Source organism: Phascolarctos cinereus, unplaced genomic scaffold, assembly GCF_003287225.1.
Source record: "Phascolarctos cinereus isolate Bilbo 61053 unplaced genomic scaffold, phaCin_HiC Scaffold_1;HRSCAF=81, whole genome shotgun sequence".
In the NCBI taxonomy this organism is placed as follows: domain Eukaryota; kingdom Metazoa; phylum Chordata; class Mammalia; order Diprotodontia; family Phascolarctidae; genus Phascolarctos; species Phascolarctos cinereus.
This window is the reverse complement of record NW_027555514.1, coordinates 287,132,249-287,202,605: the sequence shown is the minus strand read 5'-3', so window position 1 is coordinate 287,202,605 and position 70,357 is coordinate 287,132,249. Positions and strand designations below refer to the sequence as shown.

At 48.6% G+C, this 70,357-nt stretch overlaps 2 protein-coding genes across 4 annotated transcripts in view; both read right to left on the bottom strand.

Moving 5' to 3' along the window:
• SAMM50 (SAMM50 sorting and assembly machinery component) overlaps positions 1 to 15,712 on the bottom strand; it is a 22,401-nt gene extending 6,689 nt beyond the window's left edge. Inside the window, exons 1-12 of the mRNA XM_020982826.2 lie at positions 15,525 to 15,712; positions 11,772 to 11,882; positions 11,203 to 11,304; positions 10,660 to 10,747; positions 8,852 to 8,958; positions 6,636 to 6,766; positions 6,452 to 6,539; positions 4,431 to 4,559; positions 3,779 to 3,850; positions 3,217 to 3,303; positions 2,335 to 2,405; positions 723 to 790 (exon numbers count right to left, since the gene is read on the bottom strand). Of these exons, the coding sequence (XP_020838485.1) occupies positions 723 to 790; positions 2,335 to 2,405; positions 3,217 to 3,303; positions 3,779 to 3,850; positions 4,431 to 4,559; positions 6,452 to 6,539; positions 6,636 to 6,766; positions 8,852 to 8,958; positions 10,660 to 10,747; positions 11,203 to 11,304; positions 11,772 to 11,882; positions 15,525 to 15,545 (1,075 nt within the window). The 5' untranslated portion in view covers positions 15,546 to 15,712. The remainder of the gene's footprint in view (positions 1 to 722; positions 791 to 2,334; positions 2,406 to 3,216; positions 3,304 to 3,778; positions 3,851 to 4,430; positions 4,560 to 6,451; positions 6,540 to 6,635; positions 6,767 to 8,851; positions 8,959 to 10,659; positions 10,748 to 11,202; positions 11,305 to 11,771; positions 11,883 to 15,524) is intronic.
• Positions 15,713 to 22,917: 7,205 nt separating this feature from the next.
• Positions 22,918 to 47,189, bottom strand: PNPLA3 (patatin like domain 3, 1-acylglycerol-3-phosphate O-acyltransferase). 3 transcript variants are annotated; one of them, XM_020982821.2, is made up of 9 exons: positions 46,581 to 47,189; positions 39,727 to 39,959; positions 38,637 to 38,702; positions 35,384 to 35,593; positions 33,289 to 33,349; positions 30,405 to 30,623; positions 28,171 to 28,303; positions 24,326 to 24,430; positions 22,918 to 23,827 (listed from the first exon to the last, which is right to left on the bottom strand). In XM_020982821.2, exons 1-8 carry the CDS (start codon positions 46,765 to 46,767, stop codon positions 24,349 to 24,351), a joined length of 1,191 nt encoding a protein of 396 aa, XP_020838480.1. In that variant the 5' UTR covers positions 46,768 to 47,189; the 3' UTR covers positions 22,918 to 23,827; positions 24,326 to 24,348. The 3 variants fall into 3 exon arrangements, with proteins under 3 accessions (XP_020838480.1, XP_020838481.1, XP_020838483.1); XM_020982822.2 differs by having other exon boundaries at positions 44,949 to 46,672; XM_020982824.2 differs by lacking the exon at positions 35,384 to 35,593.
• Positions 47,190 to 70,357: the final 23,168 nt, after the last annotated feature.

The window sequence follows — 70,357 nt, the reverse complement described above, 5'->3', positions numbered from 1 at the left end:
GGGACGTGTCTGCTGAGGAAATCCCCCGTCCCGAGGCAGACAGTGGCTATTCGGCCACTTGGAGCCCCGGAGCTGCCTCACTCGCTCAGGGTCAGGCAGGCCGGATGTCTCAGGTGGCACACGGACCGTGACCAAGGCTCATCACTGACCACTTGCGGACTGTACAACCATCCCATGGTGCTGGTGGTTTACTGGGTGATAAGGTGGGTTTGCTCTTTACAGACCATCACCGTCACCAGTGACCCAAGGAGCAACAGGGAGACATGGGGTCGCATGTCACCCACAAAGGAGTGCACAGAAGAGGCTGAAAAGAGGCATTGTTTTATCCCAAAGATGCCGAGCCCACAAAAAAAAGACCTAAGAGCTGGTCGGCGGGGCACTCAGGGGAGCCCCTTGGGAGCGGGCAGGCCCTCAATGCAGGATTCTCCCCGAGGCCTGGATGAGACCACTGTGCCTGAGAGCTGAGGGGGGCCTGCATGACCAAGAGGAGATGAGAAAGGCAAAGGCTGAAATCAGGGAAAAACAGAGGCAAAGACTCTGACCCAGCACCTTCCTTGTCTCTCTGAGTGCTGAAGAAAAACGTGGGCTCTGCCGCAGGGGGCCTCCCAGTCACTTTCCTAAACGAGAGCCAGTCTGGACTCGACCCTGATCCGCCAAACATGGGACATACAAGGTGAGAGTCCGTGATGGCCCCAAGAGGGGCAGGAAGGGCCCAGACTCACCTTCACTCTGGGGTCCGATGCTGTACATGCTAAAGCCCCGAACACTTGTGGGCCCCCCAAGATAGAACCTGAAAGGACAACAGCACCACTGCTCAGTGAAGCCCGGGAGCCCCACGACCCCCGGCCAAAAGAGCAGCTGGTTCTGTGAGATCTGAACTCAGAACGCAGCCTGACACAGAGCAGCCCAGAAGCAGGAAGCCCTGCCTCCAAGCCCAGAACCTGCGTGGGCCCGGACAAGTCACCAGGAGCTGCAGAGCAGCGGTTCCCTGGCCCAGAGCACCAGTGCAGGGAGCCCTGATAATGTCCCAGGCCCCACCCCGAGGGCTTACAAAGGAACGATCCTCCCAGTAGACAGGGCCTGGGGTGAGATGGGAAGGATGAGCCCATGGGTGTGGGGAGCACGGCCATCGGTCCTGTGAGGCTGAGGTTCCGGGGGCCCTGCCTGCTCTGCCCCACCTCCTGTCTCTTGGGCCTCTTCCCAAAGCCAAGCTCAGCTCTTCCTACCCTGCGCTCCAGGTTTCCCTCACAAAGGCCATAAATACAGAACACACCCTCAAGAGCACGCAGGGAACGGAGAGGCTTTTTCTGAGCTTCATGACCAGGTGGAAACTCGTCCCACTCACCTTCCAAGAAGGCTACAAGCTGTTTGGAATAGAGCCCTCCTGCGAGGGCCGAGCGTGGGCTGCCACTCCTCTACCTCACAGAGGGGACAGCAGGGGTGCAGAGAGGGGCCGTGACCCCCCACAGTCACACAGGTTATGTGGCCAGGCCCCCAGGCTTCTGGGAGCCCCCACAGCAGTACATCTGCCTGGGGGTTCTAGATCAATAATGCATTTCTGCCTGTGGCCTGGATCAGACGTAGCCATTTACACTGATGTAAATGGTCCTTAGCTACATTTAAAGGGGAAATGCCTCCTCTGGACGGGGACGGGAGGGAGCCTGCAGACTGGTACACCGTGGCCAGACCGATGAGGGCTCAGCCACTAGTGAGGCTCTGAAGAGAAGCTCCCTTCCCCCGCCTGCCCCCCCAGGGTGGTTGCTAGGAACATCCCTCAAAAATATCCCGCAAGGGCTGCAGAAGCACAAACGCTTCCTAAGCGACCAGTCTGGAGCCCCGGAGCTGGCTGTGGGAGGCCTGGGCAAACCCCTGCCCCACTGTGGGCCTCGGCCCCTCGGCCCTGACGGCAAGGGAGCGCAGCTCTGCATCCGGGGGCCTCACCACACGAGACACTGCCACGTTCTGATGCCTGATGGGCTCAAAGTGAGGCTCCACAAAGCACTTGCAACACAATTTAAAAAAAAATAAAAGTGTAAAACACCCCCACCTTTAAAGAGTCCCAAATTTTCTACACAAGATCTTATGAAAACAACATCAATCGGTCATTACAATGACCAGGCCTGGCCTGGGAGAGAGAGGAGGATGGCAGGAGCCAAAACAGACAAGGAAACTGAGGCAGAGAGAAGGAACCGACTTGTGCAAGGTCAGCCAGGCAGCAAGGGTCTGAGGCAGGCGAGAGTCCAGCTTCTTGGACCGCCGGGCTTCCCCAGCCTTGAGCTCAGCTCCCCCTGAAGGAACAGCGATGCAAAGACCAAGATGGTGCAACAGACTCACCTATCGGCAATGCTTGATGGCTTCTCCCCAATCGGCACCAACATCCCGCCCCAGAGAGAAGCCGACAAAACCTAGAAGAGAGAGAGGGATGTGTGAGGGCGGCTCCTTCAACCCTCTCTTTGGACACACTGATGCCTCAACACATGCAGAAGGTGGCCAGGATGATGGGTATTTAATACAAGAGAATCACTAGTCCCTGAGCTTTGGTCAAAGGCCATACCACTGCTTAGGGGCCAAGACAGGGCTCTGGGGGAAGAAGGCCTGGCAGGAGCCAAGGGCTGAACAACCTGGGATCGAGGCCTTGGATCGGGGCAGTCACCCACCTCTGACCCAGTCTCTCCCTCCATCAAGGGAGATAAATGACATGTGTGCCACCCGGCCCAAGGATTAACTGGGACAAAGTCTGCAGAGATCACGCCCACACTTAAAGCCTTCATTTCCCTCAACATGGAGTCACCAGCAATGCCTCAGTGAGAGCCACGCAAAGCCAGGCTGGGCTCAGAACCAGAGACCGGAAGCTCCGGCAGCCCAGGGGGCGGCTGATTCAGAGGATACAAGCTGAGCTTGGGCCACCTCCACACCCGGCCAAGGCACTGCAGCAGAGGGCTGGTGAGCGCAGCTCTGTGTATGAAGATGCACACACGGAGCCCGGCTGCAGCTCTAGCCGTCGGGTCGAGGGCTTACAACAACACAAGGCGCGTTGAGGGGCTCAGGCGCAAGGTTGGAAAGGAGCTGGTCTAACCAAGAGAACATGAGCCCACAGACATCTTCCTCCTAGGCTCAAAAACTGGAAGAATCAAATGCATGGATTTTCACACAAAGATCCGGTCTCCGCTCCAGAGAAAGGGCAGATGGGCCCTTCCGCCAAGGACCGACACTCACCGTGTCCATAAGGACCTGCTGATTCAGCTGAAGCTCAAAGTCTTCCTTCAGGAAGCTCACGTCCCCGCCTGTGTACCCGGCCAGCTCCTGTTTCACAGAGGAGAGCAGAGAAGAGCCCACGCTGGTCAGGCAGGCCGGGTGGCAGATGGCATCTGGAAAAGCTTCCCTGCCGCAAGTTCTGAATCCCAGCGTCTTGGGCCCCGAGTAAAAGACCCTCAGAGAAGCCCAGAACGTGGGGATGGCCGCTCCAGGTGAGTGAGTCACCTCATGGAAGGACCCAAAAACTGTACTTGTGACCACACAGACTGTCCCCTAAGCCACCAGTCAGCAGTGACTAAAACTTCCAGCCCAGCCCGCATCACCGAGCTCAATGCTCCCCCCTCCCTCAATCCCATGCCCCCAGCTCCAGAGACACATCAAGAGGGGAGCTGCAGGCCCCAAGTCCAGGCTGGCATGTTAGAAAAAAAAATCAAATGAAACGTGGCATTGTAGAAATGCTTTCATTTGGCTCACTCTCCTGCCAACCCCCCAGGCCATGAAGCATTCGAGAAGTGGATACTACCTGGTTCACTTTCAACAGAGCGCCTTTCCTCGGCAAGATGGAGGAGTTCCGAGAATCGATGACCATCGCGTGCTGAAAGGAATGGGAATGAGGCCCATGGGGACTGCGCACCTGCCCAGGAGTGCCTCTTTAGCTGGGGCCTCCACGTGGCTTCCTGATGTTAGCAGGGGACACCCCAAGCGGGAGAGGGGAGCCAGTGGTCATCCTCCCCGCCCTCCTCAGACCCCGAGGAAGAGGAGAGCTCGAGCCATTCCTTGGGTGTAGATGAGGATGGACAAGTGAAGAAGCTTTTTGGCAGGGGTCGCCAGGTGATGCAGGGCCCTCCTCCTCCTCCAGGCCTTCCATCCCCTTCCTATCTCTCCTTGCACAGTGTGACTGACGCCAGCCTCAGTGCCCAGGGGCCCCCTGAGCCCACACACATCCTCCCATCTTCTCTCTGACCAGCCATGCACCGGGGATGGCCCCAGGTCCTGGGCAGTCAATGCCCCCAGCTCACTTTTTCCTCCCCTACAACTGACCCATGGCTCAGGGTATATTACATTCCTGTGCTCCTGGAGAAGGTCCAGGCAAAAGGGCAAAGGAAAGGGGCCCTCGAGGACATGTGGCTGCTGCCAGGAGCCTCTCCCCACCCCAAGAAAAGAAGCATCCGTACCGAGAGAGATGATTTGAGAGAATGTCCACTCTCCTTGCGAACGGCAAACGAAGCTGTCCTCGCAAGACAGCCCAACTCCCGCCACACAGCCTCCCACTTCAGGGTGTGGCTCGTCTTCCATATGGGGAACTACAGAAGAAAAAAGCACATGGCACTCAGCCCGCAAGCAGAGCCGTGCTGGGCGCTCACTCACAGCAGACTGCAAGTGGCTCAGTAAGCATCACACATGTTCTCCCCCTGCCCGCAGCACAGGTCATACCCAGGCTGGGGCCCGTGCAGACAATCATTGTGAGGGACTGGGAAAGACCATCTAGCCCAGCTCCCCGCTTTACAGGTGAGGAAACTGAGGCCAGACACTCGTGCGAAGTCACACAGTAGCAGAGCCGAGACTCAGGGACCGCAGCGTCCGGGCGCTGTCCACCTGGCCCACTGAGCGGGCCAGCCCCCTCCATGAGGTGTGCCTGTCTCTCTCATACACACGTGCACGTGCACCATCCTCGCACCTACATGTACACTTACACACAATCTCATATAGATATACATACAATTACACCGTAACCATACACACACACATGCACCATCCTCGCACCTACATGTACACTTACACACTCATATACACACACATACGATTACACCATAACCATACACACACGCACACATATACTCATACACACACTTATCATACTCACACATACGTGTATGCTTACACACGCTCATATACACATACAATTACACCTTAACCATACACACACATGCACACATATACCCACACACACTCACCATCCTCGCACCTACACGTACACTTACACACTCTCATATACACACATACAATTACGCCTTAACCATACACACATGCACACATATGCTCACACATACATGTATACTTACATACTCTCTCACATACACACATACAATCACACCTTCACCACACTCATGCACATATATGCACTCGTACATACTCATGAACGTACACTTGATCATATATACGCACATACCCATGCACACATGCGTGCCCACACAAACATATACACCCATTCACCACACTCACATGTACACTTACATTCTCACATACATACATATACAATTACATCTTAACCATACACACATACATACTCATGCGCACACATATTTACTCACCTCAAACACATACACACACATATACTTACACAAACACATACACTTACACTCTCCCATACACACGTACAATTACATCTTAACCATACTCACATTCACACACACGTATACACACAATCACATACGTGTATACTCATCACACACACATGTTCACACAAACCATACACACACATACTCATACACGTACACTTACATACACTCTCACACTACATACAATTACACCTTAGCCACCCTCATGCACATATACACACTCGCATATACTCATATACATATACTCACACATACACATACTCTCACCACAGACAGTCACCCACACTTAGACATATTCACACACACAACGGTGGTTAAGCCCGCTGTGGGACTCTGGCGGAATCTTTGTACTTCCTATGCACCTCAACTTTCTCACAAGCAGCTCGGGGGACAGAACACTGGGCCTACAGTGAGGAAGACTCATCTTCCTGAGTTCAAATCCAGCCTCCCCCCAGCCCTCTCTGGGGCAAGAGAAGGTTTTCCAAGGACAGAACAGGTTGAACTCGGCCTGTAGGCCAGAGGAAAGAGAAGCAGGCAGACAGGGGGAATCAAGGTAAAGGCCAAGGGAGGGCACTTGGCGAGGCCCCAGGGCCAACAGCACCCTCCCTGCCCCGCAGTGTTCCTGAGCCAGATCCACGAGATCCTGAAACCACGAGGGCCTCACGTGCAGAGCAGGATCAAGAAGTGGAGAGAGTCCAGGCTGTGGACCCACAGCCAGTCCTGACCAGCGTGGCCTGCTCCCTGCCCTCAGGGGACCGGCCCTGGGCACAGGGCCTCAGCTGGGTGCCGTGCTCTTCCCCCCCCCCCGCACGCCCTGGTACCCCTCTTCATGTAACTGTCCCCAAGGCACTACTCACGCTGTACTCGGCTGACACGCCTCTGTCTGTCTCACGAAGGGAGCTCCATGGGAACTGGCCGGTGACTTTATACAGGTTCAAAGAGAAGCTATGAGAAAAGGAGGGGGCGGCAGGCAGAGCTGGTGAGCCTTGCAATCCACCGCAACCACCACCTCTGGCCCCCAGCAGCCACTGCCCGACTTACTTCCTGTCGAAGTTTCCAGGCTGTGGCTTGAAGAAGGAGAGTCCGTAAGAAGTTTCCTTTGTCCCATAGGAGAACTGAAAAGTCACCTTCTCTGCACGGCCAAAAATATTAGGGAGCTTGAGGCCGAGGACCTGGGGCAGGGAGAGAAGCATGTGGTTCAGTCCACCCCGAGGGACCCCGAGAGCTACTCAGGAGGATCCTGCCATGGAGGCAAACAAAGGAAGCAAACCTGGGACCCTGCAACACTCTGGGTGACCCTGGCGCCCAAACGCTACGCTATCTTCACTCAGGCCAAGCTAGCAAAAGGGGATTCGCTGTGAACTGGCCAGAACTGGCATGACTACTTACCAGAGATGCTGGAAACCCTGTCAAAGGCCAAGACGGTCCACGGGACCCATGCTCAGCAGAGCTTCCATCAGCCTGAGCCAAGACCACTCACAGAGCAACTCATCAACTCACTGCCTGGGAGGGGAGACCTGCACGGCCCTGATAGCCTTGGCCTGACCCCAAGGTCCTGAGGGAGTGAAGCCCCTGCCTCTCCGGTGAAGGAAGAGGGCTGGATAGACACCTATAAGGGGTCTTCCTTGCATTCTACAGCTCTTCCTGAAGAATGACTCCCAAGTCCAGCCCCCACATCTCCAGAGGCCACCTGAAGCCTCTCAAGCGGATGTCCATGTTATAGCTTTATTATTTGTCTTCAAAGATTAAGAAGTCACATTCCAAGCCAAAAGTTCTAGAGTCACTTTTTGGCTAAGGGTCTCTGAGGATCATCTGTCCCCTCCAATAAATAGGAAAACCCAGAGTATAGGGGATCAGTCTTTTGAGATGTTAGCCCATGCCCAAGAGTCATCTATCAGAACCACAGAGCAGACGATACTTGTCTGTCCTTAAAACCCAAATGCATACACGCTCTTCCTCGGGAATCCACTCAAAAGTCCTAAAAACAGAGGCATGGAACAAGACGTACTTCCTTAGACTCAGCCGCCACGTGGATGTGGCCAGCTGGACTATGTGAGCATGTGACATGGGAGGGCTTTTGATATGGGGTAAGAGAGGGGAGCTACTGACAGTGACATCCAAAGAGCAAAGACCACCCATGAAACCGCTAAAACACGCACACACCTGGAAGGGAAAAAGTCCCCAGGCAGACACGGACACGCACAAGACCAAGCGAGCTAAAGGACCGAGGGACAAAAAGTGATGTGCTCTAAGTACTAGACGGCTACAGTCTCATGGAGGATCCCCCTTTTCTGCTCTTTGTGTTTACTGATCTCTGTCAGAATACGAAAGATGAAAATCCCTAAAAAATAACCCACTTCAGGTGAGCTCCAGGGCAGGCCCAGAGGACGAAGAAGGAAGTGGAGGGCTGCCGGGAGCCGGAAGCCGCATCCCCTGTTGTCAAACAGTGGGCCACCATTCGGGACAGTTTGTGTTACAGGGGAGGGCTGCGATGTGATAAGCAGAAGGCTTCCTAAAGCTTTCTTTGTAAAGCTGGGCAAATCCAACCCCAGAGGCAGGAAGTTCCATTTAAATGGGGAGCCCAGTGCTAGGAGGCCTTTGACAGGAGTACAACACCTGGGGGGGTTGGGGCAGACAAACAAGAATTCTTGAATTATTTTGTTGTTTTGCTAACACAGGTGACTCCGGGTGGGTCCTAGGATCCCAGGTCTTGGCGCTGATGGACCTTGGTCTGAGCCCCTCATTTCCCAAAGAGGGAACCTGGGCTGGAGACAGGGCTGAAACTGCCTTCCCCAGGTACCCCGGAGCCACGGAGCCACATTCTGAGCCCAGCCAGCTGGGTGGCAGAGACGCTGCCCCAGCAGTCCTGGGCTCTGGTGAGCTCTGCAGCCGACCTCCAGCCCTCCCTCATCTGGACCTGGAGGGGATGACCAAGGCCCCTCCTCTGAGGCCTCTCTCTGCCCTGACATGCTATGATTTAATTCTGTTCAGCAGGACAAGATGAAACTCCAGAAATGAGGAAAACAGAATCCCTTCGCTGAGGCAGCTCGGTGGCACAGTGCATAGAGCACGGGCCCTGGATTCAGGAGGACATGAGTTCAAATCCGGCCTCAGACACATAACATTTACCAACTGTGTGACCCTGGGCAAGTCACTTAACCCCATTGCCTAGCAAAAAAACCCCCAAAACCAACAGAATCCCTTCTGCCATGTTTTTGGCCACAGCCCAGGGCTGGAAAGAAGAGAAACAAGCGTACCATGCTGCCTTCATTGTTGCCCACCATGGTGTTGTAGCTGCCCGTCAGCCGCCTCAGTTCAGTGACCTCAAAGGTGACGTCCAACCCGTTCGGGAGAGCATCGTCGCCTACGTGAGGAACAAACGAGCGAGCGCTCAGACCCGGAGAAAAGGTGAGCAACAACAGCTGTACCATGAAGGAGAACCCTGGAAGCCTTTGGCACCCTGACCAACGTGGTGACCGCCCGCCACTCGGCCAAGTGAGGAGGCCAGCCCATGCTGACTGGTGACCGGGAGGGAGGGTGCTCATCTCAGGGGCAGGGGCGCCCGGCAGGGAGATTGGTAAAAAACAAGATAATGAAAGTCAACGAAATGTGTAAGCAAGCCGAAGGAAGCACGTGAGGGAACCCAGCAGCAGGGCAGCTCGGGCACTGCCACCTGACACTGTATAAAGTCACGGCTCCTGGTCCAAACCCCTCTCCCCCACCCTCTGTTTATGGACGCATCCACGTCTGCCACAGCTGGCTACGACATGATAAAAAACAGCCCTTCATGTAAGCACGTGAGGAAACCTAGGAGTCGTGGCCCAGGTAAAAGCCCTTTTTACCCACCCACTCGGGTCTGTCCTAGAAAACAGGGTTCAGGCTGACCTCGTGAGCCTCCTAAGGGTGGAGATCACGGGAAGCAGGTCGGGGCCGACATCACAAAGTGTCAGTGGCCCCCACACCCACCCGGCTGCCTTGGGAGGTGCCATGGCTGCTGGGCCTGGGACGTTCGGATGGTGGCTCCATCTGTCAAGAATGCTATGGAGGGGGACAGCACCCCCTAACCTGGCACCTGCTGACTGACCCTCTTACCCATAAAGAGTGAGCTAGAGAAGGAAGAGCAGGGAAGGAGGGACAGAAATAAGGGGAGATACCAAGAGGGAAAAGAACAGCAGCTAGCACTGATGCAGTGTTTTGTGGTTAGCAAAGCATATATATGTATGTATGTATGTATGTATGTGTGTGTGTATGTGTGCACACATGTGTGTATGCATAGGTATGTGTGTATGCACAAATAAAATTTCATTTGGGCTCCACAATGACCCTGGGGGGTCAATGCTATTATTATCCTCATCTTACAGATAAGGAAACTGAGGCAGAGTGTTGCACAGCTAATGAGGTCGAAGGCACCATGGGGCCCACTGTGCCCGACTCTCAAATGACAGTTCTGCCCTTTTCAGCGGATCCACGCCTGCAGCCACAGGAGGCCTCCAAGGCCCAGCTGGACCTGGGTACCCCTCTCACTGGGCAGAACTGAGCCAATGCACCCCTAGTGTTTGCCAGTCGAGGCAAAGAGAAGAGCTCTGGACACCACAGAGGGCATATGATGACCCCCCCCCCACCGTCTTGTTTCACTGTTTAACCATGCTGCAGGCTGGTATCATCCCCCTTTGACAGACAAGAAGACGGAGGCTCAGAACGGCTGAGAGACTTGCCCCCGGTCCCTGGAGGAGCTAAGGGCAGAGCTGGATGGGGACCTGGGCATTCCCATCCTGGGCCAGGGCTCTCAGCATCACCCCCAGCCTCTCCTGGATGGAGATTCTCCTCAAGTCTGCCAGATCTGGGGAGGAAGGCCGGAGCGGAGCATGGGAGAAGGGCACTGCGTGGTGAGCTCAGAGTACTCAGTCTGTGCCGCACTCCCCCAATAACCTGGGCTCTCACCAGCCAGGCATCTTCTCCTTCACCTCACTGGGCGTGGCGTGTTCAAGAATGCCAGCATCTGCAGAGACCCAACTGGCTGAGACCCCACCCACCCACACCCTGAGGCTGGCCCAGGCTCACGTACCTTGGCATGTGTCAATCAGAACATCCACCTGCCTAAAGATGCCGAGGCGGAGCAGCTTCTCCCGGGCTTCGTGGGCCTTCCTCATCACCTGCAAAGGAGCCAAGGGAACCTTATAATTTACTGAGCAGGGGACGATGACTCAAAATGCAATAGCTCATTATTTTTAAAGCAAAAACAGAAAACACCTATTTTCATACCAAGACCCTGCTACGCACAAATATTTATGACACACAGATGATTTTAAATTTAATATTTTAGAAGGAAAAATATCACAAGCACCCACATGGTCTGTGGAACACCAGGATGCAAGAGGACGGTGCCCACAGGTAACTGATGCCCACAGCCCCAAGCCTGGGCCCTGCTCCCAGCCCTGACTGGCCGGGGGCTTTGGCCAACCCCCATAACGTCACCGGAGCTCTTTTCTCCTCCATAAAACAGAGGCAGATTTACCTGCTCGCCTCAGGACGGTCACAGATTTGAGTTACCTAACAGATTGGAGGTGTTTTTGCAAACCATAATGCTGATGATTAAGACAGCACTCACGTCAATGAGATTTTTAGCCCTAAAGACATCTCCGATTTCATACATGATGACATCATCTTTGGTCCTTCCCAGGCCATCAAAGTGGACATGCTGGACCACCACCTAAGCAGAGTGAGGAGAGGGGTCAGTCGGTCAGCCAACAAACATTCAGCAAATGCCTCCCGTGCCCCAGGCCCTGGGCGATGTCCCCAAAACCTGGCGCACAGCCCCAGGCTCACTTCTCCCCGATCAGGTATGGTGCCCAAAGTTCACTACAGTCTGGTTCTCCTTCCCTGGTCTCTACCCTCACGTGTATTCCTTTCAACTCTGGCTTCCCAGTGCCAAATTTCCATTGGAGACACTCTTCAAAACCAACCAACCAACCCCTAGCTCAGCACGATCTGTGAAAATTCCAAAATGGCAGCTTGAAGCCCCAAAGACACCAGCTTGTTCCCTTCTCTGCCTGCCCTTCCCCCTTCCAGGCCTCAGTTTCCCCACTGCGGCCTTTGGGCTGGGCAGCACTGAACACAAGGGGATAGGATGCTCCCAAGTCTGCTCTTGGGGGGGGGGCCCTCCAGGGAGACACTCACATCCTTGTTTTCCAGGACCTCCTGTTTGATTTCGGGTTCGACTTCCACAAATTCAGCCTCATCTCCCAAACCTCCAAAGTCAGGCCCGCTGACCGGAAGAGGCTCCAAGCTCTAAAAGGGAAAAATCACGGCTTAGGGGCAGGTACAGCCCAAAGCAGCCAACAAGGACGCGCCTCTGCTACCCGACATCACCACGGGCTGCGCGATGCCCCGGCGTCGAGCCCAACACCAGCAGTCAGGAACAACGGGCTGGGGGCCAGCTAAGGAGATGGGGGAAGGACCACAGACCTCTCCCAGCCATGACACAGGGCTGGTGAATCTGACAATATGAGCAGTGATTTTTTTTTTTAAATTTCAAAACCAAATTAGTTTTATTAGCCCTAATTACCAAAAATCAGAATACATTATAAATAAATGGTACAGTGGGTTTTTTTATGTTTTTGGCTAGGCAATGGGGTTAAGCGACTTGCCCAGGATCACACAGCTAGTAAATGTTATGCGTCTGAGGCCAGATTTGAACTCAGGTGCTCCTGAATCCAGGGCCGGTGCTCTATTCACTGAGCCACCGAGCTGCCCCTAGACAGTGGTAATTTTAAAAAAATCCTTAGATAACTTTGATTTCAAAAAGTTTGGGAACTACCAGTCTAGGTTAACAAAGATAAAGACACACATACAGAACTCTAAAATCAAGAAATTCTTTGAATTACATAAAGGCTAGACTGGTCATCTAAATACTTATAACCTAAATGATTGTACAATTACTTTTGGACTGGGTGTCATTTTGGCTCACCACGTCTCCCAGTCACAGCTCAGTAATGGCTGATCCAGGCATAAATGTAAAGGGAGGAGGAGATTTCTTACTCTTTTTAAAACCCTCCAAATTTTCATTTCTTTGCATTTGGAAAGAGCGAGGGGGGTAAGAGGGGGCCATTCATAGACGGCCGGGACTCTCTACTTCTGTATTCACCCATTTTCTGAACAAGGACGGGCAGTGACTCTCAGGAACGAGCAGAGAAGAAGGAAGAGGGTGACCAAAGGGGGAATGGGGAGGAGCGAGGCCCTGACGGTCAGTAGGGGGGGCCTCTGGCCCAGACTGGCTGATGCTGCCTGTTCTCCTGCTTCATTTGCACCCTTCTCCCACCTCCTCATCCTCAACATCAGTTCCAAACTCTGCCAGCTTCAGTAAAACCTTCTTCTTGCTCTTTTTTTTTTTCTTTTTGGTGAGGCAATCAGAGTTAAGTGACTTGCCCAGGGTCATACAGCTAGTAAGTGTCAAGTGTCTGGGGCCCCATTTGAACTCAGGTCCTCCTGACTCCAAGGCCAGAGCTCTATCCACTGCGCCACCTAATAAAACCTTCTTCTCGTTCTTCACAAAATGGCCCAATCACCACCTTGGTCAGGCAGGCAGCAGGCCCCGACCAGGTGCCGTGCTAAGCACCAGAGGCACACAGCAAGGCCAACCCAAACCCAGAGCTGGCCCTGCTCCCCGGGAGCTCACAGCCTACTGGAGCAGACACGTGCCAACAGCAACACACAAAGCAGAGAGACCCAGGATAAGCCGGGCCAGTCTCAGGGGAAGGGACTGGCTCACTCAGCGGGATTGGGAAAGGCTTCCTGTACAAGGCGGGACCTCAGCCAGCAGACAGAGATGGAGGGCATGGGGGGGCAGCCAGTGTGGCGAGCGTGGCACAGCCCGGAGGCCCGGGTCAGCGGCCCGCAGAACACTCAGGGCAAGCGTGATGTGAGGGGAGTACAAAGACAGGGAGAATGCTCCCGTGCCCTCTTGGGGACCACTCTAAAACCCCGTGCAGACCGCAGGGGGCTGAATAACCATCAGCTCTCATCCTACGCGCCGAAGCCCACGGGCCCAGGGCGCTCACTGACTTCTCCAGTCAGCAGCACAGCGTGGATACAGGATTCAATGGAGAGGAGGCTTCAGAGATCATCTGGACCCACAGCCCCATTGTACAGATGAGGTAACTGAAGCCCCAAGGAGCCACTGGTGACCTGCCCACTATCACCCAGGTGGTCAGCAACTCGGCCAAAACTGAAGCCCAGGTTCTCCGCCTCCCATCCCAGCCTCCTTGCCCAGGTATCGTGTTCACCTGCACAATGAGCGCACAAAGCGCTTTACACGCACTATCTCAAAACCTCAATTGGGGAGGAAGGGGAAAGCAGTACTACTATCCCCATTTCACAGATGAGGAAACTGAGGCTCGGAAGATCACAGAGCAAGTACCTAATAAGCTGGCTTACTGGGCTTGCCTGGGAGTCACTCCCCCCTCTGGGCTCCAGCTTCCAACTCCATGAATCACCAGGATTAGGCGGAATGACCTGACAAGTCCCTCCTAGCTGTGGACACACAGCCAGCCACACACGGTGACCCGGGCTGACCCTCCCCGGTCATCGCTGTCTCCTAGTGCACTGCACAGCAGCAGGAAGGCGCGTGTGACCACTCCCCCTCCCTCCCCCCCCCCCAGCCCCGGGTGGCCCCGATGGCTAGAGAGCCCACCCTCCAGGCAAACACCAGGCGGGCCGTCAGTGCGGGGCAGTCCCTTCACCCGGGAGCCCGGACCGGGTGACCTTCAAGGTCCTTTCTGGGCCTCAAACCTTATCCTCCCAACACCGGCTGATTCCCGGGCCCAGCCGGCCCTTTCCAGAAGGCGACCCTCGATACTGTCATCGCGGGAGGCCGACCGGGCAGGCTGGACGTCATGCGGACGATCAGGAAGACCGGGGCTCCGGTCTCACTTCGGACACCTGTGCCGGTCACTGCCCTTTCCTTGGACTCGGTTTCCTCATTCGTAAAATAAGGAGCCAGCATTTACGGAGCAGCCCGGTGGCTCCAGAGCAAGGCGCCTGGGGTCGGGAAGCCCTGAGTTCAAATCCAGCCTCCCACACTTGCTAGCTGTGACAGTGGACAAGTCACTTAATCCCCTGGAGAAGGAAGGGGCGAACTGCCCCGACTCCAGTATCTTCGCCAAGAAAACCCCACGGACAGGACGGTCTGGCGGTCACAGAGAGTCAACAATTCTGAGAGGCGCTGTTATTTACCGCCATTGTACAAATGAGGAAACTGAGGCAGGGGGAAGTGACTTGGCCAGGGTCACCCGGCTAGCGAGCGCGTCTGAGGCCGGGGCTGAGCCCAGCACGAGCAGTGCCCTCCCCGCCTCGTCACCTGGCTGCCCGTCTCTCTAGGTCTAGGGGATCCCTGTCACTAGACACACAGACGCGCAGGCGCCTCTTCCCCGCCTCATCGATGGAAGACGGAGCTCGGGGATCGATCGATCGCCCTTAGCGATCGGCTCTCCACCAGTTCTCCTGGCTCCGCTGCGTCACCTGCTGGCAGCGGGCGGAGGGCGCGGGCCTCAGTTTCCCCAACAATGCCATGAGGTCCCCTCGCCCTCCAGCTTACATCAAGGTGAATGCACGTCGTGCCCACGTTGTGTGTGTAAACACATGCGTGACCCTGAAACGAACCGGCTGTCCAGCTATCGTTGCTGGGGGGGGAGGGGCGGCGCCCTGGCAAACCTCAGTTTACCTGCCTGTAAAACCAGGTCTCGCCCCGACTTTTACGGGGATCGTGAGAATGATGGGGACGGTAACAAGAACGAGCCCCTCCCACATTATCGCGCGTTCGTGCGTCTCCGCCTCTGAGGACCTCGGTTTCCCCTCCTGTAAATCAGGACCCTGAGGGCCCCGCCCTCCTCCTCCCCTTTTCCCCGCCCCTCCCCCCACGCGGCCCCGCCTTACCCGCGCGTGCACCGTGCCCATGGCGCCTCCCGAGGAAGGGACGCAGGCGGCCCCGCGGCGCACGGACGAGGCCCGGGGTACTGTGGCGGGGGGGCGGGGGGCGGTGGGGGACGCGCGGCGGCTCTTTGGCGACGGCCTCTGCTCAGAGCGGCGCGCGCAGCCCCGGACGAGGCCCGCTGGTGGCGGCCATGACAGTAACCCTGGCCCCACCCCCGACGCCGGCGCCGCCAGCGCCCATTGGCCCGCGCCACCGTGCCCCGGAAGTCCTCGCTGAAACGCGAGCTATACGCATGCTCGAGCTTCCGGAAGCCGCGTGTGGTTGGCGCGGTGGCCGACGGGAGGAGGCCGAAGGGCGCCGGGCGAAGGACGCAGAGCAGGCTGGGGGCGAGGTCGAGCCGGAGCGGGGCGGGGCCGGGGCGGGGCCGGGGCGGGGCGGGGCAGCTTCGGCCGGGAGGCTCAGGTTCTTGCGTGGGCTGACGTGAAACTGAGACCAAGGAATCCCCCTCCCCTCGTTTTACAGAGGCGGAGACTGAGGCACCGCGAGGGCACGTGCCTTAGGGTCCCAATTGTAGCCCACCCCTTTTTTTCCTAGAGAGGCAGTCATGTGGTTTCAGAGGTGGGACCCGTCGCAGCCCCCTCATTTTATAAATGGCCAAAAGTCGGGAAGGGGAAGGGGGAGGGGGAGAAGCGCTAACGGCGCCAGGAGTGGGGGTATTTGAACTCAGCTCCTCGGACTCCCGCGTTCAGAGCTATGGAGTCGAGCAGGCCCTGGGTTCTGGTGGTGAGTAATAATAGCCAGCATTTTCCAGCGCCTAGGTTCATCTTCACAGAAACCTCATAAGAGCAGAGGCCGTTATTTCCACTTTACAGATGAGGACACTGAGGCAGACAGGTTATGTGACTATAAACGTCTGAGGCTGGATTTGAACCGACGTCTTCCAGGTTTCAGGCCCATCCCTCTATCCACCGAGCCACCAGCAGCCTTCTAAAAGGCAAAGGGGGTTAAGTGACTCACCCAGGGTCACACAAACTAGTGAGTGTCCAGTCTGAATTTGAACTCTGGTCTTCCAGACTCCAGGCCATCACTGTATCCACCGAGCCACCCACCTGCCTGGTTCACTTGATGGCGGTCCTTTGCCAAGTCCCTTTCCCTTGCCTCACTGCCTCTGAGGGCCTCAGTTTCCCCTCCTTTGGGACTTCTCTCTTGACATTGGACGGATACCGGGAGAGAACATGGGGCCTCATTCTTCCTGTCTTCGATTTCCTCACTTGTGAAAAGAGAGAATTGGGACTGATCTCCAGGCCTGCAGTCTCTTCTGATTGCTTGGTGGCAGCTACTTAAATGAGAAAGCAGAGAAGAAACTCTCTCCTATACCAGACAGCTCCTATGTCCTGAGGCAGAGTCTCAGGGTAGGGAGGAAATAGCATAAATGGTGTCCCACCTGTGCCAACAGTGAATGACCTTTTGTCCTTGGCTTGAAAACCAGCATCTCAGGCCCAATTAGCTTTGGTAATAAGTCGGGTTCTTAGGCTTGGACTTCAGTTATGAAACTGGAATGTCTTCTAGCTTGAATCCAAGACCTCACCCTTAGCGGGTCATCCATTTGAATTCCAAGAAAAATGACAAAAGTTCACAAAATGCCATCAGGAGAGAGGGTGCTGATGAAGCAGTTTAAATGTACCACAATTTAGACCCCATTAGTCACTTAGTTGGAACGTTTTCTTGTTCTCCCAAGACTTCTTACTTAAAATTCTTTCAAAATCAGCTTCCACAGCAGAGCTAAATCCTTTCCAAAGGATGAACCCAGCAGGATGTTTTGTAGACTGGAATTAGCCATCTTAAACGCAGATTTTGTTCACGTTTATTGAGTACCCAGCGTGTGCTCTACATTCTAGGGGATAAAAAAGAATCCTCTCAAATGAGATGACATGTAAGCCTTGAAGTACTCTGTACATGCTGGCTGTTATTATCACACCACCAGGCCACGATTCCAGTCTTCAGAGATCTTGGGAGGCTGAGAGACAGAGCGGTGGAATTCAGAATGTTAGAGTCACCAGGGGCTCTTGCATGTGACACTAAGGCCCAGAAAGAGACGGGGGGATGCACCCAGGCTTGGGCAGTCATGGCAGAGCTGGGATGAGACCCGTAAACACAGCATTTCAGCAGAAGTCCAGGGCAGCAGTAGAAGAGCCAATGACAAGGCAGATGTTAATTGGGGAGGCTTTGGAAGGATGGAAAGACCATTCCCAGTCAGGGAAGTCTTCACTCAGTGTAATGTGAAAGGATGCATAGGAATGTACAGCCTTGGAGGCCCTGGCTGGGGGAACAAGGCTGGTGGGAGGGCTGAGAAATGGGGGAGTCCCTTACTTTCCTTCCTGCCAGGTAGAGGCGAAGTACCGCCTCCTCCAGGAGGTCTTTCAGGCTTTTGTGCTTTCCACCTCTTGAAATTACCTTGCATCGCTTGGTAGAGTCTTTGTATTTCTCTGTAACCCCCCAGTAAAACATAAGCTTCTTGAGGGTAATGGCCATTTCAGTGGGTTTCGTGTTTGTGTCTTCAGACACTTTGAGAATAACACTTTGCACAAAGTGGGCACGTGACAAATCTTTTAATGGTTGAAATGAAAGTTTGGGTGAGAGAGGTTAGACCTATAAATAGGCTGATAACTTGACTTTTTAGAATGACTTGTTCTGAGCCAGAACATCATTCAGGGCTTACATTACAGCAATGTAACTGAAAAGAAGTGGAGAGAGGAGAAGATAATCCAGTGGAAAGAGCACCAAATTTGTGGTTGCTGGACCTGAGTGTGAATTTGGCTTTGGCCCTTTCCTACCGATGTGACCATGGGGGTGTCACTTAGTCTTCTTCTGCCTTGGGTTCACTCACTATAAAAATGAGGGCAGTGGACAAGGTGGCCTCTGAGGGACCTTCTGGCTCCGTTTTAAGGATTTTGTGGAAAAAATGAAGGTTTCCGGGTCCCTGAGGACAAATGACCAACCATCATTAATGTAGCTCGTCACAGCCTGGGGACCCAGGACACCAGGCTTCAGGGCTCATCTCTGCCTCTCACTCCGGACAGACAGGTCCTTTAAGTTATTTGTGTCATCTAAGACAAGAGTGGGCTGGACCACACCTGGGGCTCCTGGTAACCTATTTATCTGTTGGGCCTGATGGGCCTGGTGACAGACTGTGTCCCTTGACCAGCCTAACAGAGATTAGAGAAGCCTTGCACCAGAACGGCCATGGAGGCGAGAATGTTTGGGGCACAGCACTTCTCGGGTCCTATATGTAGAAGGGCTATTGGGGGAGGAGTTAGTTCCCCCACCCCACCCCAGGAAATCAGACTTGAGTGAAATCTGTGTTTTACCTCATCATGCTACCAAACTGTAGGAAACAGGAGGGTAGAAATTGTATCTTCTCTATCCCCTCAACAGCCTGGCTATGGTGACCTACACACAGTAAGCACTTAATAAACATAAGAATTCATGATTTTAAAATGCCTGGACTCGAGTCTCTCTAGATTCTGAATCTAGAGTCTAGAAGATAACATCAACAACATGAAATCAATAACATTATCCAAGAGGAGAAGGAGCAGTGTGTGCAGAGCCTCTCACAGCGCATTGATTCATCTCGCAGACGAGCCACCATCTCTGAGGGCGAGACCCTTTTGGGAATCTCCCAAAGTATCCCTGAGATGTAAAACAAGGAGGGAAGTTTCAGCAGCTGAACAAGTCGGTATTATCCCAGACTGCCTTCTTAAACAGCCTCTGTAGCACCTGCATTTTGAGCATTGCCGTGGACGTGTCGGATTCTGCCCCAGAATTTAACAGGGTGGCGACTTGAAGCTTCTTGTGAAAAGAATTTCTGGGAAGAAGAGCACCAACCATCTTGCCCACCAGTGTGGAGGAGGGCTGTGGGCTGGGGGGGGGGGGGCTGCGTGGGTCCAGTTCCTGGGCATCCTGCTCCCCTCTGTCTTCGGGGATCATGAAAGGTTGTCGCTGTGGATGATGATTGAAAGCTCAGGGGCCCAGAACTGGTGAGCTTCCTGGTGGGACTGTGAAACGGCTAAAGGAAGTGGGCGTAGCCAAAAGCCTGGATCTCCACGGAGCTGGAGAACATTCTGCTCCTGGCCCGACTTCCCTTCAGGGACAAGCCTGTTCTTTCCCCACCACAGGTAACAGTTTCCTTGCAGAAGATTTGTCCCTCAATTGCTTGTTGTCACTATAACTTAGGAATCTGTTTCCCCTTTAGATAAACCAAAAAATCAGGTGGCTGCCTAATCCTGGGGAGAGATTTGGTAGAGGGAGTTTCCCTTGCCTTTTAAGAAACAAAGACACATTTTTCCCCTTGGGATCAGAGAGACAGAGCATGAATGAAGCAATAAGAATAGGCCTCGGGTACAAAGTGTACTTGGCCTGGACTGCTAGGCATTCTCTAGGTAGATAAGAGGAAGGAGGACATTTCAGCCTCGAAGGTTAACCTGTGGGAAGACCCAGAGATAGGATGTCATGGATTAGCCACAGCTAGAGTGTGGTTGGAAAAGAGTGTGCCTAAAGAGGCCCCGATAAGGAGGTGAAGGGCTTTAAAGGCCAAATCGAGGAGGCTGTGTTTATCCTGGAAGTAAAAGGGGGCTGGTTGAGTGTCTGGAGCAGGGAGGTAACAGGGTACCAATATGTCTAGCAGGTTAACTATTAGAATTATATGTGAACTGAAAGTCTTTCAACTCTCAGTGAGGATCAGTGGGGCGTTCTGTGGAGTAAAGCGCCAGGAACCTTAGTACCTATGGCTAGGAGAGGCCTTTGGGCCGCTTTCCTGTTCTTACTTCTGTTCCAGAGAGACCAAGTATCAGTGACTTTGGAATTCTGTCTTATAAAACAACCTTGTATGAGTTTAATTGGAATAGTTGTAGTCCTCAATCACACTCAGCAAGGGCCAGGAACTGTGTACTAAGTGCTAGGGATACAAAGAAAGGCCAAAAAACTGGGCCCTGCCTGCCCTCAGGGAGCTGCCATGCTAATGCTCTTGTCTTGTGAAATTAAAATATGAAAACTATGAAGACCTGATCAACACTTTGAGGCTCAACATAGAGGAAATTATATCCTCATTTTAAGTTCTCCAATAAGCCTATGATCTGAGCAAATTGAGATGTAAATTATTCCAGCCTATTTTACAACTTATGATTTGTGGGCTTCATCTTAATGAGCTAAGTGCTGGCCACATTCTTCCAGGGCTGGGGAAGAGTTATAGACGCTTCCACAAATCAGGCAAAAAGTCGCCAGAAAAAGAAAATTTAGGGAACTGGGTAAGTGATTTAGAAACATGACCAGGATCTCTGTAACAGCTGCCAACGAGGGACAGCCAGGTGGCACAATGGATAGAGACCAGGGCCTGGAGTCAGGAAGTCTCATCTTCCTGAGTTCAAATCCAACTTGACACTTCCTAGCTGCGTGACCCTGAGCAAGTACCTTCACCCTGTTTGCCTCAGTTTCCTTATCCATAAAATGAGCTGGAGAAGGAAATGGCAAACCGCTCCAGTATCTTTGCCAAGAAAACCCCAAATGGGGTCACAGAGAGTCGGACACAACTGAAAAACAACAGCAATAGTCATGGAAACTGACTGAAGGGACCATTTCCCTGGCCTGAAACTGACAGCAGACGGACTCTGGCTCTTGTGCACGATTACAGCTTCACTGAGATTGAGTGAATGGAGAGGGTGTGGGAAGAGGCTTGGAGGGCCACCATTTCTTCTGGCTGCTTTCTCCCTCTTTGAAAGCCATTAACACGATCATGAACCTCAGCTGTCACTTACCTGTTCATAGGACATGGAGGCTTCTGAATCAGATGACCTGGGTTTGAATTTTTGGCCAAGGATTCCCCTTATTCATGCAGAATGAGAGGATTGGACTAACTCTTCAAAGGGCCCTTCTAGTTATAAATCTGTGATACTCTAAGTGACTCCATTGAAAACAAGTTCTACTGAAAAATCATTAATAATGATCCTTGCAATATTTAAATTTAGTCTTATTTTAGAGACAAGATTGGCCTTAGGATCCTTATTATTGAGTCAATTTTCAGTTGAGTCAGACTCTTCATGGTGTCATTTGGGGTTTTCTTGGCAAAGATACTGGAATGGTTTACTATTTCCTTCTCAAGGTCATTTTACAGCTGAGGAAACTGAGGCAAACAGGGTGAGGTGACTTGCTTGACAGCAAGTAAATGTCTGAGGCCAGATTCGAATTCAGGTCTTCCTGATTTCAGAACCACGGCTGTATCCACTGTCACTCAGCTGACCTCTTTTGATGCTAAAACAAAAAGGAATCCTCCCTCTTTTCAAATACCCCTCTAAACTCTCTCAGGCAGTGGAAGTGAACAGTTGACTTTATGAGATCCCCCTAAAGGGCGCAGCACAATATTCAACACCGTATAGAATATCTGAGTATTTTCTGCCCACTGCATCCAGAGACATCTCCAGTAGTCCTGATCAATATCCTGCAACAGGGCTCCAGGGGAGAAAGTGAGGCTGGTGACTTTGCGCAGCCCTCCCTCACTTAAGTCCAATTCACTTGCACGTCATGGCATCAACTCCCTGGCATCATTGGTCCTCTTTGAGAATGAAGGACAAACAGCAGCCCTCAAGGAGATGTCAGTCTGACACATAAACATCACTCGTCCATGAGACAGTGACATACTCTGCTGAAGACATGAGTTCAGATCCTGCTGCTTGTGCTTACCACCTGTGTAACCTAGGCCAGGCAACCTCCCCATGTCTCTTTTCTCGACACCTCCCAGCTCTATGGATGTTGAGAAGCCTAGGACTTTTCCAGGGGTCATTTTCAGATGAAGATGGTAGCCCTAGAGGCTCTCTACAGCCTCTAGGGAATCAATCTGAAATCTTAGTCATATTTATTTCTGAAATAAAAGGTGCATACTAATGCAGTAAAACAGCCAAATTTGCAGTGTACCTGGTCTTAAACCCCAGCTAACACAGTGCTCTGGGCAATACCGTGTTTCTCTCCTACACTTTAGTTCCCACTGTCTCCTAGCCTCCCTACTCCAATTCTAATGGGGCCAGGCACTCTCTCAGTTGTTTTTGTCTCTTTGCCTAGCACCTATGACATAGGAGTTACTTCATCAGGGATTATTAGAGTGAAATAAAATAAGACGTAATGTCAAAATAAGTGTCACAATAATGCAGCCGCAGGGGCAGAGGCGGCTGACCTACAAGATGCCAGGAAACCAAAGCTGCAAGAGCCTGCAAGAGTTGGCTCCAGACCTGCCATGTTGCGAAGGGGGATTTCGAAGGGGTGGGAGGGGCCCACGCCACCGGGATGAAGTACCGGCTTATCAGAGACAGCTTAAACATACTCACGTTGATGCAAATAAAACTATTACACTTTTTAAAAAACTTTTTTTTTCAAACTTACAGACATTAATGCACATAGATACAGGCCGCACAAACATTAAAAGACCTTATGTCTTTCTGAATCTCTTTACTGAAGTGGTCAAAGTTCCTCCAAAAGAGAGATGAAAATATTCTCTGTGCCAAATGATCCCATATCAGCCAGTGAGATGGTTGCCTGCTGGGTCAGTGGCCTTTTCCTTTTCTGAAGCATCATTCCCTAACCTATTTACCTAACCAACTCAAACACTTGACTTAGGAAAGGAAGAGCAGTAATATTTTGTTTCCTTTAAAACTAACTAAAAATTTTTCTTTATCTATTTTACATTTTTTATAAAAGTAAATTGGAAAATTCAGTACAGAAGCCACAATTCTGTATGGTTATAGCGTCTAGTGGGCCATTATAAACCAGGTTTGAAAAGTAACTCTCAATTTATATAAAGGATTTTATGCTCTTAGAAATATTGTTCTAAATTTCTCTTCTCAAGTGACTTATAAATTGCTTTTGTATTGGAGAGGAGATGTTAGAATTTTCTTCTACCCAGGCATTTTACCATTTGAGAAAACATGAGGTTGGATTTTAAGATGGAGTATCTTTCATTGCTAGCTTCAACCTCCATTGCACATGAAGCTGAAGGGCCCTCACTCAGCCTGTCTTCCAGATGTGTAGAAAAGCTCAGAGCTTCTAAGCAAGGGCAGGCTGCTTGAGACAGGCAAACTGATGGCTTTTTCCTAAAGACGGGTTTTGGTTCCTAAAAAGTAAAAACAACTCTTTGTCTTCTTAGATTGTAACAGGAAGGAATATCTGGGGTAAAATCACTTGGATTTGAATTCTGGAAGCATAGGTTCATCTCCAGTCTCAACAACGACTTCAGCAGACTTGGAAAAGGCCTTCATTTCCTCACCTGTCAAATGAAAGGCTTAGAGTAAATCAGGGAGTCTTAATCTTTTTGGTGTCATAGATCCCTTTGGCAGCCTGCTGGAGCCTGTAGACCCCCTCTCAGAATCCTATTTTTAAATGCATAGGGTTACCAGGGAAACCAGTGACACCGAAATAGCTATCAAAAATTTTTGTGTGTGTGTGGCTAGGCAATGGGGTTAAGTGACTTGCCCAGGGTCACACAGCTAGTAAGTGTTACATGTCTGAGGTTGGATTTGAACTCAGGTCCTCCCAAATCCAGGGCTGGTGCTCTATCCACTGTGCCGCCTAGCTGCCCCTATCAAAATATTTAAAAACAAAATCTGGACCCCAGGACTTGATCTTTATGATCCCTTCTCACTCCAAATCCCATATACCTACTATATTATCCCGAATACACTGGCTGTCCAGTAAATGTTGCCTGAAAGAGTAATGGGGCTTCCTGTCTTGAATACACACATATCCAGCTAAATAATCTACTTACTTGGATACTAGGAGGAGATACTCTCATGCTAGACGGAAAATTTTATAAGCAGCCCACTGCAGCCATTCGAGGTCATCAGGCATATCTGGAAACCATCTCAATAGCCTGGGGGGAAGAAACAAGCGCACCCCCCATTTCAGCATAAAGATAAACAAGTCTGAGTACCAGGGCTGGGCCCAGGGAAGGGCTGGAAGCACTGGGTGAGGCACAAAAGATTAGCATCAAATGCTCCTATTTTAGAACTACAAAACTGTTCTCATTGGCATGCCAGTGTTTATTTTGCATTGACTTGGATGTGTCATCATGAAGACTTCGGGCCTCTGAGGAACAACACACAAATCAAAGACCTCAAGTATCAATCAATCAATAAGTATTGATTTAGCTTCTACTATATTAGATGTTGGGGATACAAAGAGGGTGCTGGCCCAGGAGCCAGACACCTGGGGCTCTTGTCCTACTATATGCTGCTCACTTTGTCTGTGATCCTGATTTAACTTCTCTGATTCTCACTTCTGTTTTTTTTTTTCTTTTTAAAGAAAGTTATATCGATGCTCTTTCCTTATTCACAACATCATTGTTACTTCCCGGCAATTCTCCCCCACCAGTAGTAAGAAGTAAGTTCGGCCAAGTGAAGCCAAGTAACACATTGGCCATGCTTGAATGGCTCGTTCTCTACCTACCATTCCCCGTTTCTTTACCTGTGGACAGAAGGAACACTTCACCATCATGTTCTGGGAAGAACTCACCTCTTGACTCTCATCTTATAATACCCGACCTACCTAGTTCACAGGATTGGAGGAAATGCTTTGGAAACTTCAAAGAGCTATGCGAAGGTTACATAGCATCATTAATAATGCTTCATATTTTGCAGTTAAGAAACCATTCATCAAGAGAACAATTTATACAATACTACAATAAAAATGTACAACAAAGAAAGACTTGAGAACCTTGATCAACACAATGACTAGTGACGATTCTAAAGATCAGGTAGCTGGTTATATCCTGACAGAGAGGGCATAAATTATAGGTGCAGAAGATAGGAAGAGTCAGTGTTGGAGAGAGGAAACTTTGTGGAAAACACGCTCGGATGCACTTGTGAATTGGCATAACCATTTTGGAAAACAACTTGGAATTGTGCAAATCAAGTCTATACCCTTTGACCCAGAGATTCTACTACTAGGCATATACTCCAAGGCAGTCATTGATGAAAAAAAAAAGCCCCATATTTATTGCAGCAGTTTTTGTGGTAGTAAAGAATTGGAAACAAGTAGATGCCCATCAATTAGAGAATGGTTAAAAAATGGCACAAGGACATAAGTGAAATATTACTGTGCTGTAAGAAGTAATGAGGCGTTCAGAGAAACATGGAGAAGCTCAAGTGAACTGATGCCAAAGTGAAGCTGGCAGAGCCAAGAAAACAACGCCTACAACAATGGAAACAGAAGGAGCAGCCACAGAGCAGTGAGAAGGAAGGCTACGAGATGACAAGTGAGCTGGACCCTGAGGAAGAGCCAGGAGGAGACACACCCTCGGGGCTCTGGGATGATACATACAGCACATGCTGTCAGGTGGGTTCAGTGCGCTTTTTAGTTTTGCTAATTCTTTTTCTCCTTTTCTCCTTTTCTTTCTTTCTTTCTTTTTTTTTTTTTGGAAAAAAAATTCTCTGTTCTATAGGATGGCTTTTGGGGGGGTGGAAAAGGGATAGGGAGGGGAATCTGAGCTATACAGAAACAACCAAAGAAATTTCAAGAGAGGTTAATAACTTCAGAGAGGAAGGTTTCGCTTGTTTTGAAAGCCATTGCAAAGGGCGAGGACTGAATAGGAGGGCAGGTAGGGAAAGCAACAAGTGTGGGCAGGTTTTGTGTTTTAAGAGTTGGCCAAGAAAACAATGAGAGATATAAGCCGCTAGCTTGAGGGGATGGTAGTGTCCAGTAAAATTAGTTTGGGGTTTTTGTTTTGTCTTTTTTTTTTTTTAACATAGGAGAGATTTGAGCGTGTTGATCCGGAGAGATGGAATATTTGAGATGATGCCTGGGCATGCAAACGGCTAGAGAAGATGGGGAAGGATGGGCTCAAAGGTACATATAGGGGGGTTGGCCTTGGCAGTGGGAGATGTTAAGAGATTTTAAGCTAAAAAGAGGAGGGAGTTCAACTTTCTCAGCCAAGTAAGAAGCAAGGTCCTCAGCTGAGAGAGAAAAGAGAGAGGTATGAGAAGATGGAGGAAAGAAGAGAAGGCCTGGAATAGCTTCTGAGGGAATGAATCAATCAGGGAGGAAAAAAGAGATTGTCTTGTTGCCTTGAGGGCCTTGCTGAAATTATATAACATGAATTTATATCACACCCAGTGAGCACAGTTCTATGTCTTCCTTTGACAGCCCTTGAGTAGGAGCAGAGGTGGCAGACGGTGAGAGTCATGCATGGCTAGTTTGGCAAGAGATGAGGTATAGTGATAGGGATTTGAGAAATGATGGCAATGTGGAGTCAAATTGGTTAACTACAGGGTGGAGATTGGAAAAGAGGAAAGTGAAATCAGAGCAGAGGTAGTAACTTGAGAAAGTACTGAGGGGATGAGAGTGAAGAATAAGGTTAGGAAAGGTGAGACGGAATGATAGGAAATAATGACCAAATAGAAGCATGCCAGAGTTTTTGTTTAAGGAAGTAGGAAACGCTAATGAGATCCAGGGCATCGCCATCCCTGGGTGTGGCTGAGGTGGAGGGAAGGAGGTTTGAGAAGACTAAGGAATGGGGAGATCAAGGAGCATCAATGCAAATGCTGACCTCCACTAGTATAAAGGCAGGTGTTGGCAAGGAGAGGAGATGGCGCACGATGCTGAGCTCCTCCAGAAAAGAGGGGGATGAGCTGGGGGCTGGGACACAACAACCAAAGTGAGCTGACAGGGCGGCCAATCTGGATGCTGTGTCAGGAGAGGCTGCTGAGGGATGGAGACAGAGGGATGATCTATAAACTTCCTATTCCGGCATCCCTTCCAAGTTCAGTGTGTGGTTTTTGTTTTATTTAGTTGGGGTGGGGAAGAAGAGGAGTTACCACCAGGGTGTTGGAGAGGATGGCCAGAATGCCATGTTGTTGGGAGAGGTCAGGGCTCAGTGAGGGGGATGTACACTTATGCTGTCAGTCATTGGCTTTGGGTTTTGTCTTTGTATCTCAGTCCTGGCACCTACTAGGTTCTTAATCCATGTTTATTGGGTTGAGTTGATTTCAGGGTGGTATAATGACAAAACCCACTGGCCCAGAATCTGGCACTAGGTAGGCCTTGGACAAAACTAGGCCTCACTTTCCTTATCTGCAAAATGGAATTGCATTATCTTTTTTTTTCCATTAAAAATTTTTTTTCCATTAAAAATCTATTTTATCTCTGTCCCACCTCCCTCCTACATACCCACTGGAATAAAAGGAAACCCTTGTAACAAATATGAATAATCAAATTCTCGTATTGGCCAGTGTCAAGAAAATGTATCTCATTCTGCACCTGGAGTCCATCAACTCTCTGTTGGGAGAACTGTATCATCTCTGAGGTCCTTCCCAACCCAATTTCTAGGATTTCATAAAAGGAGACTGCTAAAGATGTAGTTGATAAAAGTTAATTCCATTAAATAAATTTTGAAGGGATAAAATTTTAGAGAAAGAATCATCTCTCTCTATCGAAGTACCTTAAGATAATTTAAAGTATTATTCATTGTGCAACTTTGGAGCTACATGTGACTAGGACACAGTTTTGAGGACAGGAAGGCAGCTTTAATGGAAGCTGCTCCTCCAAATAAAAGTCTTTGGAAGCAAAATAAAGGAAAGATTCAAAGTCATTCTTAACTCCTAGAAGAAGGCTCACCTTTGCCCAACAAAAATCACAGATTCCACAGGCAGTGTGCATGGGAGCATCATATAGGATATTATCCGAACGGGAAAGCAGTTGAGGATCTTGGCCAAGTATCCACCCTTTTCTTTCAATGATTTTTGCAGAGCTGAAAAATAAAAATATTTACTGTGTAGTCAGATTTCTGGCTCTGACCCTGCCTTACAGCATTACCTTGGGCAAGTCATATGATTTCTGCTATTCTCTTTTCTCTATGCGAAGGTAGGGAGGTTGGACCAGATTCAGTGCTCGGGGCTGGGGAAGGAACAAAGTTTACATACATCTGGGTCCTTCCCCTGAGACTCTAGCAGGAGTGTGTGCCATACACAGATAACTAGAATACAAGATAACACACGGCCGAATGGACTGGGTGCAGAACAGGAGGTTTGGGGGAGATTTAGGCAGGTGTTGCGAAGCAGATGGTACTGAGTTACACTTTAAAGGATGGGTAAGTGAAGAGGGAGGAGGAGGACATTCCAAGTATCGTGTGCACAAGTATAGTGGTCCCTAGCACAGTGATGGGAATATAGTAGGTGCTTCATAAGTGTGTGTTCTGAGATAAGGCTGGAACAAAGACCCTGAATGTCAGGCAAAGGGGGTTGACACCCAGGCTATCAAGAACACTATAACAAGTGGCAGAAACTAGTGGTCTCAGTATCAGTAGGACAAGGGATCAGCATGATCTCTGAAAATCGTTCCAAAATTCTGATTCTCCAAGAGCGTAAAAGCCGAGGTACTCCAGGGCACCACATCTTCTGTTGTAGGATTTGTTCATTCCAGCCCCTCCTGCCTTAATATGACCTGTGCATAAATGGGCACCCAGGGGTCCTGCTACCTGTTCTGACACAGCACCGGGAACAGCACCCCGTACGGGAAACGTGAAACCTTTCTGCTTTGTGTGATGCTGATGTGTGTGTGTGTGTGTGTGTGTGTGCATCTTCCACTCTCGCCCCAACACCCACCCCCAGGGATGCTCTGTAGCCCCACAGTGTTCAGCTCTGGCTGTGTGCTGCTCAAATCAGATGCTCAGGAAGTGCCATCAGACTGGACTGCTGTGTAATCTTGTAAGCAGAACTATGAGCCGCATCAGCAGCATCCTTTTCAAGCACAAAGCCTGTGGTCATTCTCCAAGCAACATGTGATGTAAGCGTTTTGAAGCAAGTGCTGTATGAATCAGCTAAATGAATGTATTTGGTCCACAAGAGATGTCTAAGTAGTTTAAAGATATAAGGTGGAGGAAAGGACACTCTGAGATTCCTAAACACCTTAAAAATGGCAAGACTTTGAGGAGAGCTGAGGACCAAGCCCGTTGGAAACTTGGAAGGCTACAAGAAGGCTTTCTGCATAGAAACATCTGCAAATCAAGGGGCGCTGAGGGTCACCATTACTCAGACCACCATAACAAAGACTCTGAGACTCAGGACAAAGAGGGATGGACGGCTGGTCGCTGGGATAAATTCTGAGTAAGTCATTTCCCCATCTTATCCTGCCCTTTGCTCCTGTGTGCCCCATGCCTGGAATGACCAGGGGCCAAAAGAGTCATGGTGTGGAGGAGGTACTTTGTAGTGATGAGCGTCTGAGCCCTTGGCTGGCTGGGAGAGACTTGAATGGCAAACAGAGTTTGCCTGTGTGCTCATCAGCCCCACTGGGCTGGGGCTTCAGGAATTCGGGATCACCTCTACCTCACTACGAGGTTCCAAACTTTAAAAAGAACAGAGTGGTCTTTCTGCAGCACCCTAAGGTTTGCAAAGTACTTTGTGGATAATACCTCATTTGATCATTACATCGACCCTGTAAGGATAGTATTGTGGGGATTATTATAGCCCCCATTTCACCTGCTGGCCATCTCCCTGTGGGGGTGATTGTGAGGAAACTGGCCAACCTTAAAAAGACATACAATCTGTTATTATGTTCATTTGTCACTCTGCGAGGAGTACTGGAAAGAGCCAAGAAGAACTGGAGTTGGAGTCATAAGATCTATATTTGAAATCCAGCTGTGTAACTTGCCATTTGTGTGACCTTAGAAAAGGCCTCCATTTTCTCATCTATACAAGGAGGGTTGGCCTCAAGAAGGTTCCATCTAGCTCAAAACCTCCTGAGTCTCTACTGCAGGAAAGAAGTGTTTACTGCCCAGAAGGCTCATCTAAGCAAACGATCACAACAGAGACAATGAATCCCTTTGAGCACCTTTTCTACCAACATTTCAGTACCTAAATAAAATTCAGGTGAGATGATTCTCAAAATTTTGTCATCCCATGGGATTATGCTGAGTCGTAGATGGTCAATAAACTCAGTGCCCTCTGGTGTGATCTCATTATTACTCTGCATCTTAGTTGGGGGACTCTCACTTTCACAGCAGGATGAAGTGAGCTCTGGTTCTTTCTCTTCCAAAGGCACATTCAAACAAGGAGGCGATGGGTCACAGATGCCTAGGGTGAGCAAGAGGACAAAGGAAAGAAAGGTCACATCTAATTTTGGACACAGCAGTCAGCCCATAATTGGTTCAAGGGGATCACGGTGTACACATGTGAATGAGAGACACTGAGCTCACCAGCAGAAACATAATCCCTTTAGATAGAAGAAAGGGCCAGCACTAGGTATCCAAGAGCCGCCTGCCCCAAAGTGGAAAGTCCTCCCCGGGAACCTCTTCCCATTGGTGTTGGCCTTGGAGAAGTAGCTTTTGATGCCGAGCCCTGGACTAGAAGTCAGGCTCCCTGCTCTGACACTTCTTAGACAGCTGATGATTGACGTCTTTCATTTTTCTGAGCCCTGGTTTCCTCTGTGGGGATGATAACACCTCATACTGCCCAGGGCAGGGATGGGAGGTGTGTGCGGGCAATATTAGACTAGCACAGTTTGGGGGGGGGTCCAAAGGACTTGGGTTTTACTCCTAGTTTTGCCACTAACTGGTTGTGTATGACCTCAAATAAGCTCTTTAATTCCTTGGACCAGTTTCCATATCTGTGAAATGAAGAGGGTGGACAAGCCTAGTGATTCTCAAGCTTTTTTGGTGTCAGGGCCCTCTTAAAAATTGAGGACTCAGGGGCAGCTAGGTGGCACAGTGGTTAGAGCTCTGGCCTTGGAGTCAGAAAGACCTGAGTTCAAATGCGGCTTCAGACACTGGACACTTGCTAGCTGGGTGACCCTGGGCCTTGCCAAAAAAGAAGAAGAAAAAAATTGAGGACTCCCAGAAGACAGCTTTTGTTTATATGGGTTACAGCTATCAATATTTACCACATTAGAAATTAAAATGTCTTAGTATCATTATGAAAATAGCTTTGACCTCAAGGTCCTCCTGAAAGGCCCTCAGGGACTCCTAGGGGTATGAGGACCCCTCTGAGAAGCACAGGACTAGAACAGCTCTAATCAGCTCTGCCATTCTATGACTCTATGTGAGATCACGAAAGTCAGGGAGCTATCCAAATGGAAGCCAGAGTTGTTCTCTTGTATGAGAAGACAAAAAGTAAGTGTGTCTTTGTTTCTGCCTTCAAGCAAATGATTTGGCTCTTTCTGGCCTATTGCTGAGAATAGACAGTGGGGTTGGAGATCTGTGCTAGCCAATTCTGAGTGCCCTGATAGAGGCACAGGGTAAGTGGAGAGCCCTGACCTCTTCCTTGGTCAGACTTCATCTGGGGTGTTATCCTCAATTCTATAGATAACACAATGTGGGAAGAACACTGAAAAATGAAGTATAACCAATGGGAGGAAGGTAAACAAGATGGTGAGAGGCCTGGAGAACTGTGCCTTCCAAGGCACTGAAGGAACTAGGAATGCTTTGTGTGGAGAGGAGAAGGCTCTGGGGATGTGTGAGTGCAGTTGTCTTATATCTGAATGGCTGTGCTATAGGAGGGACGAACTGGGTTCATTTTCCTTGGCCCAGAGGACAGAAGTCTGAACAACAGAAGGGCAGATGTTCCTTCACAAAAGGATAAACTTCCTAAGAATGAGAGCCTTCTAAAGGCAGATGAATGGGCTGCTTCAGCAGGCAGGAAGGTCCCCATCCCCAAAGAACTTCAAGCAGTGTCTAGTTATGCTACAGTGGGGATTGCCATTGAGGTTAGGTCAGGCAGCCGTGGAGACTTCTTCCAAATTCTGATTCTGGGAAAGTCTTTCACCTCAACCAAAGAGGAATTAGGCGAATCAGTAACGTCAACATGCAGGTGAACACCTGAAAACCCAACTACAACCTGGCTCTATGTCAACAGTGTTTAAACCCAGCTTGGGAAGAATAACACGAGGAGGTATAACTGAGCCACCTGGCATGGGGGAGCGATGGACAGAAGGGGCTGAACACATCCAACAGCCAGGACTCACGGCGGGGCTTCAGAGCCAGCAATTCAAATGCCTTTCCCATGAAGACGCCCATCACGTAAACCATCAGAACAAATGGCTCAAGCTAGAGAACAAACAGTATTAGCTGTTTGAGAACCACGTGTGAGAGTTACTGTTGGAATGCTAAAGTAACATGGAAGTATACCTAAAGAGCAATCCAGAGTTCGCTACTGAGCTGAAATGATTATGGGACTACTTCACTTTTTAAATGCTAATCAATGTCGTCACGAAATGCCAGATTCTTAGGGTCTATTGCAGTGGTTCTTCACCTATGTCATGGCCCTCTTCTCAAAAGAATGCTTTTTCAAATGTATAATTTGAAGGAAGTGATCAATTTCAGTTAGAGGTAGTGAAAACAAAGATGCATTTTTCCCACTTAAGGTAAAGGATCCCCTGTAATACATTCATGGATCTTTTGAGGGTGGATCCTCAGTTAGAATTTCCTAGTCTAAAGAGGCCTCAGAAACTATCTCATCTAGTCCAACCCAACCCTGAATTGGAGCCCCTTCTACAACATAGCCAACAGACAGCCATCCAACCCAACAGACACTCATCCAGCCTAGAAGTCTTCGACTAAAGGAGGACCTTCCCAAAGCTATCCATTCCCCAAGGACAGTCCTAATTATTAATCAGTTTTGTTTTTCTTATATCAAGCCCAAACTTGCCACTTCCCTCCCCACCTCCCCCAGTCACTCCTACTTCTGCTCTACTCAGTCAGGTCACCAGAGAGACCACATTGATACTACCAAAGCATCAACATACCCTTTTCTTCCAAGAATCTAAGTGCGTCCAAATATCCCCGAAGACAGATCTCTCCAAGTACCTATAAACAAGCCAGATGAGTAAGCCACAGGAAGGAAAATGGTGACACCAGGGCAGATTAGCCTGAGGTAAGTGTCTGTTTTAAGGAACCCTGTTCCCAAGAGGCTTTAACAGGGCTCTATAGTCCCAGAGTCTTAAGCCCAAGACACTCTTGGGGCACTCAACTACCCCGACTGGACAAAGCAACCCAAGCCAGGCTCCCACACATTTCAGTGCGCACTGAATGAGAGCCCAAGAGTTTGTGGAATGTTCTTCTGTGGGTTTTGTGGCTGTTTGATAAAGACTTATTTTAAAAATAAGGACAGACAGTTGGCTTTTTATAAATGTTTGAGTGTTAGCTCCATTATCTAAGGGATCTCAAGAGCTTACATGTTTACTGGCTTTTATTGAGTGATTTGTTATCACTGCCAGTGTTGTCTGGAGGAGGCAAAGAGCCATTCTGTGCTGGTCTTGACCCACGATTTCTCTTCACTGATACAGATGAATAACTGGTTTGCTACTTCTAGCCTCCAAGAGCTGCCTAGGGTACCTAGAAATACAATGACGTGCCCAGGGTCACATAGCCAGGAAGTATCAGAGGCAAGACTTGAACTCAGGTTCTTCTGAATCCACTGTGCTGTGCTGTGCTGTCTCTTGATTATCAATTGTTCGGTCACTTCAGGTATATCCAACTCTTTTTTGTTGTTGTTGTTCCTTTTTGGTGAGGCAATTGGGGTTAAGTGACTTGCCCAGGGTCACACAGCTAGTAAGTGTCAAGTGTCTGAGGCCAGATTTGAACTCAGGTCCTCCTGACTCCAAGGCCAGAGCTCTATCCACTGTGCCACCTAGCTGTCCCCTATATCCAACTCTTTGTGACCTCATTTGGGGGTTTCTTGGCAAGGATACTGGTATGGTTTGCCATTTCCTTCTTCAGCTCATTTTAGAGGTGAGGAAACTGAGGCAAACAGGGTGAAATGACTTGCCCAGGGTCACACAGCTAGTAAGTATCTGAGGCCAGATTTGAACTCAGGAAAACCTGAGTTGAGTTCAGTTGTCAAGCCACTCCAGGATCTTTGCTAAGGAAACCCCAAATGGGGTCACAAAGAGTTGGATACAACTGAGACGATGGAACGACTTCCTGACTCCAGGCTCAGGATTCCATCCCCTGTACCACCTGGCTGCCCGGGATTATCGATCACTGAATCCCGTTTTCATACCTGCAAAGCAGGGTCTTGGCTTTGCAATCCCAGTTCATACACATCCTTCCTCCTCAACTCCTTTTGAATGTCCCTGGTGACACAGAATACCCTAGATCATTAGCACACATCAACACAACACTTAAAACTGCCCTCTGTGCATTGGGGCAGGCATCCCTTCATACAGGAACATTCACTTCCTGGACTTTTCCTCTGGTCTTCACTTTTTCCTGGGCATGAAGTGATATCTATTCAACTGAACAAATCTCTACTACTGAGTGCTGGAGGCCCAGAGATAGGTACAGGGGATGCCAAGACAGCCCCCATGGGAAAGCTATAGACACATATAGCCTACTAACAGGAGAGACTGAGCTGAGGGCTGAGGAATGGTCCTGGGAAGTTCCAGGAGAAATCTAGGAGGGAGACAATACTTGTAGCTGGGGATTAGGGAATATTTTATGTAGGAGGTCATAGGATCATTGGTTTAGAGCAGGAAAGGAGCTCAGAGGCCATGCAGTCCAGCTGCCTCCTCTTATGGATGAGGCAACTGAGGCCCTAGAAGGGGAAGTGACTTGGCCAAGGTCATTTAGGTAGTGAGTATAAAGTATGGGATAATCGCGAGGTATGTCTGATGACCCCAGAGCTGGTCCCTGAAGAAAAGGAGGACAGAGACAAAGGGGATGTCTTTGAGATGTGGTGGGCCACGGGTCAGTTGTCAGTCTTGACGTTGCTCAACAGAACAGAGCTGTAGTGTTTTACTTGGTTATAAGGGAGGGTCCTGTGGAGACAGGCAGAACACTAGCGGAGGGGAGGGCCAGGGCAGCAAGTCCATGCCAGGCATGGGCAACAGCATCACATACCTTCTGCTCCGGCGGGAAAAGGGCTCTGGCTGCAAGATAAAAGTTGCCCGAGCAGAGTCGGAAGCTCATGTTGGTGAGGTTCACATGAAGGAAGTTGGTCGATTTGACTTTGGGGCAGATGTCGTGCTCCCCATAGAAAGGAGAAATGGTGATGGTGGTGCTGGCGTCAATGAGAGGCACATTGTTACTCACTCCTCCGTCCACGTATCGCTTTGGGCAGAGGGGTGAAAGGGAAGCGTCATCACAGGCATTGACATAGTTCTTCCCACCTTCCCTAGAGTGAGCTTCTCATCAGACATGCTGTCACACAGAGAGACAAACCCCTGGCTCCATGCTCTCATTATGCCGACAGGCTCCACTGAAAGAGAAGTCGGTCTGATGTTTGATGGCCTTGGGAGAACTAGCTCTGAACGTGAGCCAGTCCAGAAGTGGCCTCCGAAAGAAACCACTTCCGAGAGTGACCAGCAGCCAGTCGTGTGCCCCCTACCCTACTCCTGCCCCAGGAAGAAAGACTTCGCATCCTTCACTTGCTTCTCACTTTGTTTTTAAGGCACGGCATCTTGCTGTTATAATCCCCCCCAATGACACGCATCCTGGGCATTGCTACAGCACCCTTTTTGGTGATGAGCCCTTACAGATGTCTTCTTCATCACCACACTCCTGCTGGATGCGTCTGCCAGAGCTTGAGCTCCACCGGCCACACTTTCTGCAATCCAGAGTCGCTTCCATTCCGCCAGGAGTCAGCCCGTGAGCCAGAAAGGCCTGGCTTGAAGTCCCAACCCTGACCCGTGTGTGCCCGGGCACATCCTTTAACCTCTTGGGGTCTGTCCGAGGCCACTCTCGGGATAAGTGGCAGAGAAAGTATCAACTAGCCTTGGTAGACCACGCACAGGGCGTTTCCTAGCCAGGATGTCGCTCCGCCGTGCGGAGAAATCCCAGCTCTAGTCCATGGGGAGCAATGAGGGACAGGCAGCTTTTTCTCGAAATTTGGACATAGTTTCCATTTGTGGAAACTGGTTTTTCTCTTCTTCTTTACCTATACTCCTCCTGACCTTTTCCAAATAAGAGTGTACATTTCCAAAGCAATTTGGCCACTATGTGCTTAAAGCGTCTGTGAAGACTCTGATTACGGGCTTTTCTCACATCTCTCTCTCCCCCTCCCTCATCTCTCTCTATCGGTGTCTTCTCTCTGTGTGTGTAACTATAAACAATGGGGGAGAGAGAGGAGAAGAGAAGAGAAGAGAGGAGAGGAGAAGAGGAGAGGAGGGGAGGGGAGGGAGGGGAGGGGAGGGGAGGGGAGAGGAGGGAGGAGAGGAGAGGAGAGGGGAGGGAGAGAGGAGAGGAGAGGAGAGGAGGGAGGGAGGGAGGGAGGGGAGGGGAGGGAGTGGAGGGAGGGGAGGGAGGGGAGGGAGGGGAGGGGAGGGGAGGGGAGAGGAGGGGAGAGAGAGGAGGGGAGGGGAGAGGAGAGGAGAGGAGGAGAGGAGAGGAGAGGAGAGAGAGGAGAGGAGAGGAGAGGAGAGGAGAGGAGAGGAGAGGAGAGGGAGGAGAGGGGAGGGAGGGGAGGGGAGAGGAGGGGGGGGGACGGGGGAGGGAGGGGAGGGAGGGAGGGGAGGGGGAGGGGAGGGAGGGAGGGGAGGGGAGGGGAGGGGAGGAGAAGAGGAGGGGAGGGAGGGGAGGGGAGGAGAAGAGGAGGGGAGGGGAGGGGAAGGGAGGGGAGGAGAAGAGGAGGGAGGGGAGGGGAGGGGAGGGGAAGAGGAGGGGAGGGGAGGGGAAGGGAGGGGAGGGGAGGGGAGGGGAGGGGAGAGGAGAGGAGAGGAGGGGAGGGGAGAGGAGAGGAGAGGAGAGGAGAGGAGAGGAGAGGAGAGGAGAGGAGAGGAGAGGAGAGGAGAGGAGAGGAGAGGAGAGGAGAGGAGAGAAGAGAAGAGGAGAGAAGAGAAGAGAAGAGAAGAGAAGAGAAGAGAAGAGAAGAGGAGAGAAGAGAAGAGAAGAGAAGAGAAGAGAAGAGAAGAGAAGAGAAGAGAAGAGAAGAGAAGAGAAGAGAAGAGAAGAGAAGAGAAGAGGAGAGAGAAAGAGGAGAGGAGAGGGGAGAGACAGAGACAGAGAGACAAGAGAGAGAGAGAGAGAGAGAGAGAGAGAGAGAGAGAGAGAGAGAGAGAGAGAGAGAGAGAGAGAGAGACCCAGAAATTAGAAATCAGAGCTTTTATGCCATCTGGAGACCCAGCCAGACATCCATGGAAGCACGAATAACTGTTGTTATTCCACACTGCCTGCGTGAATCTACCTGAAGTGACCTCCCTATAATCTGAACCTAGAAAGACCCTGAGACCTTTCCGTAGTCCTGTGTGCCCACCTTGATACCAGATTGTGTTCTATCTAGCATCTCTTGCTCATTGTTTCACATAGATTGTTCTTGATGCCTCAGTAAGTCTGGCAGGTGCTCCATACAGCTTTGTTGTTGGGTTCACTCAGTCCTGTCTAACTCTTCGTGATCCCATTTGGGGTTTTCTTGGCCGAGACATGAGTGGCTGGCCATTGCCTTCTCCAGCCCAGTAATCTACTTCTCCTGTATTCCTCACAAAGCTCAGCTTAGGGCTGAATACACAGAAGGTGCTCGGCATCTAAACAGGTCATGTGGTATAGGAGATCAGTCTATCTGGGCCTCAGTTTCTGAACCTGTAAAACAGGGATAAAATTCTTGTACTGTCTACCTCACAAGGTTGCTGTGTGGAAAGTGCTTTGGAAGCATTTAGGCATGATATAAATGAATAAAACTTCCTTGTTGAATACCAGGAACATCTGAAGCTGCTGGGTCCTTTATATCTATACCTTTTGTGGAATATTGTTCACTTCCGTGCTGTGTGTCCATTTTTGTCTTTACATCCAGGCTCCTGGCACGGTGCCTTTGCACACATTAAGAGCTTAATAAATGCTTTCTAAATATCCATGTTTGGGGCTTATCCCTCTTCCAGACTGAAGCTTCTTGAGGACAGTGGCCCACAACTTTGTATCTCTTCTAGCACCTTGCACAGTGCTCTGTATGGGGTAGGTTAAAAAACGTATCTCATATTGTATTATTAGACTGAGGTAGCGAGGGGGTGCCAGAAAGCACAGGGCTCTGGACTCCTGAATACCTGAGTTCAAATCCAACCCCAGACACTTATTAGTTGGGTGATTCTAGGCAAGTCAGTTAACTTCTTTCTTATTCTGTAAAGGACTTTTAGTATTCAGCAATAGCCCCCAAGCCAGGACTTACCACACCTCTGAAAGTTGGGGGAATTAAGCCACAGTAGAATGGAATGAAGCAGGAACAAACCAAAGCCTGTGGAGAACAGGAGACAATGAGATCACAGGTAAGAGGCAGCGTCTAGTCTCAAGAGCCACAAGCCATTTTTGTAGCAGTAGTAGTAGGGACTGGGACAACTGATGTGGGTCTACACAAGCAACCACTTCCAAGCTGTCAAGCCCTTCTCCCACCTTCTTTGCACACAGTAGGCCTTCAGTAGCAGCCTCATATCGCTAAAACCACCTCCCTCACCATCTCATTCACAGTATCCTCCACGCCAAGACACATCTGGTGGCTGATTGATTTGATAAGATGCTAAAGACAAGGGGAGGGGGACAGGCTATTTCAATAAGTCAGCTTGCCAAATGGAAGCTTGGAAACTTTCTCTGGAAAGTGTTTCGTTTTGTTTTTCAGAGAGAAAAGGAACCAAACTGGTTTGACTGTAAAAACAGGGCTTCTCACCCCATTAACATGAACCTGTCTGCTAAGCCATGTGGGCATATATTGGGCAGAGTTTATGAAAAATTAGCCAGAATTAAAATGGCAATGACATCATGAATGAAAAAGAAAAAAAAAGCATCTTAATATCTTCTGATCCAAGCTTCCAATGTGGCACCTTCTGTGTAGTAGAAGCCCAATAAATGTTAAATGGCTCAGACAGAAGAAACAGACAAAAATATTCCTCTCCCTTCCCTCACTGGAGATCTGGGGGACCACGGGTGGGGAATGCTGCGTGTACAACTAAGACAAGACTTAGTCGATGTGTTGGTTAGGCAAGAAAGATCCAGGATGGCCGGTGTACCCTATCCCTACATTATAACAGTTAAAAAGCCTGGTGGGCCAAGGGGGTCTTTCCCCTACTCACACAATGAGTCCTGGGCAGACTGAAAATCAGGATGAGAAGCTAAACCTTCATGATCACTCCCTTCTCAAACCCTTTCCGTTCATCAGGGGTGACATGAACAAGGCATATTTAAGAGAAAGAACACAAAGAGCCCCCATCGGCAGACAACTGTTTGACACAAGCAGCTAAGCGCACACATATGAACCACATACTTACATCAATGATCTCTTCCTTGGAATCAAAATCTGATACCAATACATTTTTCCCATCAGACACTCTGGTGAGTGAGATGACCACTTTGCCAGAGACCAGCTTGTGAGCATTAGAGGGGAGGATTTCGTTTAGACCATCACGGATATGTGTGAACAGATTAAAGGAAGGATGCAATACACCAATATTGCGCTTTCTGGCACTTCTGACGAGGTCCATGAGAATTTGGAGCCGATGTTCTGGGGGGGTGGAAAGAATTATATTTTTACAAATTAGAGGATTTGGTTGAGGCTGTCCTGTTAGGTAATGAGCTCCGCATCAGTAGAGGGGTTCCAAGTGGAGGCTTACTGACCCATGGTTAGGGATATTGTAGAGGGTTTTGTACTTTAGATCGGGGTTAGTCTAGTTAACCTTCAAGGTCCCTTCTGACTCATGAGATAATAGGATTTAAAGACAAGACCTAGGTGTGATTATGGGATCCGCTGCTCCCAGCACCTCTAAGAGGTCCCTAGTATATATAGGAGGAAATGTAAACTTCTGTGTTTTGCATTTCAAACCCTTTGCAGACCCAACTTGTTTCACGCCTCATTACCCATTCCCCTCATTCATAAACTCTTGGGTTCAGTCAAATTAGCCTTCTCCCTCTTCCTCCCACATGACAATCCTTCCTTCTCCATGCATTGGCACTGTCTATACCCTGTGCCTAGAACACATCCCTCCTCACTCCTGCCTCTCACTCCGTGTAATTCCTCAAGCAGTTCCTACCTTGAAGGATGATTTCCTGTGTGACCTTGGACAACAAGGGACAAGGCCCTTCCTTGGGCCTCAGTTTCCTCATCTGTAAAGTGAGGGGGGCTCCTCCAGCTCTACATCTGTAATCAGAGTACTGAACTAGACCTGGGTTCTAATCCTAGTGTCCCCACTTTGTGGGGACTAAAAAAGACCACCTTTTAAAGGAAGGCTTTAGACTATGTGATCCCTAAAGGTCCTTCTAGCACCAGAATTCTTTTTTTCCCCTCACTTAATAGTATTTTATTTTTTCCAATTACATGTAAAGATAATTTTTAATATTTGCTTTTATAAGATTTTGAGTTCCAAATTTTTTTCTCACTCCCTCCCATCTCCCCTCCTCAAGATAGTAAGCAATCTGATATAGGCTATACATGTACAATCATAGTAAACATATTTCCATATTAGTCACGTTATGAAAGAAGAATCAGAACAAAAAGGAAAAACCACAAGAAAGAAAAAAAAGAGAAAACAGTATGCTTTGATCTGCATTCAATCTCCACAGTTCTTTCTCTGGATGTGGATAGCATTTTCCATCATGAGGCCTTTGGAGATGTCTTAGATTCTTGCATTGCTGAGAAGGGCTACATCTATTAAAGTTGATCATGAACAGTGTCAGCACCAGAGTTCTAAGGAAGTGTCCATGTTTGTCCACTGGGAGACCTGCTGCAGGAAAGCAGAAGCCAGCTAGGAAGGTCTTTTAGATAGAAATCCCTGCCAGCCTGGGTTGGGTAGAGACTAAGTCTGCTGTCTGCTGTCACATGTAATCTCTCACTCTAAATGAACACTGAGAATGTTGGCAAGGTCCATCCATCAACCCTGTATTTTAATTAGCCACAACGTGAAATCCAGATTAGCCTACACCCAAAGATGGTTTTGCTCCCCCGTACTGAAGGAGGCCAAGTTCCTGAGACTGAGGGGCCCCAAGAGTAGAAAGAGGATGAATTCAACGGGGAAAAAACTGGCTGGGTAACTAACCCTGGCCAGAGCCTTAAAATTGGGCCACACTCCAACACCCTTTGCTCGTCTTCTGCCACTGGGGAAGGCAGCTGGGCAAAGAGCCAGGACAGCCCTGTCTGCTTATCCACCTCCTGGTCAGCTCAGGGCTTCTGCCCAATTGCAGCCCTGTCAGGAGAGCTGCTTTTCGAGGCCCCCTCTACCTCATGCCCTCCCGGAAGTCATCCCTTGAGCAAAGTGTAATCAGGAAGCCAGATAATGAAAGGCAGAGACACTGATAAAAGGGCATTATCTAATGTGCCAGGGGGACCTTTGGGAGCCCCAGCTCCACGTGGAGAAGAGGAGATTCTCAGACTTCCTGCATGACCTACTAAGCCAGATGGGCCCTACTTGGGGCTCCCACAATAGTCTGGCCCTGGGTTGGAGGAAGAAAAAGGAGGCATCCCTCCCTCAAAGGACAGGGAATTTGGGTATCTCCTCTAGTCCCAGGGATGGTTCCAAGCTTTGTTCTATGGTCTCTCCAATGGCTCCTCCAAGAGACATCCAACAAGCATTATTAAGTGCCTACTGTTTGCCAAAGTAACATTCCTTTTTTTTTCTTTTTGGCTAGGCAACGGGGTTAAGTAACTTGCCCAGGGTCACACAGCTAGTAAGTGTTATGTATCTGAGGCCAGATTTGAATCAAAGTAATATTCTTAAAGCACAGGTCTGCCCATGCCCCTCTGTGCTCCAGAAGCATCTGTAGCTCCCTCTTGCCTCTCGGATAAAACGCAGAGTCCTTAGTTTGGCATTTAAAGCCATTCACAACATGTTCCTACATAGCCATGCAGACATATCTCACTCATGCACCATATTCCAGCCAAATGAACAACATGCCTCCAGATAGAGAAGTGATGAACTCAGAGTACAAACTAAATCAGGCTTTATCTTTTTTTTTTCTCCCTTCCCCCCCCACCCACATGCCTAATGGAGAAATGTTTTGCATGACTTCATATATGTAATGGGAATTGGATTTCTTGCCTTCTCAATGGGTGGGGGGAATTTAGAATTGAAAATTAAATAAAATTGAAATTAAAAAAATTTAATGGAAGAGATTCTATATCCAATCAACACGCCTTTGTCCAAGGTGTTACCAGTGTCTGGAATGCGCTCTTTCCTCACTTCCACCTCTTAGAATTCCTAGCTACATTCAGAGCTCAGACCAATGACAAATTTTTAAATTAAGAATATTTATCATTTATTAGCACCTCCTATGTGCCAGGCAAGACGTTAAGTGCTTTACAAATACTGTCTCATTTGATCCTCACAACAACCCTGGAAGATTGGTGTGATTATTATCCCCATTTTACAGATAAGGCAACTGAGGAAGACATTGGTCAAGTGACTGGCCTCGGTCACATGGCTGCTGAATGTCTGAGGCAACATTTGAACTCAGGTCTTCCTGACTTCAGACCCAGGGTCCTACCTACTCTGCCACCCAGCTTCCTCTAGAAATGAAGGGTACATTTTTTAAAAATTTGAATTCTATTTTTATTTGGAATCTAAAAGAAAGGAAAATGATTCCCAGCTTATTTTTTTCACTTATGAATACGAGGCAATATGACGCACTGGAAAGAACATAATGAAAGTCAGGAGACCTGGGTTTGGACCTAGTTTCTGTCACTCCGTGAACTTGGGCAGTCACTTGGGCAGTCACATCCACCTCTAAGCCTCAGTTTCCTTCTTGTGAAAAGAGGAAATTGGTCTACACGGTCCTGAAGGGGACATTTCAAAGAAAACTGAGAAGACTTGTATGAACTGATGCAGAGCGAAGGCAGCAGAACCGGAAAAACAATGTATACAATGACAACAAAGTCATAAGACAAACAGCTTCGAGAGACTTAAGAGCTGTGACCAGCGTAATGACTGGGGAGCGTCTTGAAATCTCACGGTGAAGCCTGCCGCCCACCTGCTGACCGAGAAGGGATGGATTCTGGGAGCAGACTGAGAGCCATAGTTTTGGTCTTGGCCAATGTCGGAGTCTGTTTTGCTTGGCCTTGTACTGACACTGCTCTAAGGCTGCTCTTTCTAGTTCAGTGGGGGAGGGCAGGAAGGAGAGAAGGTAAATTGCTGTGAATTGAGATAAAATAGAATTTTACAAAGCTCAGCCAAAATGCCACCTCAGAGGCCCCAGGCCTTTCCTGGTACCACTCCCCTTAATACTTCCTCTATGCAGGGTGTCCCAGGATTTTGAGGATATCCTGTTTCTTTTGTTTATTCATCTGGGTAGAGTGGAAGCTCCTTGAGGACAGGCCTGGTTTCACTTTTATCTCTCTATCCCAACACAGTACCTGGCACCAAGTAGGTACTTAGAACGTCTGAACTGTCCCTAAAGCTCTTTGCAAACATAAAAGGGCTATAGAAAGTCAGCTATTAATCAAATAAAGTTCAACCCCCAAGTTTGTCAGAAAAACAAGGAGGAGTGCAGTCAGCCAGAGTCCCCCTTTCCCTACAGCAGCAGACCGCAGTGCCCAGAAGCAACACGGTCTCCCCAGAATGGTCGCAGCGGCCAAGACCCCCAGTTTCTCAGGGCTGCTGAAGGGAAGGCTTCAAAAGAACCTGGCCTCTGGGCTGCAGATCCGAGAACCATTCATGGACTCATTCCTTCAGCTCTCTCCACCACCTAATTAAATCTCCTTGCCACCAGGCCTCAGCCTGGGGATGGCACCACCACCCATCTTACACCTCCCTTCCTTGTGGCCCACACCTTGTGACCTCATTATAGTCAACCCCCTGCCTACCCTTCGAAAAGCATTTTCCTACTAAAAAGCCAGTCAGTAACCAGCCTGGTGTTGTCTTCCCATTTTATAGATGCAGAATCACGGGCCTCAGAAGCTGCACACCAGGTCTAGCCTCTGCCCTAACTGGAACCCTCTTCACAACCAGCCAGCTTATGCTTGAAGGCCTCTGGGAAGGGAAGCCTCTGCCTCCCACTAACAGGAGCCCCCGCCCCCCCCCCCTCGCCTCACATCAGGCCATCCATCTGTTAAGTTTTTCCTGGGCTCAAACCTAAATTTGCCTTTTGATGACTTCCACCTGGGGTTTCTGCCATCCAGACCTAGCCTGATCCGGCTTCCATATGACAACCTCACAAAAGTTTCAGAGACAGTTGGCATCCCCACCTCCTCCCCTAGCTGTCTTCTCTGCTCCAGGCTGAGCATCCCTAGACCTTTCAGCTCGTCCTTAGGCTGAGTCTCAAGGCTCTTGACCACTTCAGGACTCTCCTGGTTTATCCATACCCTTCCTAACCTATGCAGCCTAGTGCTGAACAGACAATCCAGGTGTGGTTTGAGTGCAAGACAAAGGATTCTCCCCTCCCCTCCCCTCCTCTCCCTGGAGGAGCCCACGAGCTGCTCAGCTTTTTCTGGCTGCCCTATCACACTTCAGACTCACAAGGAATTGCAGTTTATCAAAACACAGATCTTTTTCAGACAGACACCTACCTGGCCATGCCACTTCACCTTCTACAGGGGATCTTGAATTCTTGGAAAGCAGAAGACTTCATACTGTTCTCTAGGAAATCCCACATTGTTCAATGGGCCCAATAAGGGGCACCTAGGTGGCACAATGGATAGAATGCTGGACCTGGAGTCAGGAAGGCTCATCTTCCTGAGTTCAAATCTGACCTCAGACATTTACTAAGCTGTGTAGTCACGTCACCCTGTTTGCCTCAGTTTCCTCATCTGTAAAACGAGTGGGAGATGGAAATGGCAAACCACTCCAAAGTCTCTGCAAGAAAACCCCAAATGGGGTCACCAGGAGTTGGACACAACTGTCAAGCTTTTCTTGGATCCCCTTTACGCCATCCAACTGATTCTCCCTCCAACACCACCCTTCCCAGGTTTGAAAGGGAGATTTAGGGGGAGACCAGAATGATTTGCCCAGCCAGATCCCCACAGCTAACCCAGGTTCCTTCGGCAAAGGGCTGCTCTCAGAAAAGGACTTGTGAGTGAATTGACTGGAATGTAGAACCTGGTCTCGGATCATTTACATTTTAAGCCTTCTCTAAAATTTGCCTCCCTCTAAAAAATAAATAAATGAAAAGCCTTGCGTTTAAGACCTGAGATAAAGCATCTCCACAGGGAAGAAGGATTGTAAGGAATCTGAAAGCCCCAGACAATCTTCAGTTAGGAAACTGATCATCTCTCCTCACAGAATTCCAAAGCAGGGAGTGGTCATGGAAATGATTTAGTCCACCCTGTCACTTTAGAGAGGAAGGTAAACAAACTCGGAAAGAAGAACAGCCGGTCTATTTCCCAGGTCCTCTGATGACCTTCACAAGCTTTGCCGGCTTTGTTCTCGCTTCGGGGTGCCCCTTAGATTGTAAACTCATCGAAGGCAGGGACTGTCTTTGGCCTTTCTTTGTAAGCTCAGCACCTAGCACAGTGCTTGGCACCTAGTAGGCGTTTAATAAACGTTTACTGCCTGCCTGCCTTGGCTGCGAGGCCCCCTCCTCCCAGCTTGACTTGGTGCCTAGGGGAGCTGGTCCCTGAGCCGGGAAGACCTGGGGTCAGTTCTGCCCCTGACACTTGCCGGCTGGGTGACTTCAGCAAGCTCCTTAACGTTTCTGTGGTCTGGACAAACACTTTACGAACCTGGCCACCTGTAGAGTGTAGAGGGAGAGGTTGCCTCTACAAATGAAACCCTGGGTCCAGTCCCTCTGCCTAGCGTGTCTACCAGCCCTAGCCTCCAGGTCATCCACCCTGGGACCCCCCTTCTTCTTTGGAAAGGGATGGGTGAGAGGGGAGAGCCTGAGCCAGGGGCGGAGAGGAAACGGAGAAGGGCAAAGAAAGGGGGGAGGAAGGGAGCGAGAAGCAAGCAGCCGGCCAGCCAGCTGTTCCAGAGGGGGTTTTTTTTTGGGGGGGGGGGAAGCCCGGGCTCCTGTCTGTTTCTCTCTCGCCTCCTGGTTCCTTGGACGTGAATGGATGGCTCCTATCCTTGCCTCGGCTCAGGGGCCGGCACTGACGAATTCTCAGGCCAAGAAGGCCAGCCAGGGCTCGTCCCAGCGCAGTACCTGCGGACCCACAGCCCCGAGACTACCGGCCCTTGGAAAGAGGGCAAGGGTCCTCACGCACCGAGTGAGATCCCGCACAAGAAGGTGACACAATGCAGGGCCCCGCCCGAGGCGCCCAGAATCTTGGGGGCGTCCCGCAGCAATTGCGGGGCGTGCTCGCTCAGGCACTGGGTTACCCCAACGTAGTAAAAGCCCATGAAACCGCAGCCAGAAAAGGACAGGCTCCAGCCCCGCATCTGCTCTGCCATGCCTGAGGTCCTACTGCAGAGTCCCAGGCAGCTGCCCGGGCGGACGCAGCAGCGAGCAGAAGACAAGCAGGCAGGCTCTGAAGTCAGCTCCAAGTGCGGCGCTCGTTTCCAGACCAGTCTAGTAGGTAGGAGCCGCTCGTGACGTCGGCCTTTCAATCAGCACGCCCCGGGCATCTCCAAGCTCCGGGGAGCGGACGACTACGTAAATGAGGCCGAGCAGCCGCCCAATGAGGCGGCTCGGAGCGTCCGATGTCCCGGCGGGGCGTCCGGCCCAGGGATGCGCCGGGCTGGGGGAGGGTCAGACCCAGGGAAGCCCGCCCAGCTCCGGGACAGGGATTCACGCCGTGGCTGCCGCCGCCTCTGCTGTGGGCAGCAGAGCAAACCACACCGGTTAGGAGGTGGCCTCGAAGGCCTTGAGGATCCTGAGGTCCAGAAGAAGCAGGAAGGGGCGGGGCGGGGCGGGGCGGGGGGCGGAGGGGTCCTGCGCAGGTCTGCCAGGGAGCCGCGTTTGCCTCTCGGGAGAGTTGGAGGAGTTGGGAGGGCCTTGAGAACAGGGGATGTCAGAGCTGGGAGGGCTCTCAGAACCTGGAAGGTCAGCGTTGAGAGGGGTGTTAGAAATCATTTGTTCAACTGTCTCTTTCAGTTCAGCTTGGTTCGATTGAAAAGATCCTTCTCTAGTGGCCTAGCGCCAAGTTCGTGGTGAAGGAAAGACTTGAACTCAGGACCCTGGTGTCGTGGTCAGCTATATCTTCTCAGCTTCCCTCCTGCCATTTCCAGCCATTCACTCAAACCTTAAGGTCCCCCACTGCTGGGAATCCAAAGGCGAAACCAAGAAAATGCTCCCTACCCAAGAGGCTTGTTGTCTATCCAGGAAAGACAACCCATGTGCCGAATGCATGCAAAACAGAGGTGTTCTTCGGGAAGAACCGGAGGCAGGAAAGGACTCTCCTAGAAAGGGCTACTTCAGCTGAGCTTGATGGGAACTAGTGATTGCCAGAGCTGGAGGTGAGGAGGTGGTGCCTTCCGGGAGTGAGGATCAGTGGGGCAGAGGGGGAGGGGGGGGATGAAGTCCTATGCACGAAGAACAACCAGAAGGCACTCTAGACCACAGTGTTGGTGGAAGGGATGTGCAAAAAGACTAGAAAAGTCGATTGGGGCCAAGTTACAGAGGGTCTTAGAGCCAAACAGAGGGATATGATTCTCTAGGTCACAGGGAGCTGGGGTTGACGTGTCAAAGAGAAGGGAGACCCATTAGGAGGTGATTGCAATGGTGGAGGGGAAGAGAGCCAAAACCAGGAGGTGACTGAGTGGAGAAAAGGGGATAGATAGATGTGAAAAAACTAGAATTCTATAGTATGTTGTTTACAAGAAACACACTTGAAGCAGAGACACACGCAGAGTAAAGGTAAGGTGCTAGAGCAGAATCTGTTGTGCTTCAGCTGAAGTTAAAAAAAAAAAGCAAGGGTGGCGATCCTGATGTCAGACAAAGCAAAAGCAAAGAGAGACCTGATGAAAAGAAATAAGGGGGTGCAGCTAGGTGGCGCAGTGGATAGAGTACCGGCCCTGAAGTCAGGAGGACCTGAGTTCAATCCGACCTCAGACCAAACACTTGACACTAACTAGCTGTGTGACCCTGGGCAACTCACTTAGCCCCAACTGCCTAAAACAAAAACAAAACAAAACAAAAACAAATGAAAAGAGGTAAGGAAGGAAACTTCACCTTACTAAAAGGTACCACAGATGATGAAGTGATATCAGTACTAAACACACATGTACCAAATGATATAGCATCCAGATTCTTCAGGGAGAAGTTAAGTGAGTTACAGGTTCATGACCAAATAAGAGACAGAGTGTGTTACAAAATGTGAAATAGAAAATTTTGATTATATTAAATTAAAAAGCTTTTACACAAACAAAACCAAGGCAACCAAAATTAGAAGGAAAGCAGAAAGCTTGGAAGTAATCTTTACAGCAAGTGTCTCTGATAAAGGGCTCATTTCTCAAATATTTAGAGAACTGAGTCAAATTTATGAGAATACAAGACATTCCCCAATTGATAAATGGTCAAAGATATGAACAGGCAGTTTTTAGATGAAGAAATCAAAGACATTTATAGGCAAATGAGGAAGTGCTTTAAATCACTTTTTATTGTCTTGGGTTTTTTTGTTTGTTTATTTTTTGCAACACAGTTGGGGTTAAGTGACTTGCCCAGAATCACACAACTAGTATTAAGTGATTAAGGCTGGATTTGAACTCAGGTCTTTCTGACTCCAGAGCCAGTGCTCTAGACCCACTGTGCCACCTAGCTGCCCCTTTAAATCACTTTTGACTAGAGAAATGCAGATTAAAACAACTCTGAGGTACCACCTCACACCTATCAGATTGGCTAATGTGACAAAAAAGGAAAGTGATACATGCTGGAGAGGATGTGGGAAAATTGGGACACTAATACATTGTTGGTGGGGTTGTGAACTGATGCAGCAATTCTAGAAAGCTGTTTGGAACTGTGCCCAAAGGGCTACAAAAGTGTGCATGCCCTTTGATTTAGCAATGCCGCTACTAGGTCTGTATCCCAAAGAGATCATAAAAAAGGAGAAAGGACCTCCATGTGCAAAAACATTTGTAGCAGCCTTTTTGTGGTGGCTTAGAATTGGAAATGGAGGGGATGCCCATCGATTGGGGAGTGGCTGAACAAGCTGTGGCATAGGAATGTCAGGGAATGCTACTGTGCTATAAGAAAACACCGAGCAGGCAGACTTCAGAAAAACCTGGAAACATTTGTACAAACTGATACAAAGTGAAATGAGCAGAACCAGGAGAACGTGGTACACAGTATCAGCAACGTTATGTGATAATCAGCTGTGAACGATTCCGCTTTTCTCAGCAACACACATCCAAGATAATTCCAAAGACTTAGGAAGGGAAATGCTGTCTACATCCGGATAAAGAACTAATGGACTCTGAGTGCAGAGTCACTTACTTTATTATTTTTTTGTGGTTTTTTCCCCTTTTGATCTGTTTCTCCTTTTTCAGCTGTGACTAATATGGAAATAGGTTTTACATGATAGCACATGTGTAATCTATATCAAATTGATTACCATTTTAAGAAGAGGGGAGGGGAGGGAGAAAAATTTGGCACTCAAAATCTTATAAAAATAAATGCTAAAAATTGTCTTGACATGTAACTGGAGGGGAAATGCTATTTAAAAATAAGTAGAAAGAGCCCAGGCTTGGAAGTCAAAAGGAAATTTTAATCCGTATCTGTTGCTAGCTTAAAGTGGGGCTCTGGGTAAAAATGATAATAATGATGACAATGCTACCAGCTAGCATTTCTATAGCTTTGTAAAGTTTACACTTTCTCAACATTATTTCATTTGATCCTCTCAACAATCCTGTGATGTTGGGGTTATTATTATTCTCAATTGACTCAGAGACCCTCGGTGCCCTGCTCAAGATCGCACAGGCAGTCTGTGGGCCAGCTTCCGCTAACACGATTCTGCAAACAACCTCATCCCACTTGCTCTCAGTGTCTTCATGATGGGGACGGTAATGATTACCCACTTCTGAAAGTTGTAAGGGTCTTGGATAGTTTTTGAGCAGAGAGGAGGGACACAGTCAGATCTGTGATATAATGTTGCTTTGGCAAATAGTGAGAACTTGGTGCTTATTGGAAGTTTCTAGAGAATCCGTTAAAGGGAGGAAGGGACACTGGATTATTCACACTATAAAGGGAAGGAGATAGTTTGAGCAGGTAAAAGAAGGTAAGGCAGAGTCATCAAATACATGGCCTTTGTCACTCCCTGGTGTGGCCTGAACAAAAATTAAAATGTAATTGGGAAACATTTGACAAAATAGATAATAATACAATAGAATCTAGGTAATGTTGATATGTGGATTTTTAAATCAGTATATGGCCCACAGGGATCCTCATGTATTTTTGTTGTTGTTGTTGTTGAGGCATATCTGACTCTTTGTGACCCTTTTGGGGGTTTTCTTGGCAAAGATACTGGAGTGGTTTTCCATTTCCTTCTCTAGCTCATTCTGAGGCCATGTTTGAACTCAGAGAGATGAGTCTTCCTGACTCCAGGCCAGGCGTTTTATCCACTGTGCCACCTCGCTGTATGTATGGTTATGTGTGTTTTATGGTTTATATGTGGTTTGATGGCATCCATTTCTTTTTGAATTTGACACCACTGATATAAGGGATGAGGCCTCTCTAGTGCCCTCGGCCAGAGCTACCATTTGGCTGTGGGTTATCTCTGCTAGACACAGACCAGATCGAAGGGAAAGTTTAGAGCTCAAAAGCCCTGAGTGTTGTACCAAGAATCCCTGTCCTGGGATGTGGCTGCAGCAGCATGCCTCCTGCAGGCAGGGGCCAAACTGCCTCTAGGCGGTTCTCTCACCTTTGCCCTCCTGCCCCCTGCTCCCACTGGCACCCCACTCACCACAGGCCCCAGAGGCTGTCAAATCCGGGAAAGCCCCCATCTTCCAGGTGATAGGAAGTGACGAAGGGGCAGGCCCCCCCAGAAGAGGCCCTAATTGGGGGGTTTAGAGAAGTACATTAGGGTTCCCTGTGATGCTTCAAAGTTATCTGAGCCCCAGCAAAGTGCTTGTGAAACTGGATAAATAATCTGCAACAGCGGAGTATCACTGGAGGGATGGTGTGGCTGGTTTTTGGAGACAAAAGTGCTTTATGTACCTTTAAGAGCTGTAGGAATAGAGGCTGTTTCTTTTGTGGAGATCTTTACTTTTTGGGCTCAAGAGTTGTTAGACCTGCCAGGAATGCAAATCACCGGACACCATAGTCTTACCTTTGACCTTCCCTCTGGGGAAGTGTCAAGCATCTCACATCCTCATCTGGATCTGAATTGAATGTAGAGTTTGGGGAAAGTGTGTGAAGTGCGGCCTTGACCCACAGTAGCCTCAGGATCTGGGGCATAGTTGAGGTAGCTGTAGTGACCAGGGCTGGCATGGCGCTAGGGCACAGTTGCTAAGCTCAGCAGCCAGGGTGAGTCAGACCTTGTTGAACTGGGTTGAAGTGAAGTGAGCTCATATCTGCTGATCCCGAATCCAACATATTCTCTTTGGAGTCTGCAGAGACCACACATTCCCCTGGGGGGAAGAGGGCGGTGACAGGGGTCTGAAAGAAAATTGCTGAGTGATCAGAGTTCCAGGGCCACTCTCTGACAAGTAGAAGGTAGCCCCTTGGGACCCAACACCTTGACCTTCTCCCTGCTAAGGAAGCCGGGGCAGCTGAGCTGAGGTGGGTCAGTAAAGCTTCCTTGTCTGGAGACACCAATCCCCAAGACAGTACGGCCCCACTCCTACTGGAAGGAGGTTTTATGGCAGCGGGAGCAGCGGAGGTGGAGTCTTTTCATGGTTAATGAGAGCTGTCCATCTTGGAAGGAGCGCAGAAAGGGGAGTGACCTCTGGGGGCCTGAGCTGTGTGGCTGTAGGGGTCTGGGGGTTGAGTGGCCTTCCCACCGCAGAAGCTTCTGTGTTTCCTCCTGAGTTGTGGATGTCCAGGGGACAGTCTTGTGTGCCAAGATCATATGACCCGCCGGGACCCAGAGAACCTGGAACAAGGCTTGGGCCCATGAGGACTGCTGATCTGAGTTTATGCTTCTCTCTTACCTCTCCTGCTTCATTTTCCTTATCTATGAAACAGAGATAAGACTATTCTTACTGGCTATAAGACTATGTAGACTATATATTCGATATTTATATTATATTATAATAAGATATGTTAATATATTATTACATATCATATATTATATTATAATATAACATTATATATTATGATATAATATATAATGTTATATTGTATATTGCAATATAATAATAATATATTAATAATATATTATATTATATATTATATAATATATTAATATATCATATTAGACTATAAATATATATATATATATAGGCTTGAGACTCAGAGGACTTAGGTTCAAATCTTGCTTCTGACCCTTTCCTACCTGCCTGACTTTGGGAAGTCATGTTATCTCCCTCATTTTGTCTTCTCCTCTTTGAAGGAAAGGAGATGTACTAGGTAGTTCTAAGATTGTGATCTCTGACCCTACAGTGTGGGACTGTTGAGCTCTTCAGATCATAACTTGTTATAAAAACAGGAGGGGAGTCTTACTGGATAATGGAAGTATTAAGATGTTAGAAGACGCCTGTTTGCTCTGCAGTAAGAAGGGCATCAGTCATCTCTGCCTGACCTACTTCACAGGGCTATGAGGAAGCCAGAAGAAGGGGCAGCAAGACATATTGGAGCTGCCAGCGGCGATGCGGAATCTAGGAGAGTATTGCAAGTGTTGCAAGGGTTGTCTTGTGCAAGAGAGGCTGGAACCAGGAGGGATGGATGGAGACTGCAGACAGGCAGGTTGAGACTGGATGCCAGGAAACATTTCCTAACAATAACAGAGGTGTCCCAAAGGAGAACAGGCTGCCTTGGACCAGAGTGGGCTCCCTGTATCTGAGGGTCATCACATAAAGTCTGGATGAGTCGATGGCTGGCATGTTGTGTGTGTAGGGGGCTTGGGGGGGGCGGTTCTTGTTTGGGTATAGGTTGAATTACCTGATGCCACCTCCCAACTCTGATAATCTAGAACATGACCCCAGAAAGATTTCATCAGAATCCCTCCTCTTTCCCTTCCTGGCTTCATGATCCTGGGCAAGGTACTTCACCTCTTTGAACCTCCATTTCCTCATCTGTAAAATGGGGTTATAACACAAGAGAATTGTTGTGAGATCATGCATGCCAACCTTATAGTAGTAGAGAAATGTATCATTATTGTCGAATAATGAATGAATGAAGTGTGTGCAAAGCATTGTACTGGAGATACAGACAGAAGAGTAGGCCAGCTCCTGCTTTCTGGGGGCTCCCCATTCTAATGTGGGAGACAACACAAAGGGAAGGTTTAGCTGCAAGTCCCTGGTCCTTAGGATGGTCAGGCCTTTCTCATCTTTAATGCCATTTCAACTGATGAAATCATATCCATTTCTGATGTTGAACCACTGGACTGGGCTGAGGACTTTAGTGACTGAATGTCCTTGTCTGGGTCCTCACTGCCTGTGGCTGCAGCCTTTGCAAGAGCAGGCCCCAGGCTGCATCTCCCTAGGAATGGCTTCCTAGGATAGAAGCAGAGGGCCTGGGCTGGAAACATGGCCCTTCCCAAGGCCCTTGGGTTCAGGGTCCTGAGCCGTTCTCATCAGAGTCTGAAGGAAAATGGTGGTCAAGGTGGTGGTGGTGGTGGTGGTGGTGGTGATTTGACCTGCTCAGCACGTGTCACCTCCCTTCTCTCCCATGGAGTGCCTGCCTGCTTCCGTTAAGCTGGCTTGCCACCTTGTGGTTGGCAGCTGGTTGGCATGGCTGGTCCCTTCATGGGAGCCTGATGATGGCTTTGAGGCTTGGGCTGGAAGCAGAAATGGTAGCTGGAGATGGAGGGGGTGGTGCTGCCATTCCCAGGGCTCCTGGGCACATCGGCTCCCTGTTGATGGCAATTGGTCAGCAATTCCATTAGAAAATGGAAATACAAGAGGTGACTATCTTTGGGACAAATACACCTGGATCATTTTGAGAACAAGGCTGAAGAACAAATGATTACTGGTTAATTGACAGCCCCATGTTTAAGCCCTTGTCTCCTTTTTCCTCCTTTCCTCTTGGAAGGGGTCTTGGGGATGGTGACCTGTCTTCTCAGCTTGACTGTCTCCGTTGTTGTGAGATGAGGGAATGTGCCCCTGGGATACTTGGTGTGATATATACCAAGGAATACAGCCTGGAGCTATGCGGTATCCCAACCTCTGACTAGAGAAGGTAGGGTGAGGCTCTGCTTTACCCCCACAACCCATAGTTGGAGAAGGTCCCTGCCCGGGGAGTCATGATCCTTTATGATCCTTTAACCCAAATACACAAGACTTAGCCCCAGTAAGCCTTTCCATTGCCCTTGTCCAGCCTGTTGGCATCACAGCCCACTCACTCCAGGGAAGGCTTTCTGCCACCTCCCTTGGTCAGCCCTGTACCCGATTCCAGTGGGAACACAGGATCCCAGAATCCCCCAGCTAGCAGGAACCCCAGAGTCAGAGTTGGTTCCTTTTAAGCATCCTGACAAATTGTCATCCAGTCTTTGCATAAAGATTTTCAGGGAAACTTTACCTCCTAATAACTCCCTCTCCACTGTTCCCAGTTCTGCCCTCTGGGGCTAAGTGGAAGAAAACCAAGTCATCTATCATCCCACAGTCCCTCAAATGCCTTGATGACAGCTCCCAGGTTCCCCTGCGTCTAATTTACTCCAGGCTCAGAATACTCACCTCTTTCCACTGCTCCTAACTTATACAGCATCAGTCAGATATGAGAGAAACCAGGACCAAAGCACTTCATGAAAACCCAGAAAGCAGAGGGCATCTAATGAGAAGACTGTCTCCCCCGGGGATCATTGGTAAGGGCTGAGTGAGGGATGAAATCCCACACCAGTCAGCAAAAGACTGAGGAGAGCTAGAGAAACTGAGGAACATCCTCTGTGCTTCTGGAGTTTGGCTGTGAAAGGGAAGAGAGATGCAGGAAGATGGCTTGGGGGTGTGGGGGTTAGTGAAAGTATTTTCTCTGGCAGCCTTTAGAGAGAAGGGAGGATGGTTGGCCTATCCCATGCCTGGTATTGAGCTGGAACACTGGGACAGGGGCTGGACCTTTTGCCTAGAACACTGATAGGTGAAGTAACTTGTAAGATTTGAGCCAAGATCTACCTGGCTTCAAGGCTTGATCTCCATGTGCTACTACCCCAGGATCTGCTATATCTTCCCATCCCTTGTGGCAAATGCGATTCAACGTACTGGTGCAGCGTTAATTTGGTTCTTTTGTTGTTGTTCAATTGTTTCAAACTCTTCATGACCCCATTTGGGGTTTTCTTGGCAAAGCCACTAGAGTCGTTAACCATTTTCTTCTCTAGCTCATTTTACAGATGAGGAAACTGAGGCAAACAGGGTTAAGTGACTTGCCCAGGATCACACAGGTACAAAGTGTCTGATGCAGGATTTGAACTCAGGAAGACCCACCACTCTCTCTTTAGCAGTGCCACCAAGCTCCCCTTTCAGTTGTTTGGGGCCAGATGAGAATTGAGACAAAAGGAGATGGTCTCAGGATTCACCTTCACAAAAAAAAATCAGTCTGGGTGGTAGCGCGCCTCCAAACTTCTCAAAAATGATTAGCTTACAAATACAAAATGGAAAAATCGTAGAAGACGTTTGCTATTTATACTCATTTTTAGGCATCAAAACCTAAACAATGAACCTAATGAGGTGTGGACTGGGGGCTTTCATTGTCCATTCTGTAAAAGTGCCTTCATCTCAGAGCCCCAGTTACTCCAGGCCTGCTTCTTCCATCTGATAATTACAAATGGAGCAGGGAGTAGTTCTTAGAAGGAAGAGAGGAAGAAGTAACTAGAGAAATTTAGAGACAAGTGTGGTGGAAGACAGCACCATAGCTGAAAAGATTTTCCAGGAACAAATTTTCACATCTGAGTCCATCTGATTCCTCCTCATGTTCAACTTCCATACTCATCCTTCTCTCTACACCTCTCCCACCAATATCTTATCTGATGACTTCATCACCAAGGAGGGGCAAGATTCATTTTTCAAGTTCTTATATGCTTGGTTCCAGATGTCCTGTGTGTTAGACAGATTTCTTGTATGGCTGATATTTGTTGTGAAGAATAAACATTAAACCTTTCCCTGAGGAAAAAAAAAAAAGAAAGAAAAAGAAAATAATGCCTTAAAAAATAGATTAGACCAGATGGCAAAAGAGGTCAAAAAAGCCAATGAGGAGGAGAATGCATTAAAAAGCAGAATCAGCCAAATGGAAAAGAAGGTCCAAAAGCTCACTGAAGAAAATAATTCCTTAAAAATTAGAATGGAGCAAATGGAAGCTAATGACTCTATGAGAAATCAAGAAATTATAAAACAAAACCACAAGAATGAAAAAAATAGAAGACAATGTGAAATATTTCACTGGAAAAAACAACTGACCTGGAAAATAGATCCAGGAGAGAGAATTTAAAAATTATTGGGCTGTCTGAAAGCCATGATCAAAAAAAGAGCCTAGACATCATCTTTCAAGAGATTATCAAAGAAAACTGCCCTGATATTCTAGAACCAGAGGGTGAAATAGAAATTAAAAGAATCCACCAATCACCTCCTGAAAGAGATCCCCCAAGGAAAACTCCCAGGAATGTTATAGCCAAATTCCAGAGTTCTCAGGTCAAGGAGAAAATATTACAAGAAGCCAGAAAGAAACAATTCAAGTATTGTGGAAATACAGTAAGGATAACACAGGATTTAGTAGCTTCTATATTAAGGGATTGGAGGATTTGGAATATGATATTCCAGAGGTCACAAGAGCTAAGATTAAAACCAAGATTCCCCTCCCCAGCAAAACTGAGTATAATCAATGAAGTGGGGGAAATTTACATTCAATGATGGAGGGGAATTTAATACATTTTTGAGAAAAAATGAGAGCTAAATAGAAAAACTGACTTTCAAATTCAAGACTCAAGAGAAGCATGAAAAGGTAAACAGGAAAAAGAAATCATAAAGAACTTATTAAAGTTGAACTGTATATATTCCTACATGGAAAGATGGTATTTTTAACTCATGAGACCTCTCTCAGTATCAAGGTAGTTGGAGGGATTATACAGCTCTGTGTGTGTGTGTGTGTGTGTGTGTGTGTGTGTGTGTGTGTGTGTACAGAGTTGAATATGAAGGGATGATATCTAAAAAATAAAATTAAAGGATGAGAGAGGAAATGTACTGGGAGAAGCAGAAGGAAGAGGTAGAATGGGATAAATTATCTCACATAAAAGTGGTAAGAAAAAGCTTTTATCGTGGAGGGGAAGAAAGGGGAGGTGAGAGGGAATGAGTGAAACTTACTCTACAGGAAAATATGGGGGAAAGGGTTAAGAGAGTAAAGGGATCATAGAAGGGAGGTCACATTGGGGGAGGGGATAATCATAAACACTTTTGAGGAGGGACAGGGTCAAAGGAGAGAACAGAATAAGGGGGGGGATAAGATAGAGGGAAATACAGTTTTCCACAGCGTGACTACTATGGAAGTGTTTTGCATGGCTACACATGTATAACCTGTATTGAATTGCTTGCCTTCTCAATGAGGGTGGGTAAGGAGGGAGGAAGGGAGATAATTTGGAACTCAAAGTTTTAAAAACAATTGTTAAAAATTGCTTTCATATGCAACTGGGAAATAAAATACACAGGCAATGGGGTATAGAAATCTATCTTACCCTTCAGGAAAATATAAGAGGAAGGGGATAAGACTAATCTCTCTACCTGCTCAAATGATCTCATTTCATCCCATCTCCTTCAAAAGACTGCCCCCTCTGTCATTCCCACTCTCACTGATTTTCTATCTCTCTCTCTCTACTGGTTCATTTCCTACTGCCTAGTCACACCTCCATGTCTCCCCTATCCTGAAAAAACCTTCACTTGACCCTTCCATCCAAATAACCCTCATTCCATATCTCTTCCGCCCTTTGTAGGTAACTCCTAGAAGGCCTATAAGAGGTGCCTCCACTTTCTCTCTTCTCACTGTCTTCTTGACCCCTTATGACCTGGCAGTGGACCTCATCATCCCACCAAAACGGCTCTTTCCAAAGTTACTGGTGATCTCTTAGTTGCCAAATACAATGACCTTTTCTCAGTCCTCATTCTCCTTGACTTCTCTGCAGCCTTTGACACCATTGGTCCCTCTCTCCTCCCTGACAGTCTCTTCTCTCTAGGTTTTTGGGACACCTTCTCTCCTGGTTTCCTCCTATTTGACCACTCCTCTGTCTCCTTTGCTGGACCCTCTTCCAGCCCACTCCCTCTAGTCTATGTGTCTCTCAGGTTTTTGTCCTGGGTCCTCTTCTCCTTTCTCTGTAGTTGGTGACCTCATCAGCTCCATGGATTTAATTGCCATCTCAGCTGCTGATGCTCAAATCTGCCTGTCCTGCCCCAAACTATCTGCTGACCTCCAGTGTCATATCTCCAACTGCCTTTCAGACATCTCAAACTGGTTGTCTTATAGACATCTGAAGCTCAACATGTCCAAAACAGAACTAGTTATTGTTCTCCCTGATATCCCCCCAACACACCTTTCCCATTACTGTGGAGGGCAACACCATCCTTCTGCCCCTCAAGCTCCCACCCTTGGAGTCATCCTGCATGCCTCACCATCTGTCATCTCCCACATCCAGGCTGTTTTCAAAGCCTGTAGATTTAACTATGCAGCATCTCTCAAACATGCCCCCTTTTCTCCTCTGACACTGCCCCACCCTAGTGAAGATCCTCAACACCTCACACCTGGACTATGGCAATAGCTGCTGGGGAGTCTTCCCCCTCCAGTCCCCCCTCCATTTAGCCACCAAAGTGATTTTCCTGAAACACAGGTTTGATCATGTTAACTTCCCCCCCACCACACACACACACACACACACACTCAATAAATTCCAGTGGCTCCCTACTGCCTTCAGGATCAAATACAAAATGCTGTTTGGCATTCAAAGCCCTTCATAACCTAGCCCCCTCCTACCTTTCCAGGCTTTATACACCTTACACTGCAATGGAACTCTTTGACCCAGGGACACTGGCCTACTGGCTGTTCCCAGAACACTCATCTCTACCTTGGGCATTCTCTCTGGCTCTCCCCCCTTGCCTGGAATTCTCTCCCTCCTCTCTGCCTTCTGACTTCCCTGGCTTCCTTGAAGTCTCAACTAAAACCCCACCTTGGACAAAAAACCTTCCCCAACCTTTCTTCATCCTAGTGCCTTCCCTCTATTATTTCCCATTTTTCCTGTATATAACTTGCCTTGCATATATTTTTTGCTTCTTATCTCTCCCATTAGATTGTAAGCTCCTTGAGGGCAGGGACTCTCTTTTGCATCTTTTTTTAATCCCCAGAGTTTAGCATAGTGCTTGGCACATAGTAGGCATTTAATGAATAGGGTAGCTAGATGATTCAGTGGATAGAGTGGCACCAGGAAGACTCTTTTGTGCTGGGAAGGAGAGAGTTCCCTACTTTGGTACAGAGGTTACGTTAATATTTTCTCCACCACCGAAGCCTAGAAATCAACAGAACAATCAGTTTGGATTTGTGGCGATTCCTGTGGTGTGAACGTTCACAACTAAAATTTCACAACCAGCTCAGAGTCAGCTCCAGCCCGCACCCTGGCTGTCTGTGTTGCTTCACCAGCCAATCTCTGTTGTTTTTAATTGCTCTCTTTATAGCTAAATGACAAAAGATTTCTCAGGGACCCCAGTTCTTCCCATCAGGACAGGCAAGGCCAGTTTGGCTCTCCTCCACCAAAGGACCTGCTTTGTAAAGGACTTTGGTTGTTGGGAAATGGTAAATTCCCATGTGGAGGAATCCCCAACCCAGAGATCGAGGTCATGGGTTGGTCTCGAAGTCTGCAGCCCCTTGGTGCCCGTGAGCTTCAGGTTCCCCTTTTCTAAAGGGGGAGTCATGTTTGTACGGCCTCTCTCGGGGCAGGGCTACTGTAAGGAAAGGACTTTGTAAACTGCCTCAGAAATTGAAGGGTTTCATGTCATTTACACAGTTGATAACGAATTCATTGTCACTGCCAAGCCATACTGCAGGGGAGAGGGGAGGGAAATGTGGCCCAGCAACTTCCTTGAACATGCAGGGGGCTCACTGTCAGTACTTCCCTCCCCTCCTGGACCCTTGATTTCAGCCCTCTGACCCTTGTATTGTTCCATTAAAAATAACATGAGTGACTTCATTTGCCTTTGTCCACATTTTGTGAAATCAAGTTTCAACTTGTAAGTCATCTGATCACGGGAAGATCACAACACTCCCCACCTCCACCTTCTAGGCTCCCAGTCCCCTCTACCAAAAAGAAACCAGGTGTCCCAATCCCTACATCCTGTTATTCCTGTTTTTCACTCCTTTCAAAGTGTATATTAACTGGGCAGGAAACAGTGGTCAACATCCTTGGCTACTGAGACCCCAGACCCAGTTTGTTTCTGGCGCCTCATGCATTGCTAAATAAGTTGTCTGCATGCAACTCCTTGGTTTCTTTATTCCACTGGCAAAGTATAGAATCAATCAATAAACATTTGTTAAACACCTATGTGCTATGAACTATGTTAAGCCCTGGAAGGGACATTTGAAACCATTGAGTCCAAATCCTCCATTTTATAGATATGGCCACTGAGGCCTTGAAATGGGAAGGGATTTGCCTCTTGATGGAGTTGATGATGTAACATCTGCATGAGCTCTGCCAGCCTTGTCAGAGGCACTAACCAGGTCACTGACTGAACTTGTGACAGGACCCCCCTCCTGACTCCCAGTCCTGAGAAGCGACTGGGTACCCTTGAGCAAGGACATGGGCTTGCAGGTAAGCGGGGAGTAACTTCCAGGCATTGGGGGTGATCTACCGGTATGAAGAGAGGCAGGAAAGTTTGGTTGGAAGAGAGGGCAGGTGGCAGCCCCGTGGTGAGGGGCCAGGTTTGGATTCAATTCCATGACCAAGTAATGGGTACACGCTCAGACCCCTGACCACTGTAAGATGAGGATGGTCACTTTACCTGCCTCCTGGTTGAGTCTGTTGTGACATCAGCAAAGACAACATGCTTTACAAATGCTGGTGGGTAATATGGGGAAGCTGCTGTTATTATCAACCTCATTTACACATGGGGTGATTGCCCGGGAGGGGGAGTACTGCCCCCTCAGTCACACAACTAATGAGGAGCCTGGCTGTCTCCCCACTCCAAAGATCTTTGTAGGTCCCTGTTTGTTTCTTCCCGCAGTGTTTGAATCTCTCCCACTCTCTTACCAGAAGTGTATTGAGATCCTAAGTCTGCCTAGTAAACCTGGTAAACTCCCTGAGGGCAAGGAGGGGGTTAGCTTTTGTACCTGCCCCAGCACTGGGCACAGAGGACTACCTGTCTGCGTGGTGGCTTCACTGGGGTCTCTCAAACTGAACTGGCCACCCCACAAGGCCCACACATGCTCCCTGAGGGCAGGGGGTGGCCTCCTTCTGTTTCCTGGTCCTCCCACAGCCCTGGGCTCCCAGCTGGGACTCTAACCCTGACCCTAAAAGCTCTCCACAAACACCTTCCCAGCCTACCTAGAGAGCTCTGGGAACCAAGATCGGAACCTCTTCTTCTTCCCAAGCCTGGAGCCAAGTAGGGCCTCAGCTTCCTGCAGAGTTTCCTTCTCCTTCTTCCACCATAAAAAGTACTTTCTTTTTCCTGTTGGAGAGTGGGGCGCTTGGGCCCAGGCCTTGACCCAGGCCTCCTGACTGTTCTCACAAGATACTTCACCTCCCAGCTCCAGGCATTTTCCCTGACTGTGTCCCATGCCTGGAATACTCTTCCTCGTTTCTGCTCCCTGCCATCCCTGCCTTCTTTCAAGAGCCTACTAAAGCCTTACCTTCTGCTTGCTATTTAATTAAGTAATTGAGCATTCAGGGACTCCAGGTGTTAGGTGGAGTCTTAGGCTCATCAAGTGAAGAAATCCTGCCCAGAGGATGTTTGGAATATCAGGTGTGGCTAATAATAAGGGGCAGGGTGAGTCTTTTCAGCTTTAACCAAAGCTCAGAAAGGGAAAGGTCAGGGTGTCAGAGGGACCTTGGTGAGGCAATGCAGCATAGGGAAAAGACCACTGGACTTGGAGACAGAGTAGCTTTGACCTTGACTTGCTGTGTGACCATGATTGAGTGACTTCACTTCCCTAAGACTCAGTTTCTATCTCTCTCTGTCTCTGTGTCTTTCTCCCTCTCCCTCTCCCTCTCCCTCTCCCTCTCTCCCCTCTCTCTGTAATATAGAGGTAGTGTAATATATATATATATATATTATATAATATATATATATAGAGAGAGAGCTGAGTAAAATTAATTCTATTTTACTGATGTATATACACACATATATGTATTCTTGTGTAATAAATACTTATCTTCTGCTTGGAATGTAAGTTCTTTGAGAATAGAGATTGTTTCATTCTTTGCATTTATATTCTCAGTGCCTAGAACAGTGCAAAGGCTCATAGTAGGTGCTTAATAAATGTTTGTTGATTGGTCGATTGGCTCAACAAATCAATGTCCGGGGCCCAGACTGTCTTTCATTACACATGGAGCTGTTGCTCATGACCGAGCAGATATGACATTGACTCATCATGATTTAAGAACAGGGTTCCAAATGAATACTGCCCTGATCAGTCCTCATAATCTCCACACTGTATGCAATGAGGTGCTTTCCCAATACAGAGAGTTCTAGTGGGAGGAACAGAACCGTGTGGGGCTTGTTCAGAACCCTTCTCCTCCTCATTGTTGTGTCTGCTACTAGTGTTGTCCAAGGTACTTTCCCTGAGTTTAGAGAAGGTGAACTCATATCCCTTTACTCTTATTGTTATGAGAAGCAGCCGTTTCTCCACCTCGGTCATGAGCCTTAGAACATTAATCATCAAAGAATAAGAAGCAACAGAGGACATTTCCTAGGACCATTTCTAGGGGAACCCATCAGAGAAAGAGAAGAATGAGGTGGCAGTGAGAAGAGGTGAGCACCAGGGCTGGGAGCTAGGCCTGTGTTGTCATTGAGAGAGGACATTCCCAGATGAGGAAATTCCCTCTACCAGTGCAGGTTGACCCCTTCATTTGCAACCTAGAGCCTCAGAGAATTGCTTAGAGCATGGAGCACTGAGTGGACTGTTCCAGGGTCACTCAGCCAGGAGGTGTCAGAAGTGGTACTCAACGCAGGTCTTCTTGACTCTAATTAGGGCCAGCTGCTTCACCAGTGAAAATTCTAGTGCTGGATTCTCTGGTGGTTCACCACCAACAGCAGCCTTTTGGGTGGTTACTGTTATGTCTGTTTTTGAGAGGAGTACCTGAGGCCCAGAGAAGGGAAGTAGCTTCCCCAGGATCACAAAGGCAGTGAGTGGTGGAGTCAAGTGTTATCCTCAGGGATCCAGATTCTAGTCCAATCAAAGCTGGAAGAAACCTTAGAAATCACCTTGCCTTTTGTGTGTGTGTGTCGCAGACTCTTAAGGCAGTAAGTCTGGTGATGCCCAGGGACCCCTTCTCAAATAAGGGTTTTAAAAGCATGAAATTAAATACATAATGAAGAAAACCAATTATATTGAAATAGCATTATGAAAATACCAAAAACAAATTCATGGACCTCCCGAAATCTCTCTGTGAACCCTCGGGGGTCCTTGGACCCCAGTTAAGAACCTCGGCTCTCATCCAACCTGGACTTGGACAAACATCCCTAATGAGTAATTTTCCAGCCCGTGCTTGAAGGCATCCAGCGGTGATGAGCTGAGGCTGCCATTCCTACTCTGAGACTCCTCGAACTGGCAGGAAGTTTTTTACTTGCTTTGAGACAATGTTTTCTTCTTTGTTCCTAGCTCCATTCTCAGGGGGCCAAGCTGAGTAAGTGTGATTCCTCTTCCCCAAGACAGCCCTTTAAATACTGGAAGCCACCTCTTATTCCCAACCCACCTTGGGCTCCATTCCAGTGGTGAACACTGTCCATCACCATTTGGCTGCCTCTGGTTCACGGGATTACAGTCATTCGATGACATGCTTCCTGTCCCCCAAGCTTGGGCCCTGCTGGGTTGCTTCACTCTGTCACCTGTGGTCCATTTTCCAGCCCACACTTGTGCAAACACAGAGATCTAGTTGAGTGTAGGCATAATGGAGTCTAGTTACAGGGCAAGGAGAGGTGGGTGGCATGATGTAAAAAGAAGGGCACTGGGCTTACTAGATGTGGTACCCTGGGCAAGTCATTTCCCCACCTGTGCCTCAGTTTCTTCATCTGCAAAATGGGGGTGATAGTTGTATAGCAAATGCTTTGTAAATTAGTCAACCGACAACCAGTTATTAAGCCTCTTCTATGTGCTAGGTACCATAAAGATCTAATTCTAAAGCACTCAGAGCATAAAGGAGACTGATCATAAAAGATGAGCTAGATGGTTTTGGTTAAATAAAATGAAAAACTCTATGAGATCATAAGCCACAGAGATGCTCTGATTGACAATATCAGAGAAAGTTCCTCACTGGGCATTCTCTTCACAGATGAAATTACGGGGACAGTTAAAAAAAAAGCTGAGAGAATGAAGAGAATGTGAAGCGATTATAAAATGGAAAATATTTGTACCAATGAAAGGCCTCCCTCAGGATGCCCATCCATTGGGGAATGGCTGAACAAGTTGTGCTATATGAATGCGATGGAATACTACTGTACTATAAGAAATGATGAGCAGGCAGACTTCAGAAAAAACTGGAAAGAGATACATGAACTGATGCTGAGTGAAGTGAGCAGAACCAGGAGAACGTTGTACACAGTGACAGCCACACTGTGCAATGACTGACTTGCATACACTTAGCCCTTCTCAGCAATGCAAGGATTTAAGACATCTCCAAAGGTCTCATAATGGAAAATGCTATCCCCATCCAAAGAAAGAACTATGGAGTTTGAATGAAGACTGAAGCATTCTATTTCCTCTTTTTTCCCTCCATTTTGTTTTGTTTCTTCTTTCTTGTGATTCCTCCTATTGATTCTAATTCTTTACAACATAACTAATGTGAAAATATGCTTAATAGGGACGTATATGTATAGCTTATATCATATTGCACACCCATCTTGGGGAGAGAAGTAGGAAAGGAGGGGGAGAAAATTTAAAACTCAAAAGCTTATGGAAGTGATTGTTGAAAACTAAAAATAAATTAATAAGAAAAAGACCTCCCCCAGAACAAAGCAAAACAGCAAAGAGAAAAACAATAAACATAATGATCATGTCTGACCATGTCTGGTGTCTCACTGGTTCGTCCCCTCTTGGCAGTGAGGAGGAAAAGAGGTCTGTATCATTAAGTCTTCTCTGGGACTACCAGTGGCTTTGTAGTTACTCAGCATTCAGCTCTTTCTTGGTCAGAGTTTCCTTATCTGGGATCTGTGAACTTGTTACTGAAAAAAAGATTCATAATTGTTTTTCAATATGCTGTAATTGGTTTCCATTGTAATCCTATGCATTTTTAAGTATTAGTCTAAGAAGAGGCCCTTAAGTCTCACCAGATTGCCAGAGGAGTCCAGGACACAAACAACTGTAAGAACCCAAGAACTCTTGATTCTTAGTGCTTTCTCTTCCGGCCTTCTCCTCTTCCTTCCCTTCCCTTCCCCCTCCTCTTCCTTCCCTTCCCTTCCCCCTCCTCTTCCTTCCCTTCCCTTCCCCTCCTCTTCCTTCCCTTCCCTTCCCCTCCTCTTCCTTCCCTTCCCTTCCCCTCTCCTTTCCTTCCCTTCCCTTCCCCTCCTCTTCCTTCCCTTTCCTCTCCTCTTCCTTCCCTTCCCTTCCCCTCCTCTTCCTTCCCTTCCCTTCCCCTCCTCTTCCTTCCCTTCCCTTCCCCCTCCTCTTCCTTCCCTTCCCTTCCCCTCCTCTTCCTTCCCTTCCCTCCCCTCCTCTTCCTTCCCTTCCCTTCCCCTCCTCTTCCTTCCCTTCCCTTCCCTCCTCTCCCTTCCCTTCCCCCTCCTCTTCCTTCCCTTCCCTTCCCTTCCCCCTCCTCTTCCTTCCCTTCCCTCCCCTCCTCTTCCTTCCCTTCCCTTCCCCTCCTCTTCCTTCCCTTCCCTTCCCCTCCTCTTCCTTCCCTTCCCTTCCTCCTCTTCCTTCCCTTCCCTTCCCTTCCCCCTCCTCTTCCTTCCCTTCCCTTCCCCCTCCTCTTCCTTCCCTTCCCTTCCCCCTCCTCTTCCTTCCCTTCCCTTCCCCCTCCTCTTCCTTCCCTTCCCTTCCCCCTCCTCTTCCTTCCCTTCCCTTCCCCTCCTCTCCTCTTCCTTCCCTTCCCTTCCCCTCCTCTTCCTTCCCTTCCCTTCCCCTCCTCTTCCTTCCCTTCCCCCTCCTCTTCCTTCCCTTCCCCTCCTCTCCCTTCCCTTCCCTTCCCCTCCTCTTCCTTCCCTTCCCTTCCCCCTCCTCTTCCTTCCCTTCCCTTCCCCCTCCTCTTCCTTCCCTTCCCTTCCCTTCCCCTCCTCTTCCTTCCCTTCCCCTCCCCCTCCTCTTCCTTCCCTTCCCTTCCCCTCCTCTTCCTTCCCTTCCCCTCCCCTCCTCTTCCTTCCCTTCCCTTCCCCCTCCTCTTCCTTCCTTCCCTTCCCCCTCCTCTTCCTTCCCTTCCCTTCCCCCTCCTCTTCCTCCCTTTTCCTTCTTGTCCCTTTTTCCCTTTCTTTTCCTTCTCTTATTTTTAAAACTTGTTTTTATTTGGTGTCTTCATTTATATTGTTATAGTCATTGTGAAATTCTTCTTGTTCTGGTCATTTTGCTCTGCATCACTTCACAGAAGTCTTCCCACATTTCTTCGAATTCCTCATATTTGTCATTTCTTACTGTACATCAATATTCCAGTACATTAGTATAATATAAGCTCCCCGAGGGCAGGGGCTATTATTTTCTCTCTTTCTATCCCCAGCACCTTGTCCAATGCCTGGCACAGAATAGCACCTAATAAATGTTTGCTAATTGGCTAATAGATAGAGTTAGTTTGTTTCCTTTTCAGCCATTTCCCAACCGATTTCCTCATCTGTGCTTCCATAAAGATTGCTGTAATGATTATATTGGTACGTACTGGCTCTTTGTTTCTGTCTTTGACTTCCTTTGGCATCTTCCTGTAACCAAGGCATGGGGTCACTGAGTCAAAGGCAGAGTTGGGGGTAGTTTCTCAATTGATCCCAATGAGAAATCCATGAAATAGGTAGTGTCAGGTAACATGGTGTAGTGAAAAGACACTTACAAATGGAGTGACCATGGGCAAGTTACTGGGCTTCTGTGAGCCTCAGTTTCCCTTTCTGTCAAGTCAAGATAATAATACTCATTGTACTTGTCTCCTGGGTGTTTTGTGGAGACTTGGTAAGGCAATGAATGTAAAGTGCTTGTCAAATATTAAAGTGCTATAGAAATGTCAGCTACTTCTATTCCCCTTTGATATATTAGGAAACTGGCTCAGAGAGGTACTTATCCAGGGTCACAAAGCTGGTCCTGGTACGGCATGAAATTTATTCCAGAACTTCTGACCCTATGACCAAGGTACTGTCTACTCTAGCACTATGACTATTTGTATTATCTGGCAAATAAAGGGGATGGACAAGATCGAAGTCCTTCCCAGCTCTGACTTTGTGACTTCATCCACATAGGTTAGATCTTACCTGTCACAGACTTAACCTAGAAGGAAGCACCCAGGTGTCCAAGATGTTTAAGCTCTGAGCAGAGGAAGTAAGGAAATATTGTCTGGAGAACATTTCTAAACCAAGATTTGGTTAACAACAATAGGTGATCTAATAGTAAACTGGATGGAGATGCTGAGTAGTGTGCCTCCTCATCCCTGACCCACAGCTCAGAAAAGACAGAGTCGGAAGGGACTCCAGAGATCAGCGTGGCAGAGCCCTATTTCTATCACTGACTTGGAGTTGCAGGGAGGTCACATGTAGCTGGTGCACAATAGGTGCTTAATCATCACTTGCTGGCTAGATGGCCTCTTAGCTGGTACTCATAAGTGCTCAAACATTGCTTGTCGTTGGTTAGACAGCCTCTGAGGTCCTTTCTAGTTCTAGTTCTAGGATGCTATTATCATTTATAGCATTTTCCTTACAGAGTTTTGAGATTCAGGTGAGATAACATATGTAAGCAATGAATTTAAAGCCATAAAATACTCAATTTTATGGCGGCAAGATGAGATGAGATCGCAGCTCCAGAGGTAGACAGGCTCTCACAAGCCATCTAGTTCAACCCCCAGATTTTTACAGTTTAGGAACCTAAAACAGAGGAAGCTGAAATTATTTGCCCAAGTTCACACAGGTAGTAGGTGGCAGAGCTGACAAGGGGAACTCAAGTATGCTGATTTTAAACCCAGTGTTCTTTTGAGGGTAGGATGGAAAGTGGTGGTCCATATTTGCTTCATTTTGTCCACTGAACACCTACCTACTGCTGCCTTTGAAGGACAGCCCAGATATGAGCTGATCTCTAAGTAATTTGTTTCTAGGGCACTGAGGTTTAACAAGCCAGAGTGTGAGTAAAGGGAGCTTAACCCTCCCGTTAGATGGCAGATTCTTCTAGCACTGAATCTGGTCTGGAACAAATGCGTGGGCCTGGAGCAGAGGGGTCCCTTTACAAAGAAGGGAGTGGGCATAGTGTCCAGCCCCCTTGGTGCCTTAGAGTTTATCAGTGCTAGGGAATGCCAATGGTAATGGGAAATCCTAGAGTCATAATTTGAGAGCTGAAAAAGACTTTCTAGATTGTCTATTCCATCCCCAGCTGGTGAAAGGGGAGGAAGCTGATGCTGAGGGGTGCTCAATGACTTGCATAAGGTTTCACAGAGATAGAGATGAGGGGGGCTTTCAAATCCAGGGCTTTTTCTTTGGCTCCACTTGGCTTTTCCCAGAACGACTCAATTTCTTGAAATAATAGTAGCTGGTATTTATTTATTATGTTATTTTATGTTATTATGTTATGTTATTATTATTATTTAACACCTTTTGGTCTTACTTGATGCTTACCCCCGTCCTCTGTGGTAGGTGCCGTTATTATTACCCCCATTTTACAGATGAAGAGCCAGAGTCTCATAGAGATTAAGCAACTTGCCCATGGTCACATAGCTAGGAAGTGTCTAGGATAAGGTTTGAACCTATTTCTTCTTTTCCTGGTCCAGGAAGACCAGGTAGTTCAGCTGTACAAGGTGTGTAAATGGGAAGTCATCAGAACCTTGGACAGCACTACAGGAAGTGAGGTCTTCCTCTCTTGGGAATGGGTCTCACTGAACCGGTTCACCTCAACAAGTGTTTATTAAGCACCTACCATATACCAGCTAGGTGTGGCTCAGTAGTGCAGTGGATAGAGCCTGAAGTCAGGAAGACTGATCTTCTCGAGTTTAAATCCGGCCTCAGACACTTAATGGCTGTGTGACCCTGGGCAAATTGCTTAACCCTGTTTGCCTCAGTTTCCTCATCTGTAAAATGAGCTGGAGAAGGAAACAGCAAACTTCTCCAGTACCTTTGCCCAGAAAACCTCAAATGGGGTTACAGAGAGTCAGACACAACTGAACAACGGCAGCCAGGTCCCAGGCATAGTGCCAGAGATACCAACAGAAAGACTTAAATGAAATAGTCTCTGCCCTCAAGGACTTCACATTGTCCTAGAGGAAAACAAGATGGAATCCTCCCCATTGCTAGATGACACAATCCTAATTTAGGAAGTAATGTGGTAAAGTGCAAAGTGTGAATGGGCAGGAATCTGGACCCAGGGCTTGGAATCCCAGCTCTGTCATTGGCTGGCCCCGTGACCTTGGCAAGCCCCCTCCCCTCTGGGCCTCAGTTTCCTCTTCTACAAGATGAAGGGGTTGGACTGGATGATCTCCAAGCTTACTTCCATCTGGAAGACCTTGTGTGTCTCTGGGGCTGTCTCTTCTTTTCTGTCCTGCTTATTTACCCCTCTCATCTCTCCATCAGCACTTAACATAGTGCCAGGCACATAGCAGGTGCTTAATGAATGTTTGTTGATTGATTGATTAACTCCCATGCTTAGGAATCTCCAATCACCCACGACATCATGTGA

What these genes read in the sequence shown, in the direction of transcription:
- PNPLA3 (XM_020982821.2), bottom strand. Translation starts at nt 46,767, where the DNA reads ATGGCAGAGCAGATGCGGGGCTGGAGCCTGTCCTTTTCTGGCTGCGGT. An exon ending in CTTGTGCGGGATCTCACTCG is followed by an intron (nt 39,960 to 46,580) that starts GTGCGTGAGGAC and finishes CCACCCCCCCAG; the next exon opens with AACATCGGCTCCAAATTCTC. An exon ending in CCAAGGAAGAGATCATTGAT is followed by an intron (nt 38,703 to 39,726) that starts GTAAGTATGTGG and finishes TGTTCTCCACAG; the next exon opens with GCTTTGGTTTGTTCCTGCTT.